General features: G+C 39.9%; 1 protein-coding gene across 1 annotated transcript; it reads right to left on the reverse strand.

Annotated features, from left to right (window-relative positions):
• Positions 1 to 29,910: 29,910 nt before the first annotated feature.
• Positions 29,911 to 59,988, reverse strand: CA13 (carbonic anhydrase 13). The gene is made up of 7 exons (XM_045806039.2): positions 59,807 to 59,988; positions 55,281 to 55,478; positions 48,359 to 48,477; positions 42,034 to 42,129; positions 40,477 to 40,539; positions 39,810 to 39,965; positions 29,911 to 32,089 (listed from the first exon to the last, which is right to left on the reverse strand). Exons 1-7 carry the CDS (start codon positions 59,841 to 59,843, stop codon positions 31,970 to 31,972), a joined length of 789 nt encoding a protein of 262 aa, XP_045661995.2. The 5' UTR covers positions 59,844 to 59,988; the 3' UTR covers positions 29,911 to 31,969.
• Positions 59,989 to 60,948: the final 960 nt, after the last annotated feature.

Raw genomic sequence — 60,948 nt, forward strand, 5'->3', positions numbered from 1 at the left:
AGCTGAGGCAATGGCTTTAACGCTCCTTCTAAGAACAAGATTGGAATCACCGTAGTACCATAGACATGTATTACTAAGTGACTTCGTAGGACTTGAGGGGGTTCCTACTGTGTTTTGTACCACTGAGTTTACAAACTTTTCGTGAGACATCCTCTCCCCTCCAGGATTATATAATCTCATAGGACAACAAGATAGGTACAGGTTTTATAAAATGGACCTGTTAACATGGCCAGAAATGGGAGGGATTTAAGTTTATTAATCTGGGGTTTTGTACAAGGCTGTTTTCACCCTCACAGGTTGAACGAGACAGTATGGGCTGAAAAACGTAAAAGAAACACAGCAGGCGGCAGCGGAGGAATCGTGCGTAGAGGAAGATGATAAGCCACTTGCCCTATGGAAGCAAAGAGCAGTACACGGAGGTCGATGTGGTCAAGATGATGATGTCATACTAGAAATGCCATTGATTTGTACTAAAATAGAGTGATAATTTACCAACAGAGAAGATGAGGAGGTATGCTAGAATTGAAAGAAGGGTAGATAAAAGGGTCAGAGAGGCCCCCCACTCCCCCAACCCGAGATCATGGTGCCTGAAATAGAATGCATTCTTCCTGCCTCAGGCCATTGCTTCTACATTCTCTGAGCACACTTTATACTGTTTGTATATTCACTGTTCTACTCCAAGAATTCATTGGCTGCACATATTCAGCGTAAGGCCCAGATCACAGAGGCACAAGTGACAACGTTAGTTTTTAAGGGAAGTTGTTAAAAGAACAGAGAGAACGCAATAGAGCTCCCATACTGCCCTTCTTCCTAGCGCACATCACACTTAAAATTACTGATCAGTGTCTGAGATTGCCACGAGGCCAGGCTCTTTGCTTATCATTGCACTGCCATATTCCACCTGCTTGACATGCCGTCGGTACTTGATGAATATTTGTTTATTGATAACAGACAATTCATTTGTCAATAGGCAAGTGTGTTTTGTTTCTATTCTGAGTGAAATGTTGTTGTTCTTCGAGGAAGAAGAAAAGCAGATTTATGGAAACATACAGGAAATGTCTGCCAGAATTCTAATATCACAGTAGCAAGGCTTACATAGACAATGCACTGCACTGAATTTCCAAGTTCCCAAACTATATATACAGAACAAGTCCACTTGAAGTAACATGCAAGAAAAGGTTGGGTTGTAGTTAGACAAGCCGGGAAGAGAAAAAACCAACTGGCTGGCAGATTAAATCAGCCCTCTGGACCTTTTTCTTTCTTTCTTTCTCTTTCTTCTCTCTCTCTCTCTTTCTTTTTAGAGATTTTATTTATATATTTGAGAGAGAGTGTGGGGGGGAGGGGCAGAAAGAGAGGGAGACACAGACTCCTCACTGAGCTGGGACTTGATCCTAGGACCCTGGGATCATGACCTGAGCCGAAGGCACACTAAGTGACTGACTGAGCCACCCAGGAGCCCTGGACCTTTTCCTTATGTGTAAATTGGTGATTATTTTTTTGAGACACAATGATTTAAAAGAGTATCCCAAGGCACCTAATATTAAAGAGCCAAACGCAGCAGCCATATTCAATAACAACTCTGACCCACGCTGCTCATAAAGGCGGATGGTTCTCCCGTACATTCACAGCCTCGTACCTCCCTATCTCCACATAGTCAGAAGAACAGCACAGCATTCTGGGCCTCCTTTAAAAAAAAAAAAAAGAGTTTTTTTTTTTTCTTAGATTTTTTTCTTAGATTTCTTAGATTTTTCTTAGAGAAGACCAGCAAGATACAATTCTACAACGCGACCAATGCTGGTGGGGGGGAGTAGAAGTAGAGATGGTTCAGTAGCAATGATGAATATCATTGTCTTTTAGAAGTGAGATTTCTAGGAGAGAAGAAAAAGAAAGTTGTCTCGAATTTAAATAATTAGTGTATAAAAAACTTTAAAAGATCTTGCTAAGGAACTCCCCAAATCACTCTACCCGAGAAAAAGCTCTTCAATCATTTTCCAGTTTACTGGGATGAAGATATTCTTCTTTTCTTGTATGCTTTTAACTTAATTGAGTAAAAAACCTCACTCTTGTCTGTGCATAGTTCCAGTTTTTAAACAGCTTTCTCAATCTGTGACCTGATGTTTTTAGATCTGTGATAATTCCCTTCAGAACCTTGCTAGTGGAAGCCTCTGGAAAACAGACTTAGGGACCAAACACTTGCTCAACCCAATATTTTTCAAGGGACATTTCAGAAATAACTTCAAAATCTAATTTTAAAACCTTACACATTTCACTCAATGGTGTAACATTTTGAAAACTCAGTTTTAATATTTTATTTAGATCTTAAAAATGAACATATAGATGAACTAAGAGATATTGAGCTCAGACCTTATGACTCTTCATTGCTGACAGTAATTAGATCATCTGGCCCGTCAGTCTCCATGACACCTATAGACTCTGCAAGCCAAGTATGTAAAGGGTCAATGTGGAAAAAGACGATTTGGACATTTTATTAACAAAGCAACTGAAAGATTATCCTCTGCTGAAATTCATTCTGGATGAATGCCTTTGTAGTGCATTAATGTCACCACGGCATTGTCTGCTTGCTTCCGGAACAAATGTCATCCATATGAAAAGATTCTGTTGGCAAGAGCTAAATTCGTTTCTAGCAAAGTTTTTAAAAGCTGGTAGTAAGCACGCTGAGCTCTGAATTTGGGTGGGCAAGCCGTATTGAATGCTCTGGCGTGGAAACCCTGCCCTGATAATCCCTGAGCTAAAAAAAAGATGCAGAACACAAAAGGCATCCCGACAGCGGGAACTGGCAACACTTTCCTTTTCTGTGACCAAACCAGGAAGATTCGTCATTGCTGAACCATCTCCACTGCTCCTCTCCCATAAGCATTTGCTGCCTTGTAGAATTGTATCTCGCTGGTCTTCTCTAAGAAGAATTTAGAACTCTCTTTTTTTTCAAGAAGACCCAGAATGCCATGCTACTCTTCCAAATATGTGGAGACGGGGAGGTATGATGCTGGTTATGTGCAGGAGAAGCAAACCCCCTCATGAACAGAATCGTGAAGTTGCCACCCTCTGGCATTTTCCAGGATGTGTGGGTAGAGGATATGGGGTTGTAATACAGGTTTATTGTATAAAAAGTATAAAATACAAATGATTCTATTGAATGAACAAAACTTACCCATATCTTACTACCCAAAGACCACTACTGCGGCATAGACTCTTCCGGATGTACGCATCTGAAGGTGGGAGAATAGGCAGACGGTACTACAAATGGAGACTTCATTCTTTTGTGATTTGCTTGTTTTGACTGTCAATCATTTATTAATATTCTCCAGGATCAAGTAATACATTTCTACAAGATAATATTGAATAGCGAAATCATATTTTAGCAAGTGGCAGGTGAGCCAAATTTATTTAATAAAGCCCTTAAAGTCAGACGTTGATTGCTGTCAGTAGAGCTTTGACAGGCAGATTTGTGCTGGTCATCTTGCACGACACGTACATAAATATGTGTACACTGCTCTGATCTTTTTCTCGGTGTGAATTTACAAAATATGGAAGAGTACGCGTATCTTCAAGCTCCTGGTGTATGATTTCCTCTGAAGGGCGGATATGGTATCACAGGCACAGTGAGGAGTGCTCGTCCATATGGGATCACACTTACCATTGCTCAGGGACAATCAACCAAATGCGGGGTCTAATATTTTGATAAATAAATATCTAATAGTTTAATAAAGAAAATCAATCCGCTTAGGAAAAATAACACAAGTCTTTTGCTTTCTCTTGAGGGAAGCTTTAGCTTTCCTAAACCTCACAAGCTATCCTTGACAAACCCAGCCAATGCATTGGGCCAACGTACCGTGTGCTTGTGTCTGATTTTCTGTGGCAGCTGAAGGCAGCCTGGGGAAATGGGTTCCCCATCTTTAACAGGTTTCAAGAACTACCTCCCTGTCCTCAGGGAAGAAGGGGGAGCTTGGTCATCCTTCCTCAAATGGAATGTAAGGGATCCAGATGCATCCTCTCGTTTTCTACAGTGAAGCCTCAAGTCATAGACATGACAACTTTGAACCATGGTCCTTGCAGTTACGGCTTCTATTCACAGTGCTTTGCTCCTCAGCATGTTTCCATGAATACACCCATGTTATCTCTCTCCCACATAATTTTTACAATCCTTTATAAACTATATACCTCCTACATATACTCCTTTCTTGCCCTCTTTTACATTCCACACACATTTCGCTATTACACAAAATTCCTCCATCTATAGTTTATTCTCTGTCTGAGTCTCCTCTTAGATGACCTGGCTCTTTCTAAGAAAGGGCACGAGCTAGAACATTCCTGATCTGGGAGTAACTTGAAGAATGGTAGGAAACACCTAAAAATGATGTAATATGAACAACACTGAGGGAAATTAAAGAATAGAAATGATTTGACTTTTAATCCTTTTAAGTTTTTTTTTTTTCAGATTATTTATTTACTTGAGAGAGAGAAAGAGCGTGAGACAGGGGAGGGGCAGAGGGAGAGGGAGAAGCAGGCTTCCCGCCCCCAGGATCATGACCTGAGCCAAAAGCAGACGCTTAACTGACTGAGCTACCCAGGTGCGCCTAATCTTTTTAAGTTTAAAAGTGTATTCACACAAAACCATAAGGAGATATCACATCCTACCAGGATGGTACTGGTGCGGATGTGGAAAAATTGGAACCCACTGAACATTGCTGGTGGGAACATAAAATGCTACAGCCATTATGGAAAACGGTTTGGCATCCCTCAAAAAGTTGCACATAAACTACCATATGAGCCAACAATTTCACAACTATGTATATACCCGAAGAACTGAAAGCCAGGACTCAACAGATACCTGTATGCCAGTGTTCATTGCAACATTACTCACAATAACCAAAAGGTGGAAATAACCCAAGTATCCATCAACAACAGGTAAGTGAAATATTGTTCAGCCATAAAAGGGAACGAAGTTCTGACACCTGCTGCAACATGGATAAACCTTGAAAATGTTATGCTAAGTAAACAAATCAGACACAAAAGGGCACATACTGTATGACTTCACTATAGGAAATATCTAAAATAGGCAAATTCTTAAAAACAAAAAGTAGATTAGAGGTTACCAGAGACTGAGAGGAGGGATGAATGGGGAATTACTGCTTAATGGTTACAGGATTTCTATTTGGGGTGATGAAAGTGTTTTGAAAATAGATAGTGGTGATGGTTGCATAACATTGTAAATGTTATTAATGCCACTGAATCATACACTTAAAAATGGTTTAAAATTTTATCACAATTTATATATATGTACATGTTTTATCACAATTTTTAAAAAAACCAGTAATGTAATGTGCCAAAAACCATTGCATTGTACACTTTAAGCGGGTAGATTGTAGGGTATATGAATTATATCTCAATAAAACTGTTTTTTAACTTCTTTTCTAAAAATTCTCCCTCTCTGCATCTGAATTACTAAAGAAAGCACAAGTAAATTTGAAATATATTTTATATTTTTTGGAATTATGTTTCAGGGCCTTGTTGTCCTTTTTCCTAGGTACAGTTCCTGGTAGTATAGAAAAATGCCTTACCTGCCCTGTGCTGTGTGTGTTTATTTACAAGAGTGTGCATTTCTGTATGCAACTACTAAACTTACATTATTTGAATGAAACAGCAGCTGATGCTAATGGTTTCCACCAGAGCTGGGCTTCCTGCTGTGACAGGGTGAAATCCACTGTCAACGAAGCAAGCAGAAATCAGCTAACCGGAGGCTGGTCATTTTTAAAATGTATTCAGAAATGGCGGTAAATAATATATAGCCGGTTTTGCTCCATAGGCGGAAAACGAGACCCAACTTTTGGAGGAACTCTTCATTGTGCTTCAATACTCAAGGATATGGAGTAAGACCAGGAAAAAGAATGGCTCGGGCTTACAGTATAATACGTCTGTTTTGAGGATGAGTGAGAAGCTGCATGACCCTTCTTCCTCCATTTATTGGATAGATCATTGAACATCTGACCTCTAGTTTCTCTTAACTTCCTACCTGCAGTTTTTCTTAGGTGAAATAGGAATACAGAAGTCAGGGTAATTGTGAAGTTCAAACGAAATACTTTGTCAAGTGATCCATCAATGTTAGTTCTCATTAATAAACTAAAAACATCAAGTGAGATTCAGCTCATGAGAATTTATATGATCTTTTCCAGATTCCTAGGCAGGAGCTAAGATTTTATTTTCTCTTTCTCCCAGCAAAGCCATTAATTCTCTCTGGCTGAGCCACACTACTGAATGCGAGCCACATCCCAAAAGATGGCCGCCATAAAGAACAGCAATGGTTGTTCATTACATCTTTCTTCTGTGAGTCAGACTCAGCTCTTCTTGTCAGATAGTCATATTTATTGTCACAATACATTCCTGTATTAGTTTTCTATTGCTTCCATAACAAACTACCACAAACTTAGTGGCCTAACACCACACAAATTTATTGTATTACAGTTCTCTAGGTCAGAAGTTCTACATGGTTCCCATTGGGCTAAAATCAAATTATTAGCGGGATAAGTTCCTTTTTTGGTAGCTCTAGGAGTATATCTGTCTCTTTACCTTTTCCTGCTTCTAGAGGCCACCAGCATTCCTTGGCTTATGGCCCCTTTCCTCCATCTTTATAGCTCACAGACATACGAAAGGCCAACAGACATATGAAAAGGTGCTAATCTTCAGGGGAATGCAAGTCAAAACTACGATAAGGTATCACATTGCACCTGTTAGGATGACTATCATAGAGAAGACAAGAGGTTCACAAGTGTTGGTGGGGGTATGGAGCACTATTAATGCAAATGTAAATTGTGCACTATTGGTAGGAATATAAAGTGATGCAGCCAGTACAGAAAACAGTATAGAACCTTCCTAAAAAATTAAAAATAGAACTACCATATGATCCAGCAATCCCACTCTTGGGTACATATATCCAAATGAAGTGAAATCAGTATCTCAAAGAGATACCTGCACTCCCATGTTTATTGCAGCCTTAATCATAATAGTCAGGATAGTGGAAACACCCTAAACATTCATCGATGGATGAATGGATAAGGTAAATGTGGTCTATAATTTATACAATGGAATATTATTCACCCATAAGAAAGAAGGGAATCCTGTCTTGTGATAATGTGGATGAACCTGGGAGACATTATGCTAAGTGAAAGAGTCCAAACACAGAAAGACAATGCTGTATGATCTCACTTATAGATGGAACCTAAAAATGTTGAACTCATGGAAGCAGAGAGTGTAATGGTACTTTCCAAAGGCTGAAGGATGGGGGGAAATGGAGAGATGTTGGTCAAAGAGTACAAACTTTCAGTTATATGCTGAATAAATGCTAAGGATCTAATGTACAACATGCTTAGTAATAGTTATATGGTTAATATTACTGTATTATATACTTGAAATTTGCTAGAAGAATAAATCTTTAGTCTTCTCACTACAAAAAAAGTGGTAACCGTGAAATGATGGATATGTTAACAATCATGGTAATCATTTCACAATACATATATTAAATCATCACATTGTAGATCTTAAAAATTCACATTGTATAACTTAAATATATATAATTTTTGTCAATCATACTTCAATAAAGCTGGGGGGAATAGAAAAAAAAGTTTTAATTAAAAAAAAAATCAAGTGCATGATGGTAGCCCCTCTCTGACCCTGTTTCCTCTGTCACATTTCTTTCTCAAACCACAGCCAGGAATGGTTATCTGCTTTTAAGGATTTCTGTAGTTAGATTGGGCCCACCTCAATCCGCTGGGATCATTTCCCATCTCAAAATCTACTCCTTTATTCACATTTGTAGAGTCTCTGTTGCCATGGGAGGTACCATATTCCCAGCTTCTGAGGATTAGCTGTGGGCACCTTTCCCCTCTTGATGTCCCTTCTAGTCGTATGACCCTATGCATCTGGATTTTCCTCCTTGTATAGTGGAAGAACAATCATTTTCTCTGCACAAGTCCTTTTATAGTAACCCCTGACCTTTATAAAATGCCAGTTGACTATCTCAGGTTGCCCCTTTATATGTCATGGTTCATTAATAACTGGGACTCCTTGTCTCCCTCGGCCAGACTAGAGGAGAGCTATAGTAAATCCCCTCCCCCCCAAGCTTATGAGGCAGGCTTATACTGAAATTAAAGATGGATGCAAGACTCTCTTCTGGTTATCTTGTTGAACTCTTTATCTTCTCACTTTACAGAAGAAGGCTGAGGACTTTTGTAGAGGCACCATTGCTTTGTTGCTAATACTATGGATTCCGGGACAGCAGAGTCTCAGCAGGGTTCTGGCAGTGAAGGAAGTAGCCTCTCTCTGTTATTTCTAGCACCACAGCTCTCCTCCCTGGCAAGATGGTCCACCATGGGAATCAAAGGGAGAATCTAAACCCCCAGTGCATCCAACAGAAACACCCACGATTGTACTTTTGCTGGCAAAGAAAGGAATTACTCTTAAACATACCTTTTCTGAGTCGGACAGACCAGAAATTAGATATAATTTGTATAGTTTTGATACTTACACCCTTTTTTCTTTTTGCTACTTACACTCTTAAAATGCCATTATCCACTCTAATTTCTTGGAGGAAAACACATCCAAATGTAAGAAATTTTTCTATTCTACAAAATAAATAAATGAACATAATTCACACTTATGTGTCTATCTCCCTGACAAGACTGTGGGCCCATTTAGCTCAGGAACAATGTCTTATTCAGTGGGTACTAGTACCCACCACAATGCCCGGCACATAGTAGAGATCTGGTAAAAGATGGTTGAATAAATAAATAACATATGTTGGTAAACAACTGTCACTTACTTTTTTATTAATTTATCAGTGACTAAACCTATTTATAAATAGATGAACTTGGGGCACCTGGGTGGCTCAGCCATTAAGCGTCCGCCTTCAGCTCAGGTCATGATCCCAGGGTCCTGGGCTCGAGCCCCGTATCAGGCTCCCTGCTCAGCGGGAAGCCTGTTTCTCCCTCTCCCACTCCCCTTGCTTGTGTTCCCTCTCTCGCTGTCTCTCTTTGTCAAATAAATAAATAAAATTTTTAAAAATAAAAAATAAAAATAAATAGATGAACTTGTTCAAAATATTAAACAAGCACCTATTATGTTTCTGACACGGTGTTAGTTCTGGGGATAAAAACATGGAATAGATACATTAAAAGAAAATAAGTCCTAGAGATCTAATGCACAGTATAGTGAATACGGCAAACAATATTGTTTCATAATTATACAACTTACAAAGAGGTTAGATCTTAATTATCCCCACCATAGAAAAGAAATGACAATTGTGTGAAATGATAGATGTGCAAATTATCACTACATCGGCAATCATACCACAATACGTAAACGTATCAAACTAACATGTTTTACATCCTAAATTTACACAATGTTTTATGTCAAATACATTTTAATAAAATTACTTTAAAATTAAAAATACATGAAATACAGCTGCAGTCTGCCAGGTGTGAAAGAGGCAAAGACAAAGATCTGTATTATAAGGTGGGCAGTGCTATGAACAAAATACATTAGAGCAGAGTTGAAAAACCCTCAGTTGTGCCCAGCAAAGAGGGAGATGGTCAAAGAAGGATTCAGAGAGGAGGCTACATTTGTGTTGGCTATTAAAGGACATAGAAATAGAGCAAGGCGTTTAATGGAAATGAAGAAAGGGTGAGCAAGACAAAAGGTAGACAAGAACAGAGCTTGCTTACGGAATGGCAAGGATGTGTGGAGAGACCAGAACATGGTGGGGCCAGCCAGTGAGCAGCAGGAAATGGCGCTGGAAAGGGAGCCAAGGCCAAGAGCACAAGGTCTTGAATGCAGGAGCTCTTGAATGCTTGGGCTCTACTCTGTTGGCTGCATAATCCCCATCAAGGTGTGTGGCCAGAAAAGAACACCACTGTATCTCAGGAGATGAGTAGTACAGTGGTGAGACAGCTGGACTGAAGGCAAGAAAGCTGGGGGTTATGGCTGAACTGGGACAATGCGCACGAAGAAGGGTTCCTGCTTCCAGACTCTCACAGTGCACACACCGTTTCCAGATTCGTGGATCTGTGTGGGAATGGGTGAGCTCAGCTATTTATTCTATGTCTCATTCATCCAATCCCTACTACATCTCATAAAGCCAACCTTAAAATGAACTTTTCTATGCAGAAAGGCAAACACATGACTTTTGACAGTTAAAATCCTGGCATCTCCTTAGGCACACACTTAATAAAGATTTTGTCCTTATTTGCTCCAACCTAAATGTTGGCATCTATGTGACACCATAAACTGAATTATCTCGTTTATGAGAAAAGAGATTAGCATCATGGGGCAGAGTGTGACATTCTTCAACCATTTGCCAGCACTCTGAAATGCCTGATGTCATATGGAGGTGAGGACATGGTACAATTTGCTCCTCGTCCTCTTTGCTGAGCTTGCGGGCAGAAATGCCATTTGGAGAGTTTATATGTTTGACCAAGGAAAATAAATGCTTGCTTTTGGATGGAAAGCAAACTTTATCGTTCATATTATAAAGTACATTGTAAATTTCCGCAACTCTGTGATTTACAAGCACAGAGTGATACCCAGTTTATCTGATTCCTTCCATTTTCTGCCACATTATTCAATTTATAAAAAATAAAACAAATTATGAGAACATTATAAGACCAAGATACACTAGAGATTCCTTTTCGTAATCCCTAAAAGGCAAAATGGTCAGCGTTGTTACTGGTGTGGAAGTGAGAACATGAGTAACTTTTTCTCATCTTTATTTTTCTTGTCTTTAATAAGTATATTCTAAAGACACTCTCTGCATGTGTTTAATACATTCCATTTTCCTAATAGAACCTGATGAATGAGCAGCACCAATTAAATTCTGCCCGATCTGACTTTCAGAGGTAAGATCTCTTCTGGGGAGGTCCGGTTCTCCAAGCCTGCGCCCCTCAAATTCCAGAAAAGCTAAGGCCTCTCCCCTTCTCCATGGTCCCTGCATTATCCTTTGTGAATGAAGTAAATTCTTCTACTTCAACAGAGTAGGAATTCAGAGTAACCCCATTTTCTCAGTGAGCAGACATTCTGCACTGCCAATCTGGCTCGGCCATATTTAACTCGCAGTTTGTTTGGGGTTTTGTTGGGTTTTTGTTATTGTTGTTTTGTTTTTTTCAAAGCCATTACTTTTGGTTTGCGGGCAAAGGACAAGTATGCTCACGTTACCCTGGGCAATGGAGATCACTGCCTCCTACGGGGTCGCATGGCAATGCTGGTGTAAAATGTTGATCAATGTCTGTGCCCTTTGGGCCTGAATCAACCCCAGGAAATTTAAAGTAAGGAAACAAAAGGGGGAATAGTGGTGTCTGTACGCAGATGCTCATATCAATATGGCGCTAACAAGCAAAGTAGCCAGCCTAAATGTTCAATAATAGAGGAATTATAAATTATGATATAATCTGTGATATTTAAACTTTGCTTAGACAAGACAGTGAGACCTTGTCTTCATTGAAACATTATACATAAGCTAAAAATGTCAATGGATTTAAAATATTTTAAAGAGCAAGTACTCTAGGTAAGATAAGAAATAAGAGTAGGACTGAGGCCCGCTTGTTTGTGCCCCCACCCCCAAACCACCTCTGAAGAATTCACAGGGCACCATGACGTAACATGAAAACCACTGTGACGTCATTTCTGTTGTCACTAAAAATAAGTGCATAGCCACATAAGCAAAATGTTTGAGGCAATGTGCATAAAGTAACATGGAAGGGGAAGAATGGAATATGTGCACGCTATACACACCTATATTCATACAATTGTATAAACGTGGATAATTAAGATTGGAAAAATGGTGGATAGCTGAATATAATTGGCCTTATGGCTCAAGGTTTTTTAGAAACGTACAACTCTCCTTGATGGAAATGTGTTTATCAAAGTCATGATTAGCACTGATGCTTTAGGCAATTAACTTGGCCTTCCTCAGCATTCCCATCTGTGAAATGGGAATCATTATGATGTTTGTGTTGTGGGGCTATCGTGAGCCTCAAATGAGTTGTGTACAGTGCTCAGAACGGTGCCTCAACAAGTTTTTGCTGTCTTTAGTAATATTATCATTCCAGCACACCCAGTTGTAGAAAGTTTGGGGGGAAAAAGAAAACTTCAGATTTAGCCACCTGTCGGTCTGCTTGCTTTTCTGCTCAGCACGGTAAATGCCCACCCGCACTGGCTACACAAGGCTGCCGCTGAGCTAAGACTCGCCACAGCTGTGGAAAATCCCAGAAAACAGTGACTAGGAGTGCATGTAGGCCCCTATGCCCCTATTTCTTAAATACCTGATAAAAACAGCACATTCCTTCTGGAAATTGTAATGTGATTAACAAAATCAGCACACCTGAAGTGCCATTCTTCTTGCATATATACTGAATTCAGGAATTCAGAGAGGGAATTCAGGAATTCAGAGAGAGAAAGAATCAGAGAAGATTCTTTTAAAAGACTCTGATATGTAAGTACATTGACCAAATGGGAAAGAAAGATCCGTATCTACACGGATGTTATCTGCCATATAAATATAGGGTCAGGAGGATGCTGTCAGCTAAAATCCCCTCTCCACCCCCTCATCCAAGCCTCTGATTTCTGATGCTGATTCTGGTGTTTCAGCCTTCCATCAACGTAGCAGCTTCTTCAATACACAAGTAGCATTTATTTTTGTATGAACTTCAATTGGTTAATCAGCAAACCCTACTGGGTTCCTCGATGTCTAAATATGTTGATTAAAGCCTTACAATTTTTGTAAAGCTACTCACTTTTAATATGGTGTTTAAAAAATGCTTCCAGTCTTCTGTTTTCAAGAAAGCAATCTCTGGACCCCTCCCACCCCCGCCCCGTTTTTTCTTTAGAACTTTTTAAACTTTCATTTGGAAAGTACCCTACATCAGCAGCGACATCTAGTGTCTGAATCGAAGAGGAATTCGTTCTTACTTGCATCTCCCATGTTGACAGATTGTGCTCATTCAAACAATAAGATGTATTGAGTATGCCAGGACCTGTCGTAATTCCTTTAAGTGCCTAATCTCATCTAAGATGTAAGCAAATTTTTATGTTGATGCTATTTGTGTGTGTGTGTCTGTGCGTGGCGTAGAAAAGCAAGACATGGAGAAGTGAAGACACTTGTCCATGCTTACACACCATTGCAGTTCGTCCTCCTTCCTTCCGATCAGAATCAGTACTTCCTCCAGGGCCACTGCCCTTAACCTCCCATCTAAAAATATGCAGGAAAAAAGTGCTCAGAGTTGACTTCGGTGATTCAGTTGCAAGAGGGTAGGACCAGAAACCCCAAAGGCTTCTCAAAAATAAAAGGACACATCTTTGAGAAAAGACAAAGAAAAAAATTACTTTTTTCTTTTTTTTAAAGATTTTATTTATTTATTTATTTATTTATTTATTTACTTACTTACTTATTTATTTGACAGAGAGAGAGAGAGCACAAGAAGGGGAGCAGCAGAGGGACAAGCAGGCTCCCTGCTGAGCAAGGAGCCCGACCAATATGGGGCTCGATCCCGCACTGCGGGACTTGATCCCAGCAGCCTAGAATCATGACCTGAGCCAAAGGCAGACGCTTAACCAACTGAGCCACCCAGGTGCCCCTACTTTTTTCTGATATGAGAAAGCAGTAACCTGATTTCTCTAGAATCCTAAAGCTAGAAAAATCCTGTTCATGCTCCCATAACTTGTTTTAAATAAAATATGTTTTTGGATTCTCCTAATTGTAGGACTAGACTCCGAGGAGTGGAGGCACGTGGGTGATGGATGGTCATACAGGGGACTGAAGGGAAGAAAGCCAGACTAAGCAAGGCAGTAGGTTGTCTTTAATGAAATCTCCCATCCTTGAAGGCAGCAGTGTAGTCTTGACCCAATAGAAAACCTGGAATTTAATGAAGATTGAAGAAAGAATACCAGCTGGTTTCCTAATGCCACTGTGCATCTCAACAAGAATGAGGCATGCCAAAGAGAAGGAGAGTGTGGTAAAAATGACAAAGAGACGTTTGTAAGTCTCTGATAAGAAAGCCTTTAATAAATAAGACCTCCTTATCCACTGATAGAACATAAGCATTGCTTGAAGACCTAAATCTAGTCCATTCCCTTTGCAAAGACGAACAACATTCACAGATGAGACTCTATGCCATTTGAAAACATAGGAAAGGATGACATTTATAGAAGTGAAGAGTGACCCAGCATTAAAGCAGCCTTGACTCCAGGAAATTTACATCCAAACTTGCTTCCACCTGGGGCCACTTCCCCTGATTTTGTGCTTAACAGAGGTAGACAACAGAGAGTAGGTACAAAAATGTTCACTATTGAACAATTTCTCAGCCTTCTCTCCCCTGGCAGGCGCACAGACAGGGCCCAGTGGAATCTGTATGGTACCCAGAGGAGTAAGCAACACCCAGAGCAGGTGGCAGAGATGCTCCCCGAGGAATGGTGTCCAGAAGATGAACCTGGGGGAGGAGAGAAAAGAGTAAGAACAAAACAGAAGAAAGGATAGCATCAGTTGACCTGTCTTATTCATGAGCACCAGTGAGACGCTCTCTGGAAATACGCAGAAGTAAAGAAGGGGGAGTCTTTGGACGGTACTGGAATCTGGCACCAGCAGAGGGGAGGAAAGCATGCTCACGTATTTTCAAGCCCGGTGGTGTCTGATGCGGCTGGACTGGCCCGTCCACGTCCTGGCAGGCAAATCGGCTTTTCTTTTCCAGCAGCACCACCTGGTGGTTAACGGGAGGAACAACTCCTTGCTGTCTAACTCCTTTTTTCACCTTTTACAGAGATTATGCTCACATAAACTTTTCCTCTTAGATTTCTTTAATGCCTTTAGTAAAAATACTCTTATTCTTCCTCTGTATATTCTCCCTTTCAAACACCACTTACTGCAAGAACATCGTTTTCTTTCTCACCATCCTCTCCTGTGCTTCCTTTCTCTCACTCCAGCAGTGTTCGGGAAGATACGGAGTCCAGGGCAAAGCGACCACCTGAGTTTGGAAATATGGCATCCATTAAATTGTGAGTGAGAGTCTTTGAGTGCATCAACTACTTGACAGTAAATGTATACCTTTGAACACTGCATGAAAACTTTTAGAAGCTTTTTGAATTACTAAAGCACTGTTGAAAATAGTCTGTGAATATTGCTACATCAACTCACATCTTAAAGACTGCAGTATCTTTTAAAAGTTTTCTGGGGCACCTGGGTGGCTTAGTCAGTGAAGCAGCTGCCTTTGGCTCAGGTCATGAGCTCAGGGTCCTGGGTTCAGGCTCCCCACTCAGGGGGGAGTCTACTTGTCCCTCTCCCTCTGCCCCTCCCCCAGCTCATGCTCTCTCAGGCGCTCTCTCTCTCTCAAATAACTAAGTAAAATCTTTTTTAAAAAATCTTTAAGAAACCATGCACACTGTATAGAGTACCAAAGCTGACATATAATTTTACACCCAGCTTTCTACAGAAGCACAAAACTGATCCAGAAAATCAAAGATTATATTATGAATCTCTGTTATTTTATTTATTTTTCTTATTGAGATATAACTGACATAACATTGTGTAAGTTTTAAGGCATACAATGTGTCGATTTGATATATTTATATATTGCAATATGATTCCCATCTTAGGTTTGCTAATACCTCTCTCACATTACATAATTATCATTTCTTTTTCTGTGGTGAGAACATTTAATGTCTAATCTTTTAGCAGCTTTGAGGTGTATAATACAGGATTGTTGACTATCATCACTAGACTGTGTATTAGAGCTCCAGAATTTATTCATCTTCTAGTTGCAGGTTTGTAAACTTTGACCAGCTATGTTATTTTATTTTTAAATTTTTTAAATTTAAAATTTTTTTAAACTGTGTTATTTTAAATGTGCATAAAAATATATTCATTTGTTCCTTGAATAAATATTTATTGATGTCTAGCACGTGCCGATCACTATTTAGGTGCTAGAAACACTGGCTAATAAAATAAAAACCCTGTTTTTAGGAAGGTTACATTCTAGTAGGAGCAGCAGACAGATAACATTAGAAATAAATGCTATTATGTTAGGTTAAGTGCTGTGACAAAAACAGCCAAGCAAGGTAAGGAGAAAGAGATTAACAGGGCGCTACACTTCAGAGAGTATGGTCAGGGAAACCTCTTTGAGGAGGTGACATTGGAATGAATGAGGGAGTGATCTGTGGAAAGATCCAGGGAAGGCCATCCCAGGTGAAGAGAATATCAAATGTAAAGGCTTGAAAAGGCCTGTTGGGGAAATAGTGAGTGTCTCCACCAGAGAGCAGTGGGTGGGACACCAGCGGGGACTGGGGACAAAGGCAGCTGGCACAGATTACATAGAGCCCTCCAAGCCATCATCAGGACTTTGGCTGTTACCCAGAGTGAGAGGAAGTCACTGAAGCATGGAGCTCAAGGCAATGAAGCTCTTTGAGTTACTTTTTCAAAGACGCACCCTGGCTGCTGTGTGGGGAAGTCTGTGGGGGCAAGACTGGAAACCGGAGACCAGTTGGGAGCCATAGTTTAAAAGCAGAGTCCGTAGGACTTGCTAACAGGTTCACATGGTTTAAAGAGAGGGGTGAGACATGAGTGTGTTTTGAGTAGCTGGTGGTGCCATTTAAGAGATGAGATGAGAGGGGCGCCTGGGTGGCTCAGTTGTTGAGCATCTGCCTTCGGCTCAGGGCGTGATCCTGGTGTTCTGGGATCGAGCCCCATATCAGGCTCCTCTGCTAGGAGCCTGCTTCTTCCTCTCCCACTCCCCCTGCTTGTGTTCTCTCTCTCTCTCTGGCTGTCTCTATCTCTGTCAAATCAATAAATAAAATCTTTAAAAAATAATAAAAGAGATGAGATGAGAGGCCTGGGAAGTGGGGGCTGCCGGGAAGAACACAGGATGGCACATGGGCTCATGGACATGTTCGTTGTGAGATGTCTGTCAGGAATCCCATGGAGTTGTCTTCTAGGCAGTTGGCTATATTAGCATTTCAGGGGAGAGTTGGGGCTGGAGATACAAATATGGATATCATCAGTATATTTAAATGTTGTTTAAGGTCATAGGACTAGAAAAAAATCACCCGAGAGAGAGTGAAATAAAGAGAGAACAGACTAGAAAAAAGCACCTGGAGAGGAGGGAAGAAACCAGGAGATGTGTCTCAGAAGAAAAGTGAGGAGATAGAAACACACATGTACATACATGCCTGTATACTGTGGGTGTGTATGTATAGGTGTGAATGTGTGTGTGTGTGTGTGTGTGTGTGTGTCCAGTGTATCCACATCTATTAAATAATTAAATTCATAACTGAGCACTTAGTATTTCTCTGATTCAGTGCCAAGACTAAAGGAGAATAAAGGAAGGTGGGAGAGAAGAAGATACTTTCTGACTTTGATTTATGACTTAATTAGTGAATATTCACATGTAAGCTTTCCTAAGAATGAAGTTATTACAGAACAATAGCATGTGATTAAATTTTGTCAAGTCATTTGAAAGATACTATCTGACCTGGTGATAAAATGACACATTTACAATAAACATCAATTATAGGGGCTAATTAGAGAACTAATCTGTAATTGGATGTCAGCAATTAATAGATATATCTGAGAGAGTTCCTTTATCAAAAAAAATTTAAATATTTAAACCTTCGCAATCTCACTGAATTTAAGAAAGATACATTTTCACTGTATACACCAAGGCATTTTTGCTGGATAGGAATGACGCGTATCCTCATAATAAAGAAAGTGAATACAGCTCTCTTTCCCTTTCTTCCTTAATATTGGCTAGAAAGTCAGATTTGGCTCTGTGTTTTCTTAATAGAATCCTTTAAGTAAAAGAATAATTGGAGCTCAGATTTCACACTCTTGTGATGAGTGAGCAAAGTCAGCTTGAAGTGTGCCTCTGTGTAGCTGCAAAGAACACAGAACATTCCATTGTTTCAGAAGGAGCACTTCAAGCTTCTGTTTGTCCAGACCCCAGTTTCTTAAGGAAACAATACAGAAAGTGTATCAACTACACAACAAATAGAAGGAGCAAATGATGTGGCTTTAGGAACTGTTGTTTCACTGCTTGATCTCAGGATGTCCAAGTGACAGATGGAGAAACCCAACACACGTTAGTCCCCACGCCAAGAGAAACGGGCTCTGTTAGAGAAATGATATTCGGGAGACCCTTGGGGATCAGGGCTCCAGGAGCTTCATGGATCCCAAAGATTTTCATTATATAACAGCCCTGAAAATCGTCTTCCAAAGTTTTTATCACTGCACGACCTCTACTTCGTCATGGACTTGTGATTAGTCTGACTCATATTTCTCACAGCCAGTGCCTGCCAGCTGCAACCCTGATTTTATTCTTTTGCTTCTCATCCCAGCTGGCTGGGGAAACGCTGCATCTACCTCCATCAAAAGCTAAGTTTCCCTAAAAGAAAATTCACATGGAAAGAAACAGGATGAAACAAAGAAACAGGCTCTATTGAATTCTTTTAGATACTTTGTCTCAATTTCTTTGTATTCTTTTTTATCCATTCAATGAGTAGATGTAAACAATACCATTTTCAGTCCTAGGAAGCTTTACTGAGAACTTCCCAACAAAAACTTGAGAATAAGAAAAGTAAGTTTAAAATTCCATATATCAGCTACACAGCTCTAAGAGTTGGGCTTTGTAATCTGCACAGTATGGCTAAGAACAGACATTGAAAGACTCTCCTTAAGGAGCAGAATGGCCCTCAGATCTGAAACTCTTACTTGGTGAATGTTGACATGCTGACAGAAAGGATGTACCAACGGGGGGAAAGGTTGATTTGTCACCAAAAAATGGAAAATGAAAACTACAGAGGTATATAATAGAAGAGTTTGTCCAAACATGATCCAATGTTGAGAAAACAGTAGCCAGCAGATCAAGTATTTTAGTTCTCCTGGCAAAATTATCCATATTTTGGAGATAACGGCTGGGTGGTACAGCCAACAAAATTCTATTCTTATCATCTCACTTTGAAAATCACCCCTTTCAGTGAGCTGGATGTGCTAAACTATTCCAGGTCTACTGATATAAGACTTTTACTTCTTCTATTTATCTTCTTTGTCCTGAATTCCATATTCACTGAGCAAACTTCTGATTTGGTTTCCTATGTGTGGGGACCTTCCTAGTGGAATTCAATGGATGTAGTCATGGTGATCTGACTATTTCAGCTCATATCAGAAGCGTACTACTCCTTATAAATTAATAACTTGACTTTTTTGCTCTATATATCACACTTGTGACCTCACTCCTTATGAGCCTGCACATGAAAAGGGAGTTCATTGCAGTGACAAAGTAAGCTTCTAAACTTGCAGATTTGAAGGTTTGGTTCTAGACCTGGAGAATTTTATTAAGGTGTATCAACTCAGGGGACTCCTCAGAAAGTAGCCATCTGGCCTGCACGTGGCCACACATACCCTTCTGCATTGCTAGGACCTGGCAAGAATGCCGGATTGTAACTACTCTGCCGAGATAGGTTATTGCTCTTTTCCAAAAGGAGAGGCAAGAACTAGAAGTCAGGACCCTGGGGAGGTAACTGGGGAGGTAAGAGGAGGGATCAGGGCAAGGGAAAGGTCAATCAATGTAAAAGATGAGATTGGGAAAGGATAAAGAATCCTGGAGTTCCTGGTGAGAACCATCCATAATACACAATAAGAAAAAGACAAAGGGCTAAGAAGAAATTTTTCAAAACTGGGTGCTTAGAGCAGGAGTGACAGCTTGCTAAGAGCAAGAGTAGGTGGGAAATTTCTGTCGGCAGAACCCAGGCAGCTACGAGGCCAGACTTCAAGTGACTACAGTAAGTCATTTGGACTTGAATTCAAGGAGTGAACCCAAACGTAGAGGAAATTATATTGTTCCTTCAGCACCTAAACAGAAATGAGTGCAAGTTGCTTGGCCTTCGGTCTGATGGTGGGAAGTAAAGAGTACAAACAGAACTGCCTGAAGTGGCATGAGTGACCCTGTGTCAAATAATGGGAGACTGTGTGACGAGAATTTATCTTTTTACATCTCGGTAATACGTGTGCATATCCACATCTGGTTTTATTACAGCATTAATAGAGCTTAATTACTGTTCACTAGACCTGATCACAACTTATTTACTTACCTACTTACTTAGTATTTAGATCACAGCTCTTTTAGAGAGAGACATGCTGAGAAGAATGAAGGATGGGACACCGCATCATGGCATCGTCCACAGGAGTGGCTCTTAATCCTTTCGGTCTCAGGACCCTTAGCTCTTGAAAGTTACTGAACAACCCAAACAACTTTTGTTACTGTGGGTTCTATCTATTGATAGTCACTGTATTAGAAGTTAAAACTGATAAATTGTTAAGTATTTATTTATTAGTTCATTTCAAGATGATGGATTCATATAATGAATAATAAATGAACATAACAGATTTTATGGAAATAATATTTTCTAAAACAAAACATGTAAAAGTGCCACTTGCAGTTTTGTAAATCTCTTTAATATCTGGCTAAATAGAAGACAGCTGGATCCTTATGTCTGTTTCTGCATTTACTTGAAGGAAATCCAGCTTCACATATATACGTGGCTGGAAAATGGAGGAGTCGGGGCACCTGGATGGCTCAGTTGGTTAAGCGTCTGCCTTTGGCTCAAGTCATGATCCCAGGGATGGGATTGAGCCCCACGTGGGGCTCCTTGCTCAGCGGGGAGTCTGCTTTTCCCTCTGCCCCTCACTCCACCTGTGTTCTCTCTCTCTCAAATAAATAAATCCTAAAAAAAGAAAGGAAGAAAGAAAGAAAGAAAGAAAGAAAGAAAGAAAGAAAGAAAGAAAGAAAGAAAGAAAGAGGGGCGTCTGGGTTGCTCAGTCGTTGAGCGTCTGCCTTCGGCTCAGGGCGTGATCCCGGCGTTATGGGATTGAGCCCCACATCAGGCTCCTCCGCTGGGAGTCTGCTTCTTCCTCTCCCACTCCCCCTGCTTGTGTTCCCTCTCTCGCTGGCTGTCTCTATCTCTCTGTCAAATAAATAAATAAAATCAAAGAAAGAAAGAAAGAAAGAAAGAAAGAAAGAAAGAAAGAAAGAAAGAAAGAAAGAAAGAAAGAAAGAAAGAGAAAAAAAGAAAGAAAATGGAGGAGTACATTAATAGCCTTTTTGGATAATTGTGGATATTCTTTAGTAAAACACCAAAATTTAACAATGTTTTCTTAAAATATTTTCTTAAAAGTTATGTATAAATAAACTCTGTGAATCAACTTGTCATACTGTGTTCCACTAAAATTTATTGGTCTTTCTTGCATTGTGAATAGATATTTTATCTGTGCATGAATTTGTAACATCATGTACTGTTTATTTAGAAAATACTGGTTCACCAAGTTGTGCATATCTTCAAAATGTTGGCACAATTTGTTATACAATATCAAAAAAATAACATTTTTAAAAAAATTAGCACTGGTCTCATCAAAAATGTCTTTAAGCATTGAAAAGCTGGCACGCTTACAGAGTAGATTTGTTTTTCAAAATCCTAATTTTCTCTTTAAAGTTCTAATTTTATCATTGCCAACAAATGCTTTTAGTTGTTTTTCTTGAAATGAGAAGCTCACTTTGCTCATTTCCAAGAAAATATTTGATCCAAGTCCGAATATCCAGTTGTCAGTTGCTCTTTTAAGTAAAAATGGTGCTCGATGAAAAAAAGTGTCAGGGCACTTGGCTGGCTCAGTCAGTAGAGCATGTGACTCTTGACCTCACGGTCGTGAGTTCATGCCCCACATTAGGCATAGAGCTTACTTTAAAAAGCAAAAGAAAAAGTGTCTAATTCAGTTTGCAGCTCAAACCATCGCACAAGTGCTTTTCCAAAAGAAAACTGCATCAGAAGTTCTTGCAAATTTTCCATTCTGTTACACCAAACATTAAAAGAATGTGTACTCAGGAGTTGAGATTAACTATTAATCGCAACCTAATTTTCAATAATATGAGTATAATTAATAATTTTTATTTAACAACAAGGTCATTCTTAAGAAAAATTGGCATTTTAAAACTATGCACGGTGGTAAAGAAAAAAATGATTACTGTCACCATTTACTGCCACAGCCTTCATTTATGCCAAGAACCCAACAATTTTATCCATCAGTGCAAATGTCAGAGCAGTGAAAAAGGCAAGGGCAGAGAGGGGCAGAATGAGAGAGAGAAGCCCAAGCAGCCTCCATGCCCATCGAGGAGCCCAACACAGGGTTCTATCCCACAACCCCGAGATGCCGACTGAGCCACCCAGTCGCCCCCTTATATCTTGGTACTATTATAAAATAATTTTGACTTCACTGACCCCCTGGAAGTGTCTCCGGGGCCCCAGGGGTCTGCAAACTACTTCCAGCATACCTGGTCCGCAGCACAGGTTGTAGAAGAAAATTACCTGGTTGTCCAGATGATGGCAGCAGAAGGTTTTAGTCAGAGAAAGAGAGGAGGACCGCGGCCCTGACAAGGAAGGGTATGATGTGTTTGGAGACCATCCTGGGAGAGGGTGTACCCGTTTAATCACAATGCAACAACTACAATACACATCCCCACCCCCACTTATCTTGGATTAATTTCACAGTTGATAAACAGTTCTTTAGGGAACAAATTGCTTGAGTTTTTAGGTCAGTAACCTGTGGGCACTTGTTATTTCATTGGAGAAGAATGGATTTCAAGACGTGCTAATTTTACATGTAATCAGAGCACTTACTACTCAATCATGTGTTTACTTATGTATGTTTGTATTTATTTATTTATTTATTTATTTATCTTTAAAGATTTATTTATTTATTTTAGACGGGATGGGGGCGGGGGAGAGAGAAAAAGAAGCTCAAGCCGACTCCTCGCTGAGTGTGGAGCCCCACTCGGGGCTTGATCTCACGACCCTGAGCTCATGACCTGAGCCGAAACCAAGGGTTGGCTGCTTAATGGAATGAGCCACCCAGGTGCCCCTCATGTGCTCATTTATTAATGTTTCAACAAATAACTTCTTGAGCCACCTGGAAAGACAAAGGCACTGTGAATAGTAGGCGTGATCAATCCACATTGGTTGCCAGACAAAGAAGGTTGAGAGAGATGAGGACAAAAGCTAACAGAGACATCTCTGCCTCCTTGGACATGGAGAGAAGCCAGCATCAAACAGACCACAAAGGTCAGAATCCGGTGTCTGCGTGTGAGCCCTAAGTGGAACACCGACTGAACTGGGTCAACAAGTAGCTCCTCCTCGCTGAAGCTGCGGGGTTTGTCAATTCCAGGCTGGGTCCCTAGCTCCGACGATCCCCATCCTTCCTCATTCCTGTGGCAAAGTGTCCATTTATCACTGTATCAAAGCACTAGCAGAAAACACTTTTTAAAAATCCTGTGCCCTTATTGAAATGTTAACCTTGCATTTGGCTTGAGAAACTTCATTCTCTTTCAGGTGGATGATGGTTATTTCCTGAAAGGTCTGAATTAGCTCGTGAGTTTTATTCTTTTCAGACCACTCATTCAGTACAGAGCAGACATTGAATATTTTTGCCACCCAGAATCTTTTCTCCCTTCCTCAAGGACTAGCCCCCAGTTTCCTTTTGCTGGAGCCAGACCTTCTTTGTTCTTAGTCTGTGTGGCTTGGGAAGGGGCCGATGTCACCCGCTTCCCCAAACAAATGTTCTATCTGCTGGCCATGATGACTTGATTAAGGATGGGCAGGTGACTCAATCTAGGCAAATGGGAGTGAAAGCCAGAAAATTTCTTGAAGTTTTTGAAGAAAGAAGCTCTCCTTTACTGTTGGCGTGGCTTACAGAACGTGGTTCAGGTATACAGGTGCAGGCTTCCAACCCTCCATTAGGAAGGGAGAGTCTGACTGCTAACAGAGCCCACAGAGGTGGAAACAGCCAAGAAGGAGGGATACTGAGGCCTGATCTTAGCCCCTGGCTTCACATTATTGCTTTAGCCATGTAGTGTTGGAGTTCTTATTGTTCTCAAGCAAGAGTCCTCACTGATACATCTCCCCACCCCCTAGTACCAGATACAAATCTACATAGAGAACCAGAGAATCCAGTTTCCAAAATATCACACTTGCAAATCTTCATGCCTTTGTTAATTTATCCAGAATTAATTTTTCCTTCTTTTCCATGTTTCCTTAGCATGCTACAGAGAGCTGATATTAAAATACTTAATAACATTTCATGTTGTGATTTATTTTTATACTTGTCTTAGATTTTGAGCTCAGAAAAGGAACCATGTCTTTTTTTAAAATAATTTTTATTATGTTATGTTAGTCACCATACAGTACATCCTTAGTTTTTGATGTAGTGTTCCATGATTCATTATTTGCGTGTAACACCCAGTGCTCCATGCAATATGTGCCCTCCTTAATACCCACCACTGGCCTAGCCCAATCCCCCACCCTCCTCCCCTCTGAAGCCCTCAGTTTGTTTCCCAGAGTCCATAGTCTCTCATGGTTCATCCCCCCTTCTGTTTACCCCCCCCAAACTTCCTATTTCTTATGAAAAGGAACCATGTCTTAATCATCCTTATATTTCTAGTACCTAACAAAACATTTAGCACATATATCTGACAAACTGTGGTCAAACTATATTTCCAGAGTGGGAGAGAAGTTTAACAAAGGTCTTCCATCTCTGGAGACTTCCAGCCCAGCATCAGTCATTTGCTTGACGTGTGTAATAGAGATCCCAGCCCTTGGTGTCTTGGTGGGTTTTAAGCCCATTTCTCCTTAGATCCATTCCTGGACCTTTCCACTGATCTGCTCTGGGTGGCAGAGGGGAGAATCTCATATTTTCACATTATCTGGCATCTGGCTACCTTCCACCAATGAGCATTAATGGAATTTGGAGAGCAAAATAAAAGGAGAACCCAGAGTATTTCTCCCCTTCTCTCTGCCTGAAACCAGATCTCAGGTAATGGCTGTGTCTCTAAAAAATAACCAGATCCTGCTAATCAGACCTACTTTAGTGTCAACTTCATCTGGGTTGCCATGGCTCCTGAGCTCTAGGAATATTGTCTCCTTCTAAGGAAGGTGAGAGCAACCGGCTCTTGCTAATTTCTAGGTTGCTTCACTGTCCTTTTGGTTTTTCAGTATCTTCCCTTGCCTGTGTAATCAATTCCAAGCATTGGTTCATCTGATCTCACCGAGACACAATGAGATGACAGAAGGTAAGGGGTTTCTGCTTGTTACAATGCCTCTCGAGGAAGGCAGAGGTGAGTTTCTAGCCACAGCAGAAAAATCTCCAAGTAATTCAATTCAATAAACTGTTTTTTAACTCAAAACTTAATTCACATAAAATTTAATCAGTCAAGTTAATAAAAAGATCAAAATTTTTGAGTTAATGTATGGCAGCATACATTTAATTTTTGTTACAAATAATACAGTATTTGATGTTTCCACTACGGACAAACTATGTTGCAGAAAGAACAAATGCATTGAACCTTAATTTATCGGGGTCAGGTTGCATAACCTTCTTGCAAACTTCTGAGGCATCCTCTCACAACGTTTCATCACTAGTTCCCCATGGTCAATTGGAAATTGTTTCTGCCCATTTAATTCACAGAGATGCCCGTCTACATGAACTAATGCAATAACGCATGAACTAACGCATTCTACTCCCCAGGGCTTGCTATACATCAGTCATGGGGTGCGGTGTCAGGGTACAAGTAGGTATGAGACACGTAGGTAAAATTGTGTAGTAGTGCAAATTCATCCTGATTATCCTAACACTCAGGTCGTTGGCTGTCTTATATCATGTTAACATTCCTTCTGTCACAGACTGTATTCCCACCAAAGCCTGTCTCATCCAAAGATCAGTTACCTTCAAGTGCAAATGACTGGTGGCAACTTAAACAATTACCCTCTGAGAGGAGTATGAATTTCAATGGGTAAATCTTAATATAAAAAATGTAATCTTCTTCAGTGGAATTTGAAATGAGAGCAAGTTGAGGTAGTTATCCAAGGCCCAGGTTACCTTCCCGACCTCTGCAGTAAGACCACTATTCCTTGGCCTACATTTTCTGCAGCCCCACTCTGAAGGTATTAAAGTTTTTTACTAAATATTCTATTCCATTGCCACTTATGGTGAAATGTGTATAGGTAATGCTACATTTTCAATAACCTTGTGTTAGAAATAAAGGACTTCCCTATGAACAGCCCAGTGAGTATTTCAAAATGTAACCTTGCTCTTCCTCTTTCCTTCCCTTCTGTTCCCTTCCCTTTCCTTCCACGTTCTTCCCTTCCCTTCTCTTTAGGGGTCAAGGCAGCCCAGCACAGGACACCACAGCCCAAGCTGAGTGAGAAGGGTATCCATGCAATGTGGGGGTGAGAGGCTAGAGGTGGTGATGGTTACATACAGAAGAACTGGCCAAATAAATAAAGTGTTGAGAATAATGGAAGCCTGGTTTCTTACTTTTGGAAAAAGGAATTACAAATACGGAAATGGGATGGGGCTCCTCGGTGGCTCAGTCAGTTAACAAGCTGACTCTTGGTTTCAACTCACATTGTGATCTTAGGGTTGTGAGATCAAGCCCCACGTCTGGCTCCGTGCTCAGCACAGGGTCTACTTGAGGATTCTGTCCCTCTGCCCCTGCCCCCACTCGTTCTCTCCCTCTCTCTTTCTAAAATAATTAAACTAATCTTCAAAAAAATACGTGGAAATGGAGAACTAGAATGAACCCTGCAGTGTTGGAATGAAATTGGACATACGAGTGTGATATAGATAAATATAGAAATATAGGTGTTGCACCTGTATATACACATTATATTTGTGTGTGTGTGTGTGTGTGTGTGTGTGTGTGTGTGTGTGTGTGCACGCGTGCACATATGTGTGTACACATTCCCAACTTCTGTTCATGGAGAAAATCTAGGAGTAGTAACACACTCAATGAGATTATCTAGTACCCAAACTGGTTTTCTCAATACTATTCTCCACTAAAAAAAGCCAGGGTTCCTTGGAAAATTATTGATCTCAGGCCTGGGGAAGGGAAAGACTGAGATGAGCCAGGAATACCAAATTGCTGTCAGAAACTGGGACATGTCAAAAGGACACAGAAGTCATCCTGAAAATGCTCCTTCTGACCACATCAAGAAAAAATTGTGAATGAGAATAGGTGAGATAATAGTGATAATAGCAATAATGATAATAACAGCTTATAACCTACTGAATAAATTAGGAATTGCTAAGTCCATGCTAGAAAAAAATAATTAATTAAAGATTTAATGAGGAACTGGGTATTTGCATGGTCTCAGAGCACATCCTCACAAATACTTGTTAATTACAAAGGATAAAGTAGCAATTTTGCAATGGAGAAACCTAGCAGACATTGTCTTAAGTGATGAAAGTGAATATTCTCCATAAGAGAACAAATCAAAATTCGTTGCCTGATAGGATGGAATGAGAAGAGTCCAGCATTCAGCATTGCTTTTGTGATATTCCTGCCAATGATATATAACCTGAATCTAATCACAAGGAAACCTTGAACAAACCCAAATTAGGGGACAGTCTATAAAATAACTGGCTTATCATCTTCAAAAATGTTCATGGAATGAAAACCAAAAGACTGAAGGATGGCGCCCAACTGAAGGGAACATGACAACATGAATCAGCTATTCTCAAATGGATCAGATGGAAATAATAAAGCAATGTTAATCTTATGGTTGTGTTTTGTTTTGTTTTGTCTGTTTTTCTTCATTTTTATTTCAATTCCAGTTTGTTAACCTACAGAGTAATATTAGTTTCAAGTGCAAGATTTAGTGATTCCTCACTCACATACAACACCCAGTGCTCGTTACAAGTGTCCTCCTTAATGCCCATCGGCCATTTAACACATCCCCCCGCCTTCCTCCCTCCAGCAACCCTCAGTTTGTTCTCTGTAGTTAAGGGTCTGTTTTATGCTTTGCCTCTCTTTTTTTTCCCCATGTTCATCTGTTTTGCTCTTAAATTCCACATGAGTAAAATCATACAGTATTCGTCTTTCTCTGATTTGTTTTGCTCAGCATAATACTCTCTAGCTCCATCCATGTCCTTGCAAATGGCAAGATTTCATTCTTTTTGAAGGCTGAGTAATATTCTGTTATACATATATACCACCTCTTCTTTATCCATGTCAGTGGACATTTGGGTTCCTTCCATATTTGGCTATTGTTGATAATGTTAGTATAAACATCAGGATGCATGTATCCTTTCCAAACAGCATTTTTTTATCCATTGGGTAAATACCTAGTAGTGCAACTTCTGGATCATAGGGTAGCTCTATTTTTAACTTTTTGAAGAACCTCCATACTATTTTCCAGAGTGACTGCACCAGCTTGCATTCCCACTAACAATATAAGAGAGTTTCCCTTTCTCCAAGTCCTTGCTAACACCTTTGTTTCCTGTGTTGTTAATTTTAGCCATTCTGACCAGTGTGAGATGATACTTTATCATGGTTTTGATTTGTATTTCCCTGATGATGAGTGATACTGAGCATTTTTTCATGTGTCTATTAGCCATCTGGATGTCTTCTTTGAAAAAATGTCTATTCATGTATTCTGCCCATTTTTTAACTGGCTTGTTTTTGGCATGTTGAGTTTGGTAAGTTCTTTGTAGATTTTGGATACTAACCCTTTATCAGATATGTCATGTGCAAATATCTTCTCTCATTCTGTCAGATGCATTTTAGTGTGGTTGATGGTCTCCTTTGCTGTGCAGAAGCTTTGTATCTTGATAAAGTCCCGATAGTTCATTTTTGCTTTTGTTTCCCTAGCCTAGGGATGTATCTTGAAAGAAGCTGCTACTGCCCAGGTCAAAGAAATTACCACTTATGTTCTCCTCTAGAATTTTGATGATTTCCTGTCTCACATTTAGGTCTTTCATCCATTCTGAATTTATTTTTGTGTATGAAGTGAACATGTGGTCCAGTTTTGTATTGCAGGTGGCTGTCCAGTTTTCCCAACAGCATTTATTGAACAGACTGTCTTTTTCCCATTGGATATTTTTACCTGCTTTGTCACAGATTCGTTGATCACATAGTTGTGGGTTCATTTCTGGGTTCTCTATTCTGTTCTACTGATCTATGCCAGTACCATACTGTCTCAATGGCTACAGTTTTGTAATAGAACTTGAAGTCTGGGATTGTGATGCCTTCAGCTTTCCTTTTCTCTTTCAAGATTGCTTTGGCTATTCAGGGTCTTTTGTGGTTCCATACAGATTCTAGGGTTATTTGTTCTAGCTCTGTGAAGAATGCTGGTGGTATTTCGATCGGGATTGTAGTAAATGTGTAGATTGCCTTGGGTAATATAGACATTTTAACAATATTTGTTCTTCCAATCCATGAGCATGGAATGTTTTTCCATTTCTTTGTGTCATCTTCAATTTCTTCCGTAAGTGTTTTACAGTTTTCAGAGTATAGATCTTTGACCTCTTTGCTTAGGTTTATTCCTAGGTATCCTACGGTTTTTGGTATGATTGTAAATGGGATCAATGCCTTGATTTCTCTTTCTGCGATTTCATCATTGGTGTATAAAAAAATGCAACAGATTTCTGTACATTGATTTTGTTTCCTGTGACTTTACTGATTCATGTATTAGCTGTAGGAATTTTTTGGTGAGTCATTGGGTTTTCAATATAGAATAACATGTCATCTGCAAAAAGTTTAACTTCTTCCTTGCTGATTTGGATGCCTTTTATTTCTTATGGTTGTTTTAGCTATATTGTAGTCACGTTGGACAATGTCCTCCCTCATAGAAAATATATACTAAAGTTTGTGCGATGATAGAAACGTAGGTCGGCAACTTATTCTCAAATAATTCAGAAAGAAAATGTACTGTGTTTGCATTTTTTTCTGTGAGTTTGAGATTATTTTTCTGTATAGAAAGTGTAAAAATATAATCTCATTCTGTGTCTTGCATATACGAGTCCCTGATACAGTTCAAAGTTTGTCTCATTTTCTTTATTGTGATTGAATCCAACTTAAATTAAAATACAAAATGAACATAAAGCCAATACAGGTGTGGGAAACAAAAGAGGTCTATACTAGTATTTACACTCTTTAATCTGTTTAAGAGATAACAACTTCAACATACACTTAGACCTTTTGCCCCTAAGAGATAAATAAATTAACAGACAGTCTTCAAGATCATCAGTGCTATGTAGACTTTCTTAGTCTATTAAGGTCCAATTTGCAGCACAGAACCAATGCAATACTGTAGCAGAAACCATAAATTACAAAGTAATAACTCTCATGCAAAGTAATTAAAATCCTCATCACACACTCCTTCAAACAGAACAACGCATTTTCTCTGAGGAAACAGACTTCTTTCTCTGACTAGGATACTTCACAACATGCCTTTCCAAACTAAAGAAACACCCTTCCATTCAACACTGGTAATTTTCAAACCATTAAAACATCTGGCTAACAAGTAGATTTAATAATTATTCTTTTTAGAAGAAACCATTCTTAAGGGATAGCTTATATTTTACTTGTTACATTAACTGATAGTGCATTTAATCACAAGCAGCAAGATAGTCACCAAAGATATCAAATAAAAGCATTTTAAAACATTCAATTCACTAAGTATTTACTAGATGGCGATCTCCTGCAAGGCTTAAGCTAGATGCAATGAGGGAAAACAAAAATGAGCAAGGTATCAGCATTAGACTTCAGGAGCTTATCTTCTGCAACCGAGGGCGGCTTTATTACACAATTTACTGATATTCACTTATCCTATCAAGAAGACTGTGGCAGAATAATTTGGATTATCAAAATCTACAACCGGAGGAGGAACGGTGTCTGAAACAAACTGACAAAATCAAGGAAACTCAGCTAAACTTCTCTCGGATGACAGAAGTGTACCTTGTGTTCAAGTCTTCAATGTGGTTAATAGTGTCATTCTACTTGCACCAGAGAGAGCAAAAGACCTTCCCCAACCCACCTTCACCAAAAACAAACAAAAGTATATAAGAAACAATAGGTTAAAATGAATTATCAAGAGCCAACTTACAAAATTACTTGTGAGATTGAGGGACATGTATGAAAGGGGAGACAGGCTTTGCCATGGAAATGGGTTGAAGGGTTTATGGACCGACTGTGTATGTATACGAGACCCAAGTAAATATTTTCCACCACTTGACAGAACAGTGACCTACACAGGACTGCTCCCTGCTCTGTTGCCAAAACACAGGGGAAAAGTAAGCAACCTATTTATCATGCCCTTGGGCTGCTCCGCGGGCCTGGTACCTTGCAATCTGTTAGTTTGAAACCATATCAATAAACTGGCAAGCATTGCAACTAGTCAGTTATTAACCTGTTTATCATTAACATTACTGCATGAATGTGATACAGGGCACGATTCATTAAAGTTTAAACAGTCGTTGATATCCTGAGGACTTAATTGGATGGGTTAATTTTGAGCTAAGGAGTAGACACAGTGAGTAATTATATCCCACCCCCCCTAAGGCTCATATTGTTCATTTTATTAAAGGTACCATGCAATCAGGATCAACAACATAATCCAAACAAAAATTCACTTTAAAAGGAAATATTATCAACTTTTTATGAATTGGAATGATAATCAAGACATTAAGCAGACTCACTTGTGTTGAAAAAGATATCACAATCTTATCATTCTGGAAAAGATTTTAATTTTTTGACCAAACACTACTGAGAGATATGACTGAGTCAATCTCTAGGGCAAGGGAAAATTTTTTAATGCGTTTGGAGGTTTTGCGATGCTTGCCATGTTTTCACATTTTGTGGTTGAAGTAGATGCATTTTGTGGGTCTCAACACACATCAAACAATGTTTACTGTTTGAACACCCGTGAGTGCATCTGAGACGTGTGAGTTAAGTTTGATTACAGAGATCTGATCTTCTGAGATCAAAAAGCTGAGAGCAAAAAGGTACCCGTAAATCAGAATTCTAGGAAAGAGCCGTTAGTAGGGATTTTTGTGTTTTGTTTTTTCTCCACAGACATGGTTGGGGTGGTCAGCTGGTGACAACTTTTAATGGAAAGAGGCTCTGACTTTTCGGCCCTTCAGAGGCTGTGGAGGGCGGTGATTGCTCAGCAAAAAGGCCGCTGCTTCGCCCTCGGCCGTGCAGAGAAGAGTGCGGAACGTGGCCAGCTGTTGAAGACAAGAGAAGAGTTGGCTTCAGTGTAGAAAGTCACACCAGTGTTGGTGAACTGCCCTCCATAGAAAGTTATGAAACATGTAACCTTTCCTCTACCAGGAACTAAACTATTGCAGTAAAAGTGTTCTAAATTATGAGTCATATATATAGTAAAACACCACTTCTGCTAAGTTCTCACCACTACACAAATACCTGTGGGTCCAAAAAATTAAGTTCCATAAGCATTCTTGATCTGATGATCAAAGTAATATGAGGAAAGAACATTTAGAATGTGGTTCAAAGAGGACATATCTAGGAATCAGAGAATGTCACCTATAAAGGCAGAATAGGACAGTGGAAAGGTCGCTGTACTGGCTTTCAGAGTCCTGGGTCTGGCACTGACTAGCTGGGTGACCTTGGGCGCCGGTCTTCAGTTACCTCATCCATAAAGTGAGGCACTAAATTATATGATCTCAGTAGGTAATACTGGAATATGACTCTCGGAATCACATCGAACACGTACCAGTACTCCTGGACAACATGGCCTCAATTTTCCCGGCAACCTTGTAGTGCCCGTCCTATAGAATATTGATCTTTTAAGTACTGTTTTCCTTAAGCAGTGATTTTGCTCTCACCATACTAGAGCCTTGCAAACAACTAACCATGGTAAACGCTTGGGCCCTTCAACCTCTAATAATGTTTAAATACAATTTCAGTGATATAGGCATATTTCTCATCAAACAGGCTTAAGTTTTCTTATTACAAAAAAAAATGCTGACTTATCTTACAAACTTCATACAACACACAAAGCGTCAAGAAGAAAAAGAAATTCCTAGTAATCACATCACAAGATATTATCACAGTTAACGTTATAGAGTATATCCTTCCAGATGTTTTTATATATATAAACTCATGAACACACACGCACACATACATGACGTTTTATTATAAAAACAGGCTCAAGTATCATGCTCTTTAGAAACCTTTTTTTTTACTTAATATATATCCTATATATATATATTTGCATGTCAATAAATATAAATTTATGCCACTATTTTTAATTGCTGAAGTTTTCTACTTTAAGCATGTTGTATAAATTATTTAACAATTCTTTGGTGATTTAATACAAGTTATCAAGATTTAGCACAGGTCTACAGTAGTAAAAGGAAGACTGGGTAAACTAGCTGAATAATTCTACTTTTTGAAAACGTTCACCAAAAATATATTACCAATTAAGTAAGTTTCTGGTGTTTGTTTTGCTATTTCATTTGAGCAAAGACAAATTATTAAATTATTGAGAATAAAAGCCTCCAATCTCGGCACACCCGGGTGACTCAGTCGGTTAAAAATCCACCTTCGGCTGAGGTCATGATCCCAGGGTCCTAGGATCAAGTCCCGCATGAGGCTCCCAGCTCAGTGAGGAGTCTGCTTCTCCCTCTGCCTGCTGCTCCCTCTGCTTCTGCTCTCTCTCTCTGACAAAAAAAAAAAAAAAAAAAAATTTAAAGCTTCCTTCTCTAAGCTGTGCTAGTCACCCAGTCGCAGAATCAAGCAAATTCGCCCTAGGATAGGGGCGCCTGGGCGGCTGAGTTGGTTAAGCTTCTGCCTTGGGCTCAGGCCGAGGCTCCCAGGATCCTGCCCCGCATCAGGCTCCCTGCTCAGGGGGGAGTCTGCTTCTCCCTCTGCCCCTCCCTTGCTCGAGCTCTCTCTCTCTCTCTCAAATAAATCTTTTTTAAAAATTCATACTAGGACACATCTATTAAGTTTCTGTCATCATCATTTAGCTGAAGTCTGAAATATTTCTTGTACAGTACTAGCCAGGATGGGAGGCAGTGGGGATGGAGGTCCTCCGTAACAAGGAGGACACAGTTTGTCACCACAGTCCACGGAGACATGTTCATGCATCATATACAAGCAGCCATGTCTTTCCACTGGTGGTACTTTGAGGGGTCTTTTAAAAGGGTACAGATGTGGGCAAAATAAGACAAATAGTTACCACTTACTATTACTCATATTTCGTTAGACCAGATGATGGCTAAAGCCAGACGAGACTTAAATAAATCCCTGGTAAAGTCAAGCAACAGAGGCAAATAAAATCTAACCTCTGGAGCCACAGGGAAAACACTCAGCCTCCCGCAGATCATGGGGATCAGGTCTGTCTGGAGTGGCCTATCCAGGAGGCTGTGCAGGAATCCCAAGGCCTGAATCAGGGCTCCGATTCGCTGGCCTCCGCAAGCATGACTTGCCTCCCAGGGAAGCTGCCCATTCCTCTGAAGATCTTGGCTTTTTTTTTTTTTTTTTTAAGATTTTATTTATTTACTTGAGAGAGAGAGCAGGAGCAGGGGAAGGGGCAGGGGAGAAGCAGGCTCCCTGCTTAGCCTGATGCAGGACTCGATCCCAGGACCCCGAGATCGTGACCTGAGCCGAAGGCAGACGCTTAGCCAACTGAGCCACCCAGGCACCCCTCCCACCCTCCTTTGACTCCTCTGCAAGTTGATCATGGCTCCCTACCTCTGTAACACCTGAACCTCACCGGAATTTACTCTAGATCTTTCTCTGACCTGCCTGCACATTTTGGTGAGATTCACTGAACCTGCACTGATCCCTCACCAAACCCCTTCCCTTTTTGGCTCTGATTTCCCTCACAATCACTCAGCCTAGCTACGTAGACCCTGCACCTGCCAGTCCCTGCTCAGATTTGCTCCTCTTGACTCTGGTGTCCTCCACCGCCCCACTAACCTCAAAATGTACACCCCCAGCTGGCCCTTACCAGTCTCATTGCTCTCTGGGCCCCTGGGCTTCTTGCAAACAGAAAATCTGCCGCTCTGTCACGAAGGCTGATACCATCTACACGAGTCCCGGCAGGAGTCTCCCCAGATCAGCCTGAAGGCTGAGATGGGTATGATCTGTTTTGCTGTTTTTCTTGGCTCTAACACTGAAATTTTAATTTCCTTATAGAGCAACCCCAGTAAGCAGAATATTCTTTTCTAATGTTCTGTAAATAGCTTTGCTTTATGTCACCATAGGCTCAAATGTCTAACAGCACTCCAATGCCGACAAAGCTGGGTAATAATAAAAGTCAAACCTCCCTTACAGGACCTGGTGGCCCAGGTACTGCTCTGAATCCTCTATACACATACCTCACCTCATCAATGATTCCCTCTTATCCCCATTTTAAAGATGAGGAACTTGAGGGACAGCTAGGAAGTTTCAGTAAATAAGCCATCTGGCAAATAAGTCATGCACTAACCACAGCACTATATTGCATCTCTAACTGTTTTTTTCTATTTTCCCCTAATCTCTTTTCATGAACTTTTTATTATGGAAACTTCCAAACATACATAAAGCTAGAAAGAGCAGCAGCATAAAGCACCACAAACTCAGCACCCGGCTTCATCTGTCATTCACACACAGCCCACTTCCTTTCATCTATCCTCTCACTCCTTCTCTCTTTCCACCTCCCATCCTGCCCAAACTGGATGATTTTGAAGCAAATGCTGAATATCATGTCACTTCAGGTGTAAACATTTCAAAATTGATCTCCAAAATATGTAACATTTCTAACTCTAATAAGGCCCCCAAAACAAACTAGTTAGTCTGGCTTCTGGACCATCGGGTCCCGACTAACTGGATTGTCTCCGATTACTCCAATTACTACTACGAAAAAATGCTCAACATTACTAGTCACCACATAAATGCAAATTTTAAAAATCACATATACCCACCAGAATGGCTAAAGGTCAAAAGACTGACAACATCAAGTGCTGACAAGGATGTGGAGGAACTAGAAATCTCATACATTGCTGGTGAGAATGGAAGAAGGAACAGTCACATTAAAAAACAATATGGCAGTACCTTATACCGTTAAACATGTAGTGCTAGGTATTGCCACAAAACATGAAAATATGTGTCCACACAAAATTGCATATGCCAATTATTCCTAACTTCCAAATATGTACAGCTATTATTCATAATAGTCCCAAACTGGAAGCAACCCAAATATCCATCAATTGGTAGATTTTAAAATAAGGTGGTATATCCATATCATAGAATATTACTCAGTAAAAACAACTGTCAGTGAATCTCAAAAACATTATGCTAAGTAAAAGAAGTCAAACACAAAATCTGCATACTGTATGATTCCATTTAAATAAAATTCTAGAAAAGGCAGAATCCTAGTGACAGCATATCAGTGACTGTCTAGGGCCATAGGTGAGGAAGGAGGTGGAGAGCACAGAAGTTTAAGGAAATGTTTTGGCTGAGGGATCTATTTTATATCTTGATCTAGTGGTTGCTGCATGGTAATATACAATAACGAAAATCATCAACTGCACACTAAAACTCATGAATTTTATTGTATGGAAATATCGTAACAAATGACAAAGAGAATTTTTTTTAAAAGAACATAGAATTAAAGCCAAGTATTCTGCACATTGAATTCAGCAGATGAGCAAGCCAATTTAGATAATTTAGGATAACCCAAAGAAACTTGGCAGAACAGTCAGCCTTCCAAAGAGAATGACAGATCTATTATCAAAACTATCCGAAAGCGTATCTGTTTACTGGTCTGGCAGTTAAATTAAGCATTTCAATAAGTGACTCTGGGGACAAAAATGGGCTTGAATTAAATAAAAGAAAATGAAAACCATCTGGTCTGCACTTTTGGTCAAACAGTGACTGGGCAAGAAATAACAGTAGAAAAACCTGGAAAAAAAAATTGGCACTAACTTGCTAAAAAAAGAATTTAATCTCAAAGCTAGTGACGTTACATGGTAGAATTGGAAAATACAAAAAACAATGTGTCCCAGGGACTTCAAAAATAAAAAGCAGCTAAAATTGAGATTAGAAATTATCTTTTGGAAAGTAACCCTTAAGTAAGTGGTATACACAAAAGACATGTTCATTTCACCTTATATAAAAGAGATAAACAACTGAATAACCATCTCAACCCTCTCATGTTTTGGATTTTCTTAATAACCTTTTTAGTTTAGAACAGTTCTAGATTTACAGAATTATTGCAAAGATAGTACAAATAGTTCTCATAAGCCCCACACTCAACGTGCCCTATTATTAGTATCTTATGTTAGTATGGTACACTTTTCACAATTGGTGAACCAGTATTAATATGTTATCATTAACTGAAGTCCATCCTTTATTAAGATTTCCTTTGTTTTTACTCACGTCTTTTTCTGTTCTAGGATCCCACTAGGAAACAACTTTACATTAGTAGTCATATCTCCTTGAGCATTTATTGAAGATGACAATTTCTCAGATTTACCTTGCTTTTGATAACCTTGACAGTTTTGAGGAGTACTGATTGGCTATTTCGTAGAATGTCCCTCAGTTGGGCTTTGTCTGATGTTTTTCTCATGGTTAGACAGGGATTGGACTTCTGAACTATCTTTGGCTTCATTCTTTAACTCTTGAAATCACCATAATATCATGTTATAATAATTTGGATTATTATTCAGATAATCATTTCCATCTGGTTAAAAATGAAATGTCTGGGGCACCTGGGTGGCTGAGTCAGTTAAGTGTCTGCCTCCGGCTCAGGTCATGATTTCGGGGTCCTGAGATCAGCCTTGTCCAGCTCCCTGCTCAGCGGGGAGTCTGCTTCTCCCTCTCCCTCTGTCCCTCCCCCCTCCTTCTGCACTCTCACTCTCTCTCTCTCTGTCTCAAATAAATAAATTAAATATTTTTTTAGAGTGAAAATGTCTGAAAGTATTCGGGCTAGAGTAGATGTAAGTGAATTTAAGTAGATAACAGTGAATTATCAATCATACTAAAGCTCTAAAATATAATTATTTATATACTCTACCTTATAAAAACCACATTAATAATTAATATTAATTAATTGAGCCTCAAATTAGATACAGTAACGAAACCACAGCTAGGTAAGCATGACTCCTAAACTTACAGCGCATCATTTTTGATTAAGAGCTTTATGTATTTTAAGAAACTAAATTATATATTTTAATACATTCTCTTCCAAATGGCAGGTGGATTTCAAAAAGTTATTTTCCGGGGCACCTGGGTGGCTCAGTCAGTTAAGCATCTGCCTTTGGCTCAGGTCATGATCCCAGGGACCTGGGACTGAGCCCTGAATTAGGCTCTCTGCTCAGCAGGGAGCCTGCTTTTCCCTCTCCCTCTGCTGCTGCTCTGCCTACTTGTGCTCTCTCTCTCTCTGTCAAATAAATAAATAAAATATTTAAAAAAATAATTTTCCAAGTGGCTTTAAGAGATAAAAATATCTTTGAAATACAAGGGAAAAACATGATCTCCTATTATTACTACCTTGATGTTGTAACTTATTAATTCTCACCACCATCTTGTTCAAATTTAACAAAAGAATGTAAAAGTGAACAGCTTAGCACATGAAGGAAAGAAAAATGTGCTCTGTTAGTATGGCCACTGAATCAGTGACAGGTCCTTTTTCTCATGACACAAAGCATCTTATTTATGATGGGAAAAAGTCACAAGAATTTCCATGTCAGTTAAGCTCTGGACTTCAATCCAGACTTTTACAAAAATGCTTTGATTAATATGTCCCAGATTATTATTTGTCTTTAATCCTAAAGATAAGGCCAACAGAAGTTAGATGTGTTCAACTCCAAGGGAAAATGTTACCTGACATGACCTTGGTAAAGGTAAACCAGCTCTAGTCTTTGGGGGCAAAAAATAAACAGCCATGGGGCGCCTGGGTGGCGCAGTCGTTAAGCATCTGCCTTCGGCTCAGGGCATGATCCCAGCGTTCTGGGATCAAGCCCCACATCAGGCTCCTCTGCTAAGATCCTGCTTCTTCCTCTCCCACTCCCCTTGCTTGTGTTCCCTCTCTCGCTGGCTGTCTCTCTCTCAAATAAATAAATAAAATCTTTTTTAAAAATTTAAAAAATAAAATAAAATGAACAGCCACGCAGGTGGGCAAGCCCAGAACAGAAGTGCTTGATTAGCTGCAAAAATTAGTAGACTATGATCTTGCTAAGATTTTGCAGCAAGTAATTCAAAAAGGAAAACAAAAAGCAAAGAAATCCCACCCAGTACAGCATCCATCAGAAGACACAGCAGCCACTTGTGAGCTAGGTCAGTCACACAGGTCGTAGACCCAAGCCGACTTTTGGCCATCAAAGACAGCCTGAGCCTGCAGACGGCTTGCTTATTGCGGGGACTCAACACGTTTATCAGAAAGACAAGTGAAGGAATGTCTTCACTAAAACAGCACAGGTAGGCACCCAACAATGTCTCAGTAAATGCTTAAAGCCCCTCAAGCAGCCCCACAAAAGTCTTGTCCACAAAAGCCAAGAGACCCATTGCTGTTGTCACTGCTCACTTTCTGATTGCGACATCGTCTGTAGGAGGAGCAGGTCTAGGGACTGAGGTCAAAAAGAAGAAAGACCCCTTTTAAGAGTAGCCTTTCTCCTGATTTTCCCATTTATATACCAGCCTGTTTATATCTCAGCCCCCCCCCAAAAAAAAAACAATGATAGCCTTTAAAGTCACTTTCCTCAGTGTCTGTATGCACATTACATTTCAAAGATTGGGGAGAGAAATCATCTAATCACAGAAGGTCAAATAAGAAAGGGACATAAGTTTTACCTGGTCCAACCACCAATCTGATTAATGAAGGGAAAATACAGGCTTTAACTTGCCCCCGAAATTAAGGGTAGGATGGATTTTTTTTTTAAGTTTCGGTCCAGTTCCCTCTAGTAAATCAAGATCAACCTTGAAGAAGTGACATACCTGTTGAGAGCTGATATTTATAGGTTGTTTTAAAACGATCCATGTGACACTCTCGAGAAGAGGTGGGACTGTAAGGGAACCAGGATATGTCCAGTAGTCCCAGGATGGAGGAAGCAGAGATAATGGGTCAAAATTTGTGAATCGAGTTTGTTTACCCTGGTGGAGAAAGAGAATTCCCATCAATTACAATGGGAGAGCTTTACGCAGCCCTCAAAAAGAAACCTACAGCCAATGAAAGACCATTTTACTGGAATTCTTTAACTCATGGAATTATTTAGTATTTGTCTTTGTATCTTAAAAAAAAAGTTTCTACCTTAATCTAAAACTTTTAGGTGAAGTAGCACATCACCTAGATTTATTTAAGAAGCACAAGATTTGTTTTAAATGTGTTGCAATTAAATGCTGATGTGCAAAACCCCAATACCAAAAATCAATCATGCATAGATTCATTAGTAATGATTGTAGATAATTTAAGGCCCCTTCATAATTTTCAAAAGACAAATGTTAGTAATAGGTTGATTCTGCTCTATCCGTCAAGCATGTTCCACACCTGCTTCAAAGCAGATAGCATATGCTTTATCTAAAGTCTAAGGTATTAGGAGAAGGTAAGAAACTCAGGAGAGAACAAGGAATCCATTAGTCATTAGCAAATAATATTTCGTCTTACCTTTTCTTTAATAGAATCCAAAATGTCAGTAATCTTTTGCAGTTGCGAATTATGTTCACCAATCTGAAAGCACGAAATTTCAGAAGAAATGGTTACTGTAGCAGAACAGGTCTGGTTCACTCCATTTCAGTCACTGGTTTTGAATTGGTTTTTTGTTTTTTTGTTTTTTTGTTTTTAAACGTATGCCAGCCCAGAACAAACAGAGATTGTTCTATAATGAAGCTGTCTTTCACCTGCAGGCTTTATCATGCCAGCAGAATCTGAGCAACAAGGTAATGTTACTGGCTCCACAGCTGAATTTTAAGCTTGATTCCAAAACTAGTAGTAACAGCGACATAGTTTTTCAGCTTTATGAATGTTTAAGATGCAGGTTAACTTCAGAGGAAACTCCCTTAGGAAACTCGAACATAATGCTATCCAACCAGATGTAACCTTCAGACCTTAGATCCAAACTGACTCTTGTGACATCAAAGCATTAAAAAAAATACCTCCAGGGGCGCCTGGGTGGCTCAGTCGGTTACGCGTGTGCCTTCAGCTCGGGGTATGATCCTGGGGTCCTGGGATTGAGTCCCACATGGGGCTCCCTACTCCGTGGGAAGTCTGCTTCTCCCTCTCCCACTCCCCCTGCTTGTGTTCCCTCCCTCTCTCTCAAATAAATAAAATAAAAAGAAAAGAAAAAATCTCCCACTTTCAACCCAAAATGATTTAAGGTCCTGAACCAAAACGATAAATTATCATGATTAGAAATCATCATCAGAAAAATATATGTACCTCTTTACGGATGTCCTGAATCTACCTAAGATTTTCAATCTTTCAGGATTAAAATATAATCTCTTGTCCCACTTGCATTCCACCGTCACCAGCAGACTTGGTGGCCAAAGGCAAGGAGCCGCTGCCTTTCATCCCACCCCCCATCTGCCCTGTACTTCCCCCAGTCCCAGCCCCAGCGAGTTACAACATCACACACAGAGTTGGTGGCAGAGCAAAAGCGCCCAGCCCTACAAGAATGCGGTCACAGTGGGAGCTGAACGGCCCGATCCACCCACGGGGATTATAACAAGGATACTTGCTTCACCACATGTGAATATGAGACAAAGGAAAAGACAACAACAATTTTTTTAAACTGTTCAGTGTGTTTGAGACAACAAACCACGGTGGTAAAACTAGTGCTTCAGGATTCAGGAACTTGAACTTCACCCTGTCCTGTATCTCTAAATACTGTGTAATCAGGAAGAGCCTAGAATAAAGATTTTCTTCTCTGAATCTCAGTTGTAACTCCTGCTACTATTGTTGCAGCTGTTGCTGCTGCTGTTTCTATTCACATAAAAATGATCAATGGACAGTAAGAGGAGACGTAAGGCAATACTCCTACGGTAGTTCTGGGCTATTAGAGAAATCATAAACTAATACATAAATGTTTAATATTAATTTCAAAAGGAAAACATTAAACTTAGAATGAGTTTACTATTAAAAATGGTAGACTATCCTTTCCACAACTGAAACTCTTTATCCAACACGGCTGATGAATTATTTAAAATGAAATCAGTGGATTCTCACCTGCAAAAATACTCCCAGGACGGCTAGTCCATCTGGCTCATGAGCTGCCTCAACAAAGCTGGGGTATTTATCTGAATTCCAATGAACGACATGGAGCTGAAAGGGAGGTATGCAACATAATTCAAATGTTATTTTTAAAAAATCCTTAAAAACATAAATGGAAATATAATATCAATATAGATGTTCTGGGGCTGTGCACTCATGTGTATAATGCATTCTTCACAGAACCCACCTATTTGCTTTTGTCCAAAAGCCAAAGACAATCACCATGGCCACTTGTAGTCTGTGGTGTACTATAGGAAGGTCTACAGCACCAGATAGAATGTTCTGGACCATCCTGCCAAGCCTCTTTAGCCCAAGCAAACTCCAACCATTGCTCCTGAGTGACAAGGCTCCTCCCTAGCCTTCCACAGGTGGGATTGCAAGAGAGCAGCCTTAGGTCAGATGTCAGCTGGTAGCAGAGTCCATGAAACAAGCTTAGGCTCACAGGAGGTGGGGAGAAGTCAACTGAAGGTTTGCAGTGACAATTCTGCTGCTAAGGATAGTACCAGTTGTTCCTGAAACTGCCCAGTCAGATGTTCATCACTGTCCTTGAAGACTTTTTGTGACTTGAAAGTGCAAATTCTCCTTAACAGCACTCTTTAAAGCAGTATTCACACATGTATTACCTTCTATAATTATGTTCAGGTCCTTTGCTGATAGCGAGTTTTAATGAGGACAAAGAGGCTTTGTCTAGGAACAGGAACTAGGAACCAGACATGTCTGAGGATGAAAATGAGAGGCAGTTGGTGTTACTGAGGTAGGGGAAAGGAAGGAAGGGGAGAGGGAAGGGTTGGAGAACCTGGAACTCTAGAAAATAGAAAATACACCTACTACACTCTTGCGAGTGGTGTCCTGCAAAAAGCAAAGGGGTCCTATATGTTCTGCCACTGTAAACAGTACAGTGTCCCAAATACACAAACAACTGTGAAAGACTGTAGAATAACAAAAAGGCAGAAACCACTCTAGGGAGACCTTCATTCCTGATTAAGGGGAAGAACAAACTAAGATAGATGCCGAAGGGCAGTGTGCCATGCTCAACCGATTTGGCCGAGATCATGAGGACGCCATGTTGTCCAAGAACCCCTGCATGAGGAACTGACTTCAGATAAAATCTCCTTTCAATGAATCCTTTTGGCACCTCACGGAATAAACACATATGAAGGGTTTCATGCACAAATCACTTTTCTAGCTGTCTCTTAAAAGAGAGAACTGAGTATGTTCAAAGACATGGTTTTAATCCCATGCTTTAACTATAACTTCATATCTTATAGGCAACTAATATGGGGGAATTTCTGGATAAATAAGAATTATCACAACTAGTGAGCTACAAAACTATAAAACAGCCCACCATCCATAAACAATCAAGGAAGGTTGTGGGATCTGCAGACTGAAAATACAAAGGTGGATCCCTGTAGTGCCACGTTCTAAGCTGGTGTGAGATAGCTGGAGGAGGAACGAAACCTTGAAAACACTGGATGATGAAACAAAATTCGTTTGGTTCACATGAGATAGATGACATTCCGCTTAAGGGAGGGGCTGAAAAGAACATTAAAGTTGTTTTAAATGGCTCTGTGCCAATCCATCAGCTCACTTAGTAAAAGATGACACCAAAGATATAAAAAGATGTGAAATGATGTCTTTAGGTTCACAACAACAACTGATTAAAAAATGAATACCTAACTAAAGAGAGATTAATCTATATACTGTTTTGCTGGTTAAAAAACAGCAACTATTTAGGGGTGCCTGGTTGGCTCAGTCGGTTAAACGTCTGCCTTCAACTCAGGTCACAATCTCAGGGTCCTGGGATCAAGCCCAGCGTTGAGCTCCCTACTCAGCAGGGGAGTCTCCTTCTTCCTCTCCCTCTGCCCCTTCCCCCCACTTGGCTCCCACTCACTCTCTCCAATAAATAAATAAGTTAAATTGTTAAAAAGAAATAAATAAAAAACAGCAACTCTTTAGAATATTATGGGAAACTAGAGCAAGAAAAATCTTTTTTTTTTTTTTTAAACAAGCCTTTCTCTCTCCCACACACCTTGCCTAACTGGCACCAATAGCTTCAGAGGGACTGATATTACCTGTATTAGCATTTGTATTTGGTTTTGGGAAGGTTAAAGATTGTGTTTATTTATTTGACAGAGAGAAAGAGCAAAAGCAGGGGGAGCAGCAGGCAGAGGGAGAGGGAGAAGCAGGCTCCCCGCTGAGCAGGGAGCCTGTTGTTGGCCTTAATCCCAGGACCCTGGGATCTTGACCTGAGCTGAAGGCAGCCCCTTAACTGACTAAGCTACCCAGGTGCCCCAGCATTTGTATTTGAATTAAAACTCAAACAAACAAATAACAAACTCATATTTCCTGACTAAAAACAACAGCCTCAGTGATTTCAGCAAATGACAAGATGTCCTAGAGGCCACAAAAATGGAAATGAGAAGATTATTCCCTGTTGGAAAATAATTTCTTTTTTTAAAGATTTTATTTATTTAGTTATTTGTTTGAAAAAGAGAGAGCATGAGCATGGGGAGGGGCAGAGGGAGAGGGAGAGAGAATCTCAAGCAGGCTCAAGCAGACTTGCTCTATTCCGGGACCCTGAGATCATGACCTGAGCTGAAATTGAGAGTCTGACCCTCAGCAACGGAGTCACCCAGGTGCCCCAATAATTTCTAAATAATAGTATTATTCAATGTTAGCATTTTTAACTGCATACTATTGATATGTAATTATGTTTAGCATGCCAAACATCACCATTAATGTTAAAATCATAGTTTAACTATCAGCTACATATTTAATATGCTTATTATATAATTTGTACAAACTGTAATCAGATGAAGTTTTAAATAATGGAGTGGATTATTAGTCTGCTTTTTATAGATGCATAACTCTTAGGATAAGGTTTTCCAACGATTTAGATCACTTTAATCTCTCTCTATAATGTCACAAATCATCAGATTAGACCCAAAGTTAAGTTTTTACATGGAACACTTTAAATGGTTTTTTCCTTTCATTTCTTTTCTTCTTCTTTTTATTTTTTAAGAGGGTACAACTCGATGACAGTCATGAAGTTAGGTACAAAATTGGCTAGAAAAACTAATTAAGAATCATTTCTACAGCTGAGCACAAAGGCATTCTTTTGAACCTGAAACCAAATGTAAGTGATTCCCAAATACCTCCAGCTCCAGCCTGGACGTCTTCCTTAAACTCCAGGTCAGTAGCTAACAGCCTTCTGGAACGTGAGCCTAGAATATCTAATAGACACCTCAAACGTAATGTGTGCACAACAGGACGTCAGCTTCTCTCTGCAACCTGTTCCTCCCCGGACTTGCCCATCTGAGTAAATGACAGAATGATCTTCATGTTTGCACAAGCCGAAGTCTTAGGAGTGTTTCTAGACTCCTCTTTCTTCTTCCTTCAATCTTCACACCCTTTCATTGGCAAGTCCCACTGATTTTCTTTCCCAAACATATCCTGGGCTCATCTAGCTCTCTTCAACTCCACCACCCCCGTAGACCAAACCACCATCCTTGCTCATTTGAAATACTTCCATAACCTTCTAATTTGTCTTCTTGTTTCAACATTTGCCCAACCACTTCTCCACACAGCAGCTAGTTATATTTTATAAAATATAAAGTAGAACATGACATTCCCCTGCTCAAAACCTTCCATTGTCATTGTCTCAATACGTTAAGGGTAAATTCCAAACTTCTCACCATGCCCTATAAAGCCCGACAAGGCATGGCCCTTGCCTGCCTCTCTAGGACACAGCTTATAACCTCTCCCTCATTAATTTTAATCCCAGAAGCCAACGCCTTTCACTTCTTCAACATGCTAACTTCATATCTGCCCAAGGTCATCTGTATTTGCTGCACCCACTTGCTGAGGAACTGTCTAGATTTTCTCATGATGAGTTTTCCTAACTATTCAATCACACTACCAGATCCCATGGCACTGTTCCTATCAAAGAACTTACCATATGCCATTTATTTATGTGTTTATTGTCTAACTCTAACACCCCACAAACCCGGAGGTCTGACCCAGACTTCCTCATTCTCCATCAGCATTCCTACCTCCAACCAGAAACAATGACCCCCCACAAACCAAATCAATCAACAAATCCCACTGAGGTTGCACTGGCCGCCAGCACTCCAATTAACTGCACTCTCATCTATTACCTGGAACCTCCCCGAAAGCCTCCTCCCTGGCTTCCCTGATCCACTCCTGCTTCAACCCAATTTATTCTCAAACGGTAGCATGAATATCTTTAAAATGCAAATATGATCACTTCATGATTCAAAGCCAGTTAATGGCTTCCCACCACACTTAGATTTAAGTTCACAAGCCCTACCATGATTGATCTTTGTAAAACCAGGCCCTCCAGCCTTTCCAACTTTATCTCTGGCATCTCTCCTCTTCGTTCTTCATGCACTAATCCCACTGGCCACTCTGTTCTTCCAATATGTGATGTGCTTTCCCACCCCAAGTCCTCACACATGAGTCTATGCATGGTCCCTGCTGTCTCTGCCCTTTGCCTGGCTCACTCCTGTTCATCTCGTCCTTCAGGTTTAGGGATGAGGGACTCAGCACAGGGAAACACTCCCGGGCTCATCCTTACTTCCTCCCATCACTCCCTCAGGATGAGCACGAGTAAGCTGGACAAAGATGAGTGACACGATGGGGTCACAATGAATTCTTAAAGAGTGAATGAATTCATGAACAAATAAACAAATAAAGTAAGAAAGAGCCTTGAACACATATTAAAGAATCTATGAAACTCCAGCCAAAGCTTTATCTACTTCAAGAAGGAAAGTCTACGAAGATGTCTCTCGCTCTGCAGGTCAGGACCCTGAGCCTCTGAAAAATTTCAGGATAGGAGTGCCCTTTTCAAGAAACAACCTGCCAGCTCAGATAAAACCTCTCTGAAAGTATACTTTCAAGTTTATGACACTAGAAAGTATCATCATAAAGCAATGTGACTAATTTTTCTTAGTTGCTTAGGAAAATTACAAAGCAGGAATCCAAAGGCAGCTCAATCCCCACAAAACCTTCCAGATTTAGAACAATGTGTTAAATTCAGGACACAAAACTTCAGAAAGCAACATGAAAACTATTCAGCAGATGATATAAACTGAGGCACCATACAGACTCAGGAGTCTCACTTTCTACGTGTTGGCATCTTTTGTCCAGTGCCATGGAACACTTTGGATATATATTTTATTCCCCACCCTGAAAACAGAGCAGGTCCCTTACCCTAAGCACTTGGCTTCAAACAAAAGTGTTTTAAGTAGACAAATGGATGTTTTGGTTGATAGGCTCAAGGAATAGTTGTACGTGTTAATGGAAGAGCAAAACTGGGAAGTTCTCCTGGCCGGATTTCTCTGAAAAGCAGAACTATAAAGGAGTGTCTGAACTCCACAGCTCAGTAATCATGAGAAAATGAAGGAAAACTTTACTTGACTGGAAATGCTCTGTTTCACCTAGACAACTCACAAGCCAAATTACTGTCACTTAAAAAGTTTTGGTTGAGTCATACAATAATTCACTTTCGTCTCATGGAAAAGTTGGGTGTTAGCACTATTTAACAGTATTAAAACCTGAAGTATATTATGCTTTGTCATTTAACAGAGGATTAGAAAAAGTAGAGTATTATTAATGAATATAATTATAAAGGACTAACTTCCCAATTACAAAAAAAGTCAGTGAGTGATTTAATGTGTTATGACTTCAATAATTAACAGAAATTCCCTTTCAGACCTGTAAATATAGAGGTAATGTAGAGTTTAGGAGAGTTTGTCTTCATTTCTTTTCCCTATGAGGAACTTTGCCATTTACTATCACTTCTACAAAATATGATATTAGTATTCACCTGTGTCTGGACCAAATATGTACATAATTGGGCCCAAATCAAATGTCTCTTTCTCTGCTTTCTTCCTGGACTTTCAGGAAACACAACAGATATTCTAGAAAGAGTTTGTAATTTGGTGTCAGACAGACATGAGTTTAAATCCATCTCAACCGCTTCCTAATTGGATAAGCTACTTGATCTCTCCAAACCTGCCGTTTACTCATTTCTAGAAGCACAATAACCCTAAGCTCTCAGAGTTGGTGTAAGGCTCAGAAGGACCACATTTATAGCTCTCCTACTGATAAACTCTCCTATTGATGGAACAAAGCAGTCTCAGACACTGATTCCTAACTGGCTCAAGATCAGTTTGGAGTGAAGAGAGTTGGCTCTGTGTTCCTTAAATCCCAGCACCTAGGAAAGCACTGACTCACGAATACATGTCCGATGGCTTACCTCTGCAGCATATCTCACTCCATCCACCACGTGTTCAGAGCCATGATCATCAGCAGACCCCCAGTGAAGGTGAAACTGTCGCAAGCGGTAGCTACCAGTGAGAGGACCCCCACGCAGAACTAAACACCAACACATTTTAAATTGTTAGCAAGAAAAAAATATTTACACATGCTGCTACAATCCACATCATCTCCCTGAATTATTCAACATGCCCATGTCCTCCAAGGAATTTTTTACAAATGTGTCATTCAGTTTGCAGACAGGCATACAATTTTTAGGTTTATGAGGAATGAAACGTTAAAAGGTTGGAGAGTCCACAGTACAGATTTTTATGGGACATCTGGGAAATCACAACAGACACAGAATTTAGAAAGTAGAAGAAATTAGGAATTCCTAAAAGTAAAGAACTGGTCTGTTTACTGGAGGATGTCAGCCTCTCTGAATAAGGATGTGGTATGTAAAGAGGGCCACCTTGAACTTGGTGGAGCAGCCTAGCACGATGGTTGAGAACAGGCTCCGGCATTGAGAAAACCCAGGCTCACGCTCTTACTGTGTGATCTTGCATCAACTCTAACTTCAAAGCTTTAGCCTTCATGTCTGTCACCTTAAGACGGTAATGCTCCCTCCTCCTAATGCTGCTTTGAAAATAGAAGAAAAGTTGAATACAAAGAACTTATCACTGCCTGGCACACAATTGGCATGCTGGACATGTTAGCTATTATTAGTATTTTATTGTTGTTAGGATGACTACTAAAATTGGCCAAGTAAGCATATCTTCTGTACTTGAATTCTATCCTTCCAGGGAAACCTGGAATACAGACAAAATTAACTCTTTTTTGGAAACAGAATCATATCTTAAGTATATAGAAAAGCTTCTTAATAGAAAACATAGCTCTAAACTATCTCTCCTAATTATTTTTTATTGGGCATGTTTAAAGGATGTGGGGGGATAAGAAAGCACTGGGTGTTCCATACACCATATGCATTACTAATCTCCCATCAACACCCAACAGAAGTGTTAGATTGTGAGGTGCAGACTTAATAACAGTTTGATTTAAATGACCCTCTCCTCTTCAGAGATTTCAGATAGGTAAAGAGAGATACAGAGATAGAGCTATCTCAAAATTTGTCATGAATGATCCGTCTTATATAAGAAGCAAAAGATGTTATGGGGTGCCTGGCTGGCTCAGTTAGTAGAGCATGTGACTCTTGATCTCAGGGTCGTGAGTTCAAGTCCCATGTTCCACAGGGAGCCTACAGAAGCAAAAGATGTTAAGGTGTATATCACATGCAGTTTTCTACACACAGCAAGGGAGAAAAGGGAAAATACATTTGCCTAAAGCACACTCCTCGTTGAGCTATACTGTGGGAGAGAAATGATCCAGACTGCCATATTAACCAGTACATCTGAACTCATTTCTTCCTTACTCAGTTTGACTCAGCTGAAGCTGAACATCAATGATTAAGAGTTAGTGTGGCTGGAATCAGAAAACCTGGGAATAGTCCCAGCTCAGCTACTGAATTATGTGATCTTCCAAAACTCACTTAAGCCTCTGTGGGCGTCAGGTTTCTTGTCTATATTTGTGTTCATTTGTCTGTCTATTTTTAATTTAGGAGATTGGACTGGATGCTCCTTAACTTCTACAATTATCAAAACTACCAAGGGAAAAAACTGAGCATATGCAATAAAATTTTGGGGGGGAGGTTGAATGGTTGGAGGTTTCTTCAGATTCATTTGGATCCAGATTTCTTTACAATAAAAAAAAATGGCTATTTCCAAAGTCCTCTGAAAAATAAGAGAGAGGAAACATTTACATCAGACCCTAGGGCTTGCTCTTTCGTTACACTGGTATAAACAGAGTAGTTTTAGTGTTTTGAGTCTCCCACTGAACAGTGTTCATGAGTGCAGAGACTCTGATTAGGTCCCTGCTGTACCCATCACCTAAACACGGTAACTATCACAGAGCAGATGCATGATAAATATTTGATGAATGAATGAATAAAACATTTGATCTGTCTTTAAACAAGAAGTTTCAAAGATGAGTCACAAATAAATTCATTTAAAAGGCACATGCCTCTAAGTGACTCCATACAGCATGGATGCAATGACATTCCAAATGAAAAGAAATCAACAGTTGTTGTTTTTTTTTTAATTTCAATTCAAGTTAGTTAACATATAGTGTAGTCCTGGTTTCAGGAGTGGAATTTAGTGATTCACCACTTACATATAACACCCAGTGTTCATTACTTCAAGTGTCCCCCTTGATGCCCATCCTCCATTTAGCCCATCCCCCCACCCTTCCTCTCTCCAGCAACTCTCAGTTTTTTCTCTATAGTTAGTTAAAAGTCTTTTATGATTTGCTTCCCTCTCTATTTTTATCTTACTTTTCCTTCCCTTCCCCTGTGTTCATCTGTTTTTTTTTTTCTGTTTTTTTTTTTTAAAGATTTTATTTATTTATTTGACACAGAGATAGACAGCCAGTGAGAGAGGGAACACAGGCAGGGGGAGTGGGAGAGGAAAAAGCAGGCTCCCATCGGAGCAGGGAGCCCGATATGTGGCTCAATCCCAGGACTCTGGGATCAGGCCCTGAGCTGAAGGCAGATGCTTAACGACTGAGCCACCCAGGTGCCCCCACCTGTTTTTTTTTTCTTAAATTCCACATATCAGTGACATCATATGGTATTTCTTTCTCTGACTTATTTCACTTAGCCTAATACATTCTAGTTTCAACCACACTGTTGCAAATGGCACAATTTCATTCTTTTTGATGGCCGAGTAATATTCCATTGTATACATACCACCTCTTCTTTATTCATTCATCTGTTGATGGACATCTGGGTCCTTTCCATAATGTGGCTATTGTTGATAATGCTGCCATAAACATCAGGGTGCAAGTGTCCCTTCAAATCAGCATTTTCATATCCTTTGCATAAATACCTAGTAGTGCAATTGCTGTATCATAGGGCAGTTTTATTTTTAACTTTTTGAGGACCCTCCATACTGTTGTCCAGAGAGGCTGCACCAGTTTGCATTCCCACCAACAGTGCAAGAGGGCTCCCCTTTCTCTGCATCCTCACCAACAACTATTTTGCCAGAGTCGTTCATTTTAGCCAAAGAAATCAACAATTCTATTATCCTTTTTTTTTTCTTACTGTAGCATAAGACCTGAGCTCAAACATCAAGTCATGCCCTCACAGATAAAAAGCAGATTAGAAAGCTTGGGTAATCAATGTGGAATTAACTTCAGGAGAAGATGCAAACAAGCTGGCTCAAGAGAAAGAAAGTGACACCAAAAACACACATGCTTAGGGAAACATCCAAGAATAAGGGTTGATCTCTGGAAAGCCTGCTCGGAATCCAGGGTTTAAAGCCAGATTAGCATAGCTCTGCTAGTTAAGCAACAAAGAGTGGCTTACACTCTACATATTTGGACTCCACATCTGAGTGTTTCAACTAAAATACCCAAACTGGGACCATGAGCAGCAAACGTCTACTTGTGAAGAAAACATTCTCTTGGAGCAGAGCTCTTTTGAAGAAACACAGGGTGGGGAAAAGTGAGTCAAAATACTAAGGTTAATTTATCACTGACTTTGAGATAGTTTATAATAAAAAATGCAACTGTAGTATAAAATGAATAATGGCAACAAAAGTTATTTTTAAGAAGAATGACTTAGTGGTTTCAAGTGTCAAATCATTCATCTTCCTCTGCAATTGAGATGAGTAAATAAATATTATTGTCTCCATCTTATATCTGAAAGTGAATAATCATTTCTCCAAAATCACACCTGGGATACATGAATAGTCCACTTATCCTTTCATTCAGAATTTTTCTTAAATATATTCCAAATAAAACACTCATAAAAGAGGTCTACAGAGATTAAGCAACCAGAGTTAAATGCCATAAAACTTTGGGAAATTGTTAATATCTTAGTAAAAGTAACTATCCGTGTTATTTGTTACATGCTGCAAAGACCAATAATATTGTGAAACTAGAAATGTATATGTTACTCCGTTGAATTTGACTTTGTTAGAAATTTGCTAATCTTACTTTCTGAAACTACACTGTCATCAGTGGCCTTAAATGATAAGCAGGGCTTGCAACAAAATCAGAAAAACAAAAAATTTAAAAATTAACACACTTGTCTATGCATGTATTTACTGTCTCTCCCACCAGCATACAAACAATGAATAATGCACTAATGCTTAAACTACTTAGGTGTCAAATGGTAAATATTAATTGATTTCTGGTGGTTTGTAATTTTACTGGGACTTCACCTATGTAGACTAATGCGTCCTGTATCATAATGCCATATCAATTTTCTAGGTTCTCCAGGAAGCATCATGCCAAAAAAAAATGTTTTCAACTTCAACACACGTTTATTGAGCTCCTATTGTGTGCAAGGCACCATAGCTGTTGCCCACAGGCAGTGCTCAGCTGAGTGGGAAGAGAACTAACTGACAGTTACAGTGCCGTGTGGGAAGTTCTGTGATAGGACAAGCCTGGGGTGCCTTAGGAGGAGTTGTGGGGCCAGTCAGGTGAGATTCCGAGAGGTGAGATCCTGTCTGAGTGCAGAAAGACCAGTAACTAGGGTGAAAATGCCCTTGTCTTTCCTTATCAGATTATTATTTCCCCTCTACTATGGCCAACAGGAATTCTTCCCCCCAAATTTCATATTCTCCTGTCCCCTTTCTTTTTATTTTTTAAAAAGATTTTATTTATTTATTTGACAGAGAGATGGGGGGAGCACAAGCAGGTAGAGTGGCAGGCAGAGGCAGAGGGAGAAGAAGACTCCCCACTGAGCAAGGGGTGCTCACTTAACTGACTGAGCCACACAGGCGCCCCTGCCCCCATTTTAAAGGACTATTAAAATTCTAATGGGTAGCTCACCAGAGGTTAACCACATCGAATGCAACTTCCCAGACAAAGAAGCCCTACAAGGACCATGAGGAAGGTTTCACGCCTGTGGTTTCTTGATTGGTGGGATTCAGAGTTAATTTTGGTCAAGAATGGTTTCTTTAGGGGTGCCTTGGTGGCTCAGTCGTTAAGTGTCTGCCTTCAGCTCAGGGCATGATCCCAGGGTCCTGGGATTGAGCCCCACATCGGGCTCCCTGCTCTGCTGGGAGCCTGCTTTTTCCTCTTCCACTCCCCCTGCCTGTGTTCCCTCTCTCACTGGCTATCTCTCTGTGTCAAGTAAATAAATAAAATCTTAAAAAAAAAAAAGAATGGCTTCTTTACAAAATGGAAACTGTTTTCTTCAAATCAAAGTGGTTTGCTACAGAAAGTATTTTTATTTTTTATAGTTTACCAAAGAAAAAGAAAAGCCAATAACTTATTTTAACTCTAGTGTTTTCTACTTTTCCACTGATTTAATATCCAGAATCACCAGGAAACATTCTTTTTTTATTTATCTTGAGAAAAAAGAATGAGAATCGTGACCCATATTTATGTAGTTTCTGTCTCAGAGGGGTAGAAAGTACTTTACAGATATTTCCAATTAACCCTGTTAATTTCACTGTGATCTAGATAGGAACAAGACCTTCACATAGGGGAGAGGACACGCACTACCAATCACAGACCCAGTGTCAAAATCTGGAAACACAAACAGACTGATTCCCCTGATTAATCCAAAGTAGAGGGAAAATGAGAGGAAGGGGGAAAGAGACAGGGAGAGAGAGGAAAAAAGAAGGATGGAGAGGAAGGAAAAAGAGAGAGGGAGAGAGAAACCTAGATTATCATCAAGCAAATCAGAGCAGGAATGTTTCATGCCTCAGGCTGCCTACATTTATAAATTAAAAAGTTTTGGGGGGTCTGGGTGGCTCAGTCGGTTAAGTGTCTGACTCTTGGTTTTAGCTGAGGTCATGATCTCAGGGTCCTGAGATGAAGCTCCACGCTCAGTGGGGAGTCTGCTTGAGATTCTCTCCTTCTCCCTCTGCCTCTACCCCCCACTCATGTGTTCTCTCTCTCTCTCTCTCAAATAAATAAATCTTTAAAAAACTTTAAGTTTTAGGTGAAGTACATTTAATCACTTCTTATTCTAAAACTAAGAGTGGGTAGTCTCAAGTTTTTTATGTTTGAGATATAAACAGTACCAAACTACAGTTATGGGTGGTATAAACTTTATACTCAGAAGCCTTGGACTATTTACAATGTACCCATCAACGGTATCTATTAATACAGATTCATAAAACTGAGAGCTTGAAGAAAAGACAATCAAATATAGTATATAAAAAGCAAGGTCCCCCTCCCCCAATAAGTTAAAAATACCATGTGTTAATCTTTCTTTGTGCATTTTTCCTCAATGCTCTGATGGAAATACATCTTTTATGAATTTGACAAATATGAGAAATTTTGTGGGCTTATAATTTTTGCTAACAACATAGCATCACATAAATACAGTATATTATTACTAACCTAAATCTGAGCTTAATGAATAAGTGAAAAACCTTCTTTTTATAACTTAATTACATTTTTCATTAATAGAGCAAATACAGCATCATCCTAATATTAGACTAAAAATAAAAATAATTTGTCAGAAGCCTTAAGAAGTATTCCAAAATTCAATTCTCTCTAATCTTCTCTCTCATCTTAACTTTAAAGTAGATATCATCCATTCCTTGGGTAGTAGATATGTTTAAAGAAGGATTAAATGTTCGTTTTAAGGAAATTCTCTTTTTCTACTTCATTTAGTTATCCAATTAACAAATAAACTAAAGTTTTATTTGGTTGGTCCATGACTTATTCACAGTGTGAAAGACATTATCCCATGAAATAGTCAAACAAAACTTTTATTACAAGTCCTAGCAAAGTATTGGTAAGGAACACACAATGCATAGATATTTTAAATATGAAAGATAAGAAATCACAGTCCAATCACCCAAGACCCCCACCCCCCACCCAAAAAAAAAAAAAAAAGAACCAACCTGATTTGTCCTCTGTGTCATCAAAGTCAACGCTGAAGGAATGGCCACTATTACTGATGATTTTGGCTGAGTTTGCATCATACTTGATACTAAGAGGCCGCAGGGAAGAGTCATATTTCACTTCTTTGGTTTTAATCTCAATCGGAGATTGCTGATCCCCATCAGCAATAGGGAAAAATTTATTCCAATGAATAGGACCTTAAATACATAGGACCAAAAGAAAAGGACTAAATAAGTTATTTCTTTTACCAAACAAATACACTGTGCATGAGTTGAAGGAAAAACAAATAAGATCTTCATCCTCAGGATCTTCACATCTAATTTTTTTTTTTTTTTTTACAAGACTGGTTGCTTTTATTATTGGTATGAAAACCTCCTGATTTGCCTTAATTCATTTGCAACATTCAACTAACCCTCACAGACAAAAAACATGTCAGCTTTAAAAAGTACTTTCCAGGGGCGCCTGGATGGCTCAGTTGGTTAAGCATCCCACTTTTGGTTTTGGCTCAGGTCATGATCTCATGGCTCATGAGACTGAGCCCCATGTTGGGGGCTTCAATCTCCCTGCTCAGCAGGGAGTCTGCTTGAGATTCTCTCCCTCTGCCCCTCTCCCACAACCCCCCCCCCCCCGGACACATCTGCTCTCTCTCACTCTCTCTCTCTAAAATAAATAAATCTTTGGAGGAAAAAAAAAAGTACTTTCCAAAGGTACCTTTCTAGCATACTACAAACAACAGCACAATTCATCATTGAAAACAATGAGATTTAGTTTCAGCTCCAAGAACGATATCTGTGGTAGCTTCAGCAGTCAACAGGAGTTCATGGGATGAAAGAATTAATGGAACTGGGAAAACTATGTAGAGATAAAAGTGTGCAGTTCTTAAAAATGTTATCCCTATTTCTTTCTTCTATCACTCACTCGTGTCTCCAGGGGTCACCCAGGCCTCACTCGGTTACCTCTGATGTGTAACAGGCATACTAAGGAAATACATAAATTTTTCACACAGCATAATCCAAATAAAATGGCTGCACCATGTCAGGAAATGTAATATTGTTGATTATCTTTAGTGGAGTCAGGTAACAATTTCTTTCTTTCTTTCTACATTTCAGAAGGTCCTTCTGCAGTTATTTTGCCAGTGATACATTTGAATTCCAACACAAGGGACAACTGTCATCCTGATTCTCTATTCAAAAAGTCAAAATTGCATCTAGTTCTCAAGTTGGACACACGTTTGGTAAATTGATATGAACCAATAAGCGGGAAATACCCGCTTTATTCTATGTCTATATTCTTCATTTCTCTGGAAGACTTGATTCAAGTTCTGCTTCCCAGAATCAAGAGCAAGACTGCAGCTTCAAGTAACCTCTATCTTATTCTACAGATGTGAGTAGTCACTTTATAGGTTAAAGGTTCTTATTATGTCTACTATGCCTGCAATTTACACAGCTACCACCAGGGGGTACAGCACAGGGCTACTGACTAAGCTTTTCCCTATATCACTAACTTGATTTCTCTAATATTCAAGAACTTATTAAAATGACATAGCATGACAAACATTTGTTACTGACAACAACAAATATTTTTAAAGATAAGATTTAGAATGAAATTTCAAGAAATGCAAATATATCACAATTAACAACAGCTTCAATCTCTAAATCTAATGCTCCTTATTACTCTTCAACTGTGCAAAGGAGAAACCTTAAGCTCTTTCCTTCACATATGCTTCAGGTACAAAAAATCAGAGCATGAATATATAGCCATACACATAACTTAAAAGCTCTTCTCTTGTGAATCCAACACTTTGGACTTCAAAGCAACTTGAACATCAAAAGTCCTTGCCTACAACTTATTACAAAAAAGCCATTACATTTCCTGATTTATTAAGTACTCCAATTTACCTTTCTAGTACTCTTTCCCTGCACAATCGAGTCCTTGCTTTAAGTGAAAAAATTTTCTACCTCATTGGCAGCAAGTATGACTTAACCTGATGAGAATTAGATTTTGAATATGTGAGGCATATATCACAAAATGTTGTTTACCTTTTTCTTTCTCTTCCTAACTCCTTTACTCTCCTATTTCCAGTCTTTATAACAAGAATAATTTTTAAAAGCAGAGGCTACCCAAAATAAAATAAAAATAATCCCACTTGCATAAATTACTCAATATTATTTATTAACCACTATAGTGGGTTCATTTCCCTGCCTCTTAAAGAGGCCCCTTTTTAAAAATGTTTTCAAAACATCCACTAACATAAAACATAAACATCCATTTAAACATAGTTCTTAGAGATATATAGTGATTCTTCCATTGATTCAAGAACTTTTGAATATCTATAGAGACATGTAGTTTTCAGTAATTGTCACATTCCCTACACTGAATCAATAAAACTATCAGGTTAGTGGAAGAACTTGTAAGTTTTTGGTGAAGGCATTTTCCAATGCCTCAAGTCTTGGTGTTCCATTTTATCATTGCTACTATACCCAGTTTAAGTTTCCTTTTATCTGCTCATTCACTGCTTTTGTCAGTCAAAACAAAACAAGCAACCAAACTTGCCCAGTCAGGATTCAACATATTTCCAGTAGGATTTTGCCAGTTGATCTACTTATAGGCACAGTCCTCAAAAGGCTATTGCATCTAAAAGCAGGAAATGGGGGCACCTGGGTGGCTCAGTTGTTAAGCATCTGCCTTCGGCTCAGGTCATGATCCCAGGGTCCTGGGATCGAGCCCCGCATCAGGCTCCCCGCTCAGCAGGAAGCCTGCTTCTTCCTCTCCCACTCCCCCTGCTTGTGTTCCCCCTCTCACTGGCTGTCTCTCTCTCTGTCAAATAAATAAATAAATAAAATCTTTAAAAGAAATAAAAATAAAAAATAAAACCAGGAAATGGCCCTATAATTGTTAGCAGACATACAAAATTACTCTTTGGTAGTGGTTTTCCAGGGATAGATTTTTTTAAATTTCTGAAGATAAGCTTCATTGGAGCCACCATTTTCTAACATATAAATGTATTAAAGAGTAATCAGTACTCATTGATTGAAAATACCCTTCTTCTGGGGGGCGCCTGGGTGGCTTAGTCGGTTAAGCGTCTGCCTTTGGCTCAGGTCATGATCTCAGGGTCCTGGGATGGAGTCCCGCGTGGGGCTCCCCGCTCAGCGGGGAGTCTGCTTCTCAGTTTCCCTCTGCTCCTCCCCACCGTTTGTGCTCTCCCTCTCTCTCTCAAATAAATAAAAATAAAATATTAAAAAAAGAAAAAAAAAAAAAAGAAAACACCCTTCTTGTTCCAAACTATAGTGAGGGCGCTGTTGATACCCAGTAACTGTTAAATAACAAAAATTAAAATGATTCCAGCAGAGAGGGAAATTAAAAGAAATTTGTTTTGTGTTTTTTTTTCCCAAACATAAATTGGAAAGTAGCAAAAGTGTGAGATTATAATTATAGTTTCAGTCAAAAAGAACTTCACCTAAATTATACCTTTTATTATTAAAGTTCTAAATTTCACCTGCTCCCATTTTTAAACTGGCAAGTTATTCATAACCTCAAATAGGCTACAATTAGAAATGAAGCTTTTCTCTTTCTTTGTGAAAATAAACTTTCTATAAAGTTTGACTGTATGGTACTGTTGAATAATATACATGTTAATCCAAGGAAAGTATTATTATTATTATTACTCACAGATCTAATTTTGACAGTGATTCACTGTCAGGCTTTCCTGGTGTCACTTTGCAATTATTTCAAATGATGGTTATTTTGAGATTTAGTATATAGAAGAAGAAAAGTATATATTTTATTATCACTGTCACTGTCATCAATAAATACAAGTTCACCTAAGTGCTAAAATTTGAATAATCCTCTGTCTCTGCAAGGATGAGTGTAGGAGAGGGAGAAAGAGTGAAAAAGTAGCACGAAGTATAACTTCATTTTTTTGGAGAGAACCTAAGTCTTCCCAAAGCTAACAGTACCAAATTGCCATGGCAATATTTTATAGTAACAGCTATTAAGAAAATTGCAGTATTTTGATTGCCAAGAAGGCAACTTAAATCTTCAGGGTTGCAATTCAATTATTAAAATTCCTTAGGTGTAGCTTCAAATGTTTTCCATGATTTGTTTCCTCTAAGTGAATGAACTTAAAAAACTGAAAGCGAGCTTGTCCTCTATTCATTAAAGTATGTCATCAGACTTCTAATCTCCGAGCCTTTGACTGATTAGTAGTTGTTACTAGGGAAAGTCCTCGGCTTTGCAAAAGAAAGTGACTGGACATGTAACGATGATTTCGGGGTCTGAGGAATCTTCACAGGGCTAACGCACACCAACTCTCACCCCCACTATCAACACCCTCCAAAAGACGCTTTTCCTGTCTACACAAGACTAAGCCTTCCCTCCACTTCCTGCATTCAGCTCTGGGGAAAGCTGCCCAATTTAAAGAGGAACCAAAAAGTTTCTTCCAAGTGCGGGATCAGCAGTGTGTGGTCTGTCCCCCACAGCCGCGCCCTGAGCAAAGCCCTCCCTCGGATCTGCAGAAGGCGCTCACCGTTGTGTTCGCCGTATCCCCAGCTGAGCCGCGACATGGTCCCTCGGGTCGGAGGCAGAGGAAGATGTGGCACGGCAGCGAGAGGAGGGAGCGAGCGGGGCAGGCGCGCGAGCTGGAGAAGGCGGTGGCCAGCCTAGGGAGGGTCCGCCCGCCGCCGCCCGGCAGAAAGGGAGCGCTGAAACCCCGGGGCCAGGGCGCTAACGGCCTCGTCCGCCAGGGGGCAGTGGCGTGCAGGAAGGTGACCGCACGTGTGAGGGCTACCGGAGCGGTGGAGCTGAGCTGGGTCCAGGGGCTCGAGTGTGAACTCCAGAGAATGAGAGTGGGCTTGATAGAGCGGCAGAGGGGAAGGGTGGGAGGAGGGAAAGAAAGAGAGAAGGGTTTCCGGAGGGGATTTTCGGCCTCCTGAGAAGTAGTCACCCAGGAAAGTGTTGCTTAGAGGGCTATTCTGGGAATAAATGAATCACTGGGGCCTGAAGCTACCAGGCTGGGAGGTGGGGCTGCTGGTCGTTGATGCTAGTGGTGGTGGTGATTACAAGCACAAAACGATAATGACAATGGCAATCGCCACAAATATAATTTAGCTGCTATGCATTAAGGGCTTACCATGGGCTAGTGTCTGAACCAAGACGTTTACCCACATTTTGCGTTAGATCCTCAACATTCCTTTGAAGAAGATAGTATAATTGCCCCAGAGGCTTAAGAGAAGCTAAGTAACCCACCCCAGGTCGCGACGCTAATAGGGGCCGAGAGTTCCTACTAAAAAGGGATAGATGTCCCTTCGCTTCCACCAGTCTGGCTCCTCTGCCCATTCATCCTGTCCCCTTCCTCATTCTCACCTGTACAGGCTGTGGCTTGAGGAGTGAGGGAACCAACCTGATTATTGATTCTTGGTCCAGAAGTTCTGCTGCCCTTTCGTCCCCGCTGACAGGATGGTGTTCAGTCCGTCTTGTCTTGGATGCATGGTAGGCTTGCTGTCCTAGGGCTGAAAGCTGAGCTGACCTGACTGCAGAGCCTTGAATTTCTGTCCTGGAGTAGTGGGTGTACTGGGCTCAGAGTGAAAAATAAAGAGAACTCTGCGAGCTGCCGGGATTGTAATTACTGTTCCAACTGCAGAAGGGTTTGAGTTGGGTCAATTTGAAATT

The sequence above is a fragment of the Ursus americanus genome, chromosome 9 (assembly GCF_024610735.1).
Source record: "Ursus americanus isolate L20-20 chromosome 9, mUrsAme1.1.p, whole genome shotgun sequence".
Lineage (NCBI taxonomy): Eukaryota > Metazoa > Chordata > Mammalia > Carnivora > Ursidae > Ursus > Ursus americanus.

Coding starts and splice junctions, on each gene's coding strand:
- CA13 (XM_045806039.2), bottom strand. CDS start 59,843: ATGTCGCGGCTCAGCTGGGGATACGGCGAACACAACG. Junction 55,479..59,806: donor GGGATACGGCGAACACAACG/GTGAGCGCCTTC, acceptor TATGTATTTAAG/GTCCTATTCATTGGAATAAA. Junction 39,966..40,476: donor TGGATTCTATTAAAGAAAAG/GTAAGACGAAAT, acceptor TTTCTCCACCAG/GGTAAACAAACTCGATTCAC.